This window comes from Python bivittatus, unplaced genomic scaffold, assembly GCF_059951505.1.
Source record: "Python bivittatus isolate LINGU-HERP-01145 unplaced genomic scaffold, Pbiv_v1 ctg000080_np1212, whole genome shotgun sequence".
Taxonomy (NCBI): Eukaryota; Metazoa; Chordata; class Lepidosauria; order Squamata; family Pythonidae; genus Python; species Python bivittatus.
Genome location: NW_028277035.1, coordinates 10,529,747 through 10,595,593, shown reverse-complemented (window position 1 = coordinate 10,595,593; position 65,847 = coordinate 10,529,747). Strand labels below are relative to the sequence as shown.

The window sequence follows — 65,847 nt, the reverse complement described above, 5'->3', positions numbered from 1 at the left end:
GCCAAAAAGCTGCTTGACAGAACTTAACTTCAGAAGGTAGTTTTTTGTTTTTGTTTTTCTGAATTTTCACTGGGAAGCCCTCAAAACTGCCATCAACATTCCTCAAGAATGTTGTTAAGGGCCTTTGCTAGTTAACCAACAGCATGATTTATATATCCTGCACTTTCATATTATGAACGTTTCTCTGCTCAAGAAAATCAATTTCACTAGAGTCTGACTTGGACTCATCACCCAGGAGGATAATGTATGTTCCCCATTAATAATACAAGAATATAAAATTAGTTTGGGCTGATGAGGATCTCATTAATTGTTTGAAAAGCATAACAAGCAAACTGGGACAAAATAACTTCATTTATATTTGTAGAACCACATGAAAAGGGCGGTGGAATGGGAAAAGTTCTGGTTTTGATTCTGACATTCCAGAAGGAATTCATCCTGATAGTGAGGTGCTTGAAACAACATTGCAAGAAAGAATGAGGGGGGTCATAAGTTCTGACTTAAGCTAAATGCTATTCCACCCAGACCAGAAGGTGTTTTGCTCAGCAAGGAAATAATGGCTACAGAAAGCACCTTGCTGCTGCTCTGAATAATGAGGAGAAATGGCTCCTGGCAATAAGAGAAGAAAAAAAAATCTGTCATTCCAGTGCATCTTGGATACATAATCTTCCAGGTGCAGTCAAGTGAGCCAAAAGCTTGGCTGGCATTTTACTTCTTCTTCCTGACGCAGCTCCCCTGTTCTTTTCCCAACGCAATACCCTTACAGGTCCTAGAAAGGTATGCAGTGCCCACCTTTCAGAATAGGAAAATGTTCCAGGGTCATTGCTTAGTATCCTTTGGAATAAGAAATTGTTAGAGATTTATTAGTCCTTGGGGTGAAAGAGCCATATATAATGATTATTGCTACTTTAATCTGCCTATGAGATAGCACCAAGGAGATTGATTTTTATTTGTTTGTTCAGTTTGGAGTGATATGACTCTGGGTAGGTCACAGTATAAGGAAACATAAAAATAACAATCCATGTAAACAGCAAAGAGATGGTGGATCCGCTCAACGCATATAACCATTATCATGCATCCAGCAGGGGCTCCGGTCACCTAAGCCCAAAGCCTGGGAGAAGAGCCACAGCTTTAAGGCCCTCGAGAATGCCATCAGGATGGGAGCCATCTGGATTCCAGAGGGCAGGGGCTGTGACAGATTTTGATTGTATTGATTTTATATGCAGAACTGTAGGTGGTAAGTTTCTCTTGTGCTCCATTTGGAATGAGGGCACCAAGGGCAGGACTTACGCAGGACAAAATGCCTGATTTAAGTGGGTACATGATGTTGACGTAGGCAAGAGTAGACGCTGGAGGGAAAAATCAGTGGTGAACAGAGCGACGTCTCTCCTTTCTCATATTTCACACAAACATAATTAGGGCTATAGGAAGCTGTCTTATATCAAGCCGTACACTCAACCATCTAGTATAAAACTGCCAACAATGGCTGGGTTCACACAGGACACTCAGGCAAAACTAGGTTTGATGAATGTGTGAGGCCAACCATTGTCATTTGTAAACCATGGGTTTATGGCATAACAGAGTGAGCAAACCCAGACAGATGTGGTTTATTCAAGAAACCTTAGTTAAGCAAGCAATGGCTTAGTATATTGAATGAAGAAAGCCACTGGCTAATATTTTTTGGAGCCCGACCTGGAGATTAAATTGGAGACATGCTGTACCCCTGAGCAACAGCTCCTTCCACAGGGATCCATCTTAAGGAATTCCATCCCAAAACAGAACCGGCTTTTATTTAGCTCTTGGTATACAAAGAGGCCATACTGAGACCCTGCTGCTCCATTGCCTTCAATGGAACATGGTGACGTATTGCAAAAATCCTGCTCTTCTTGAATGAATGCCAGAAGTTTCTGGCTGAACATACTTGGCTGCAAAGATTTAAGGAGCAGAAGAAGAAAGATTCAGCTAGAATTCAACACCCAAGAACATTCCTCTTACCAAACAGCAGGTGTCTGCTAATTAAATCTACCAATTAGCCAGGAATCACTAGGGAACGCTTGTTAATAGTGAACCTAAGAAAAATGCATTCACAATCCTTAGGCAGCAAAGGCTGCACATTGACTAAATCTAACAGCAAAGTAATACCAGCAAGGTGAAACTGAAGAACTATTTTTTCCCATTGGGGTCAATATTATATTAATTGAAACTAGCTGGGGGTCCCCATGCCAGAAATGGGCAGGGGCAGATTTGGAAAGGGTATGAGTTACAGGCAAAGCTCCCATATTTTGATAAATCACAGATTGTTTAATCATAATTTATGGATAAACCACAATTGGCTGGATTCATAATCCACACTAAACTTTAGTTTCTAAAACACAGTCTAGGTACACCCAGCTAGCTACTGAGCCCAAAAACAAACCACATTATGACTTAATATTATATATGAACCCAGTTACACACTCTTTCCTGACTTCAGTTTGCAACAGAGGCAGATCCATCAGATACCTCTTTCCCTCTTGCACAAGATAAATATGGCATATACCAGGGCAGGGTAAATAACATTAACCCAGATCAGAGGCATGGCTGAGGAGAGTCCAAAGCTTTGGGCTGAGATGTGAAGACTCTTTGGGTGTCCAGATTAGAGATTTCCCATCGTGAAGGGAGGGTAGACCTGTGGATAAGTTTCAACTAATTCACCCATAATATTACTCACCTTTTCTGCCACAGAATTGCATAAAGTCTGCTCCTGATTCAAAAGGTATCCTATAGATCTTCTACAGCCATGACTGAGATATTGGAGGCACCATGGAAAGTACAGAAGAAGGTTGTCTTTCACTGTCACAATGTGGAGATCTTAGTTTTCACCATTTTTGCTTTAGCCTCAGAAATCCAGGAGCTTCTTCCTCTGATACAGTGTTCTGAGAGATTTGATCCCATTGAGATACTGTATTGAGATACTATACTCTGGATTTCTATAAACAAAGTATGCCCCATTTCTAGAACTGCCAACTTTTCAACCTACTTTTAGCAGGAACTTGATACCAAACATTATTAGTCAATCATGCAGGTGTAAAAATCATTACCAGTTGATTTCCACAGATGAGTCTAACTCTAGTAGGCCAGGCTATTTTTTTCTGGCTACCCAGGATCTTCATATCCTTTCTTCCATGTCTACCAAATAAAGATACAAATTCCACTTTCACATAATGACTTTTCATAACTCCCTCCCCCCCCCAATTGGATACAACTTTTATATAACTGTTGGCTATGGATGCTAAACATTTTAATTCTAAAGTAAGATAAATGACTCTGTGGGGGAGTTCTGGAAGTGATTAGTGTTCAATTTGTTTGAGTAGGCAATACCAGCCATCAGTTATATTTTTGTAAGGTTTCCAAATCTTTATTTAGTGTCTGTTTCTGTGTCATAGTGGTAGCAAGGACCTTCTTTGGTATGGTAATGAAGAAAGCATCACTGTCATATCACATAGGCAATCATAAGTTTACTTATTCTTCGGTAGACTTCAAAATGAAATCACTGAATCCCTGACACATATGTAGTAAAGGGGATTTAGGCCTATCTACTCTGTACAGTATGTTTGTTTCTATTTGCCCTCCTTAAGCTTCAAATGCTCAGCACAGATCTATCCTTGTTAGCTGCAAATATTTGAAATGATTCTGTTCCTGCTTGTTATATTTGGTGAGGACAAATCTGCTTTCATTAAATGTCTGTGAAAAGAATGTTTCTGCCCTTAGCCCGGATACATCTGGAAAGGCTGCTTCTATCTATATTATGTGAATTGTTAAAAAGTTCAGCCTTTTGTCCTTGAGAGAGGAGCTTGAAATCTTCTCAGAGGATTGAAAGTGAGCATAATGCTGTAACTATTAATGTTGTTTCAGAAGGTATTTTTAATTATGGTTATTACCAACTTGTGTTGTATTGCTCCAGTATTTTCTGTGTTGGCTTACAGGCAATTCCTTGCTCAGAGTTTAGATGCGACTGAAGAATTCCAAATAAAAGCCTTGAATGATTTTGATACAGTTCACAATCTGTTCTGAGCCTGGATTGATTAAGGTGTCAAAAGCAACATATTGTCACTCAATTGTGCTTGTGTTAGTTTCACAGACTCCTTGAGAGAACAGAAGCGTCTCTCATCCTGTCAACAGGTGGGAAGGAAAAGGGTGAGGGGATGAAGTCTCCTGAAATTTCAGGGACTGTTCGAATTTGGTTGTGTGGCTTTTGTTTTTTTCTTCTAAAGCTAGCACACACTCACACACACCCATATCTACAAGAAACAGATAAAGAACAGCATATGAGTAACAGCCTTTTCCCCACTGCTGAATTAAAGTGCTATCTACCTATGGAAAATGCATCAACATGCTTGTTGTCCACATTGCCAACCCCTAACCTGCCTCTATTGTGTCTATTCAGACTCATTGCAGAGGGTGCTGTTCTGATTGTGTATGGGCTGCACATGATACGATACGCAAAGCAATTTGTTGATTCCTCTGGATTTGCTGTTTCCCCTTTATGCATGTAACTAGACTCCAGGAAAAACATCAGCCAATCATGGGCTGCAACTGGAAAAAGGGATGATCTGGTTGTAGGATACTATCATCCTCTGTAGGCTCCTTCTAGTGTATCTTATCTTATATCCAACAAGTTGCTTGGAAGAAAACATTGGTGTCACAAAGGGATCTGAATCACAAGTACCTATTTGTATTAGGATTTTCCTTTTTTCCTTTCCTTTCCTTATATAGGCAACAAATACCGACTTCCAGATTTCTTTGTGGTCTGTTCCAAAAGCAGTGGTTACATCATTCCACTGTTGTGCTACTTCACCCTTGTGCTACTCCAGTACATAGAATTAACAGCATTTGCACTACTGCCAGCTGAGCAAACCAGCACTATTGCACAACTTAAATAAGAACACTAGCACAGTACAGTTACATACAGCATTTTAGAGAGACAATAGAATGAAGGTAACCAAGAGTGATCAGGCACAGAAGAGGAGGAGACATGCTCACATCAGCCTGAAATGACCTATAAGCCTGTCTCTGCTTCCACCCACTACTGATCACCTAAAGTTACCTCTGATTTAATGAGTTGTGAAGTGTAACAGATTTTACACACCTTTGAGCTGCAGTAAGATGCTATCAGCTTAAAGGTGGGGGGGAGAATTAAGACCAGTTTAGCTAAGGTCAGTTTAAGGCCAACTCACTCATAGGTTGGGAATGAGATGAAGACAACATTGGGAAAACCTGGCAGAACAAAGATGTTGCTAAGTCATGTTTGGTACTATGGTGCAAGTGGAAACATCTATTAGAATGCATGGGTATGCATTAAGCTAAAGGAACATTTTAAAGACTCAACAATCTTGTTTGTGCTGGAAAGAAGAGTATTCGATTCAAAACATTTTGTTCATAAAATGAATGAATATCAATAAAAAGTTAAATAAAATAGAAGGAATTATTCTATACCAGCCTTCTCCAGCCATTTGCAACATTCTGCTATATTGGATTATATGTTCCATAATTCCTACTATCACATACATTTGTTTGTTTAATGAAAAACATGGAAGTTTAATGTACCTAGAAAGCACCAGGTTGCAAAATCCTATCCTTTAGGACGTTGATTCAAGCCTCTCAGTTTACATTGATGTTTACTCCCATACAAGCATGCATAGAATTGTCATACTGAAGATTTTACAAATGTTCTCATTTGGTTCACAGAAGGCCTGTTAGCCATGAACCTATCACATTCAGCCTAATCAGATCTGGATGAGATTCCCACACAGGTAGTCCTTGACTTATGGCCATTTGTTTGTTTGAAGTTACAACGGCACTGAAAAAAGTGACTTATGTGTCCCTGCAATCATGTGATCAAAATTCAGACACTTGGCAACTGGCATATATTTACAAAGGTTGCAGCATCCCGGGGCCACATGATCACCATTTGCAACCTTCCCAGCTGGCTTCCAACAAGCAAAATCAATAGGGAACCACATGATTCACTCAATGACTGTGGTGATTTGCTTAATGACTGCCACAAAAAAAGTTGTAAAATTGGGTGTGGTCATATGATGCTTCCCTTAATGACCGTACCACTTAACAATGAATTCTCCAGTCCCTATTATGGTCATAAGTCAAGGACCTGTACTCTTACAAGACTCATAATCCATAACAGGATCACCATCTTGCCTCTTTGGTGAGAGATGCTGCAGACACTGCAGTGTATATGCTTGCATTTTTGTTACTTTTTTGTGCATGATCATTCTGGTTTCCTACTCTATATAAAACAGACAATTTTACAGCCATGATACATATAGAATTGGGAGGTTGAAAAAATGTAAAATAATCAGAATGTGTAAATTTGCACAAGCTTTCCTCTCCAGCCTTGAGACTAATACATGTGGTTGAGTACCCCATTCAAAAGAATATGTGAATGCTTTGTAACATGATCTTAGCAGCGTATAGGATCCTTGTATCTGAACCAAGAGAGATGGTTCAATAGCAGTGCATATTTGCCTACATGTCAGGATCATGCTGAATATGCTGTGCATTACACAGTATGCAAAATATTTATTGGTTTATTTATTTGGGGCATGTGAATCAGTATAACTGCATTAAGTTTTCAAGATTCAAAGATGGCAAGGTCTGATTCAAATCCAGATTCAAAGGCAACAGGATTTGATCCGAATCAAGATAAATGATATGACTATAGGCTATAAAGGAAAAGCATTAGAATCTCTGTAGCTGCTTAATTTGGGGGCAGAATATGATGAAAATAACAAGGAAGCAGATTGTTTAGAGGACATTCACTCTCCAGGGTTTTATTTTATTGTAATTACTTTCTGAAATATCTTCCCTGAACTTATTTTATGACAGAAATAACAGGGATAAGGAGAGGACAAGACAGCAGCCTTCAAATTGGCAATCAAAGAACCTATAGAGAAATTGTGTGAAAACGATGCAGACAGTGTCCTACATGAACAGAGAAACAGAACTTTCAAAAACAGTAAAAAGCACAATTTAATAATCCTCTGACCATTAGCTTTTGCTAGCATGGCTCATTGGCAAGGTTGGCAAACTGTGGGAATGACTAAATACTTGTACCTTAAAAATAAATCTGAGAAATGTATGCCAACATTATTGCACTATGATATAACTGATATGCAATAATCTGACAGAAAGCACACTAAGTCAGACTCACTTGCACCATGAAGTTCATTCAGTACAAAATAGACAAGAAGCCAAAAGAAATCAGAGGAGATTTCCCTTTTTATTTCGATGCAAGTTAAGAAGAATAAAACAAATACTGAAAGTGTTAACAAATGGGACGGAGAGTCTAATGGGTTATATACAGGTCAGGCAATAGATTAAGAGATGAGGAAAAAAGTATATAGATTGTGGAAGATTAAAAAAATCATAAAAAAGAGCAAGCTAGATGAAAGAAAAAAAAAGCACCAGAATAAATCTGTTCTCTGTTTCCGTCTCTCTTTAGCTACTTGAAGAAATTCTAACAGTAGAGTGAGATGCCAACACCAGAACAGCACTCATCCTAAAAACTCTTCTTGGGCAGGGTTTTCAGAGGTGTGACATCAGATGGTCCATCAGACCATGCAACATCCCACTGGTTCTATCTTCATACACATAAAAAGAAACAAAACTCAAAAGCCCATTGAATCTCCACATTGTCTTCAGTTCTTCAGAAGCAAGTTCTGAATGGTCTCGGAGAGCTGAAAGTTCAGTCTGAAGGGATGGCTTGTTGGAAGCCCCTTTTAAGCTTCACACAACTTCACACAGTCCAATTATTTATTGCTCTTCCTAGCACCAGGGCAAACATGCCTGGGGCTACCCTACATGGGCTGCATAAATCGAGACAACCCATTAGGCTGCAGCAGATGATTTTCTGGATCTGTTTGCTACATCTAATGATTGTCTAGAGTTTGCAGCCCAGATCTAGTGCCCTGATAGAACTTGAAGGAGCACTTCCCAAATATATTTTAAACAACTTCTTGAATTTTCAATTGCATTTAGACGGAACAGCTTTCCTTGATGCATGGTGGATTATCACTCCTGTGCCAACATCCTCTTCTCCCACCATTGTTCAGGCAGGCACATCACTACACTAACCCTCCGATTTGCCTTTCCCTCTTGCCAGTTCCTTACTCCATACATGGGACTGATGGAGGAATAAGCTTTCTTTTCCTGCTGAGACATTGCCTGCACCTTCCCTCTTCCTCTGGCACAGCTAATTTCCCCAAGGAGATAGATTGATTTCTGCACACACAGGATGGTCGTAATACTCAGCATTCATCAGCCACGCTGCCAGTCAAATGCATTCAGTGTCTAGGTGTACTCTTTAGTAGGACATGCTTCATTATTCATAAGGCAACATTGGGGCCTTAAAAGTCACATTTAGAGGATTAATAAATAAAATAGCAACATAAATATTGTGCAGGCAGGTCTCTCTTGCACACAGCTGGTCCAACTCCAAGCAGGATGGCTAACAGAGATGGTTTGTTCTGCTTATCCACCATACTTTCCCAACTTTGCAGAAAGTAGGAAGGGGAGTGTTGACATAATGTCCTTTAGGAGGCACCCTCCTGTATTTGGGAGCCCCCTCTTCTCTCTTGGAGCTCTAGCAGACTTAACTGATAGTAAAGAGAGAGAGAGAGAGGCCTGGGGCAGAATCTAGTGCTGTCCAGATGAGGTTGACCGCAGCTCCCATAATTCCCACTCAGAATGGCCTTAACTTAGGGCTTACAGCAGTTTTAGTCCAAGCCACCTAAAGAACACCAACCCAGGAATTTATGCTCTCACCACTGCTACATATTTCACACAAATATTTTAAACTCATGACAGTGCTAAATGTGAGATCATTCTTTACACCATTTAGGTCAGAATAAGCACAGGGATAGGCAACCAGATGCCCTCCAGATGTTTCGGGCTACAACTCTCCCAATCCCATACCATTGGTTATGCTTGCTGAGGCTGAAGTGAACTGAAGTTTAAAACATCAGGACAGCATCAAACTGCATATCCCAGTGGAAAGGAAGCTGAATAACCACTGCTTTTGAGAAGTCTTTTCCTTCTGTATAAGGAAGGAACGGGCAATTTTCTCCCATGTTACAGCTTTCTTCAAAAATCTCACTCTTTTTTTTGTACTTGTAGTTGTATTTTTTCACTTTTTTGATAAATCACTTTTATGTATATTTTTTCATCTTTTTGTAATCAAAAATTTAAAAAGCTCATGTTGATGGGATCCCTATATGCACACTATTACATAGGAAAGATAAGGAGCAGCCAAATTCCAAAGCGACTTGGCCCAAGCCTCCTTATTTAGTTCAAGATCTCCTATTGATACTGCCTTTCCTTATAGAGGTTATCATAATGGCTCTGGGAGTCCTTACAAACCAAATTTAGTCCTTATATGAAGCCTGACTAGTTCTAAAACAAGAAAACCTGCACCAACCTGTGAAGAGTACATTCTAATGCAGAAGGAAGTCCCGCCATGTTTAAAGGCCACTGACTTTCTGAAAACAATGAAGCCTGGATTTAATGAAAGGTAGCAGCCATGAGGGTTTGTTGCAGCAAAAGCAATGAGACTGCATAACATCTTGACATCTCACAAATTTATAACAGCCTAAATATGTGAGGGACAGAATCCTCTTCATTTATATGATGAAATGATCTCTAGCCTATGAAAGTTGATGGTATTCTTAGGTGGTGTTTCTGTCACAATGGACTGGAGATGTTGAGTGCCCATCATAATCCTGATGACCATTGTCCTCTCTCCCTGCTCACACCATTCTCCTAATGGGAAATTTGCCATATCACTCAAAAACTGGCCTGCTTTGTGGAAAAGAAAAGCCAGGTCATCCCCGGCTGGGTTGAACTGAGGTTCAATTTTCTCTTCCTGGGTTTCAGCTCTTCCTGCACTATGCTGGGTCTGAAAGCAGCTGGATATTTGTTCCTATTCACCTGCCTGGCTGAAGAGTCTAAGAGCGTGGGATCACTTCCACAGAAAATGGCTTCCCTCATGGGACCCACCCCGCTAGAAATCTTCTTCCCAGAGTTTTTTTTTTTAATAAAACACTTGCCAATGTGACCTCATTAATTAATTAAACGAGCTAAGGCTCTGTCCCTCTACTTCAGTTAATTGCTCTCCTGTCATCTGGGGAAAATTCTTTATGCCTCATTGATTATTCTGGGCTTTGCCTGATCAATAGTGCAATAAGGCACCATTGCTTGAAAAAGCTATTGAAAAAAATAAATATGTGGGACACTTGAGGGAGGAGAGCCCAGCTCTGGATGAAACCAAGGGGCTAGCAATGCCCTTGCTGCCAGTGAGCTTCTACCCCTCACAGAGAGGCTCGCTTGAAGGGGGATGCAGAAAGATGGTTGTTAAAGATTTATTGCAGGCTTGCCCTATGGCACGATGCTGTGCTTTCTGACAGACCAGCCGTCTTAAGTAACTGATGTAACGTCTGTGTTTAATGTGCAGAAAGCAGAAAATATGTCAGTCTGCTGATGGGAACTTATAATAAATTAGGGCTGTCCTTTTCCTTTGGTGAATAGCTCATCAAGCCAGTGATTAGCAGAGAATTTGAGCAAGCAGTTCCTGCTTCAGTCTTGGAATGCAAACAGAAATCCGCCATTACTGCTTCCCTTCCTAGTTCTGGTTCTGGGAATCAAAATCCCCAGGAGAGAATTGCACAGCAGTGGATGAATCTAATAATAATATATCATGTCTATAAGAAGGGAGAGGGACTTTTTTCTATCCTGTGGATTGCAGGCCAACAGATAGGACCAGAAAGCCCCGTGGGCATGGCCAAAATTACAACTACACTCCTCCCAACAGCAATAATTGGTCCAAATTGAGGGGCTGCATTGCTCCATGTGTTGAATATGACCAGTGCACCTAATGGAAAATTTCTAGTTCACACTCCAAAGTTGTGAACATACTATGTAGGAGGTCTGCTGGGCTTTTCTTGCACTACTGCTGTTAGTTACCACTTGATTTCCAGTCTTTCTCTGCTCTTGCACCACAGGCAAACATGATTCTATAATCATGCTATGTAAGGGGAGGTATCAGAAATTAAACTTCATGCCTAATAATATGCCAAAGCTAAAATATCTACAGTGCAAGTAGCAACAAAGGAATCTGGCCTACATTCACTCCATTCACATTCATTTTTACCTGCAAGTGCCAGGTACTAATCCTGGATGTTTTACATACATAGCATATGCTTTACCATTTACTTAGGTCATCTTCACCTCAGTGATAAGAGGAAACTGGATAATGCAACAGAAGAGCTTCAGGGATATACTTTATGAATAACAGAATAAATTGGAAATTAAGGCTTGGGTCAAATAAAAGTGAATTGCTTATTTCAACCCGTTATGCTGATTTCCTAAAAAGGAAGCCATAGCTGTTTCTCACACACTGCTTAGGATTGGCTATGCCTTGTGTGCCAATTGTTGTTCAACACAAAGGGCTTTGAACGTTCTTCAGAGTTCTTGGAAAATTTGCATCCTATATATCAGATATCAGCTGCCTTCCATGTCAAAATTTAGGAAAATAAAAATTCCCCTTGTTCAGATTTCTATACTGAATGGTTTTTAAATAGAAAAGTGGGATAAATTATGTTAAATGTTTAAATATATATCACTAGTAAATACGTAGACCATTGGGAGGCTTGAAAGATGGACAGATCATCATGGAGAAAGTCTATGTGGTCACTAGGAGTTGAAAATGACTTGATGGCACATAATCAATTTAAAAAGTACATAGATAAAATTCAACAGCCTAAAATGAGTCTTTATTTCTTCAGTTCTAGTCCTGCCACATCTGCAGCTGTGCTTGTATCTGGATATACAGAAATACATATTCTGTTTACTGTTTGTAAATGGGTTTCTGAGGGTGTAGCTCTGAAAACTGAAAGAGAAATATATATTCCATTGTTACGAATGAATGAATGAATGAAATAATGAAATAATGAAATAATTTAGATGGTTAGGGTTAGCAGAGCAATACTAAGAGGTATTTGTACCACCCTTGCAATTGAACTATTTTGATCACAGCTTCTGAAAGGGTTCTAAAAATCCCTGAGGGTACTCATTCTTAGGAATAACCTGACCTTTGTTGATGTCTTTGTCTGGAAGCTTGACAAAGATTTTCCTGTACCTCAATTCTCTTGGACTAAACTGTTTGTCCATCTGTTCCAGAACGCTGTATGCTGGATTTTCAGCTGCTGTCCAGGGAATTTGGCAGAAACCATTTCTCCTGCCAGCCACTCTAATTCTCTTAACTGAGATTACTGAAATTGAACATGGCACCTCCTGCATGCAAAGCATGTGATTTGCCACTTGGATGTGTGAGACATGGACACAGATTAGTCCAAGTAACAAACTGTGGAGGCTGATCTTCTGCTGGCAAGTACTCTTTGTCCCATTTCTATCATCAACTTCTCCATGGAGCAATATCACCACCAGGTGGCTAGTCAAAATAACAGTTCATTATAATCTCTGAAGATTTTGCTCCTTTTCTTCAGCATCCAAAGGCTACTTGCTTAACTATATAGCAGAAAGGTGAGCTACTACATATATTATTATCTGTTATTGTATATAATCAGTATTTATCTAATTCTTGTTTCATGTCTCCTTGGGACTTTTCATCACTGCAGCCTTAAGGAATTCAGAATGTAAACTGGTTGGAAATAAAGCCATTTAAGAAACTCCTTTCCAGATTTCTTCCCTTCCTTGGTTTTGGTCTGTCATTCTGTCTGGACTGCACTTATCATGGTCTTCATTACCCCTCCTGGACCTTTAAAAAAGAAAAAGAAAGCACCAAGTTTACTATTATTCCTGTGAGTTGATCTAGAAGGCAAAACTGACAGAAGTCTTGTCAATTTCACCTGGTTAAAAAAAAGAAATATCCACCTTTTCACTGTTTCATCAATGAACTTGCAAAAACAAACAAAAAGGCAAGTCCAGCTTTTCACTGTTTCATCAGGTTGCTTGTAAAAAAAGGGGGGAGCAGCTTTTCACCATTCCACTGGTTAAGTTGTTAAAAAAGGGGTGAAGGGCAATGAGTGCCTGGGGAGGATATTCCTGCCCAGGGGTGTCTGCAGGGTATGGTAAGAAAAATCCAAGATGTGGAGTGCACGTGAAAAAAACAGGTAAAGCTCTGATTGCAATACTATAGCCATCATTTTGACTTTTTTGACCACACTTTGCAGTCACCCCTGTCCCTGCCACACAGGGCCATGTTGATTGGAGGTATTTGCCTGCCATGAATTGAAGCACAGCAGACAAAGGGGCAGCAGAGCTTGAGCTAGCACAAATCAGAAAACACTACTTTGTCCCGTAGCAAAAAAAGAAAAACAGAGGTTGCCTTCCCTGTAAATTGGGATAGGGGTAGAGGATGACATCATATGTCCCTATGCCCAAGAAATGGTCAGAGGCCCAGTCTGACACTGAGTAAGCAAGTCATGCCAGTCAGCCCAGACTTTCTCTGCTCCAGATTTCCATGACACTTTCTTCCCTTCACACACACATTCATGTACCCACAGACAGAAGTTAACTTCTACAATTTGTAACCCTGGTTGAAACTGTTGAGAAAAGTGTCTGGCAGCAAAACTAGGGTGTCATGCCACCACCTTAGCTTTCAGTCTAATTTATATTCAGGAAGAATGGTGTCTTGTTGGCCAGTCCCATTTCCCCTCATAACAACACTCAGATTTTGTGCACTGTGATCCTAAAGGGTGCACTGGACATGCTGAAAACATGGGGGTGGGGAAGGTGTTCTTTCTTTATCTTTATCCTTTCTGTGTGGAGCAGGAATGGAGAGATTCTTGTTATTCCAGAAGCTGTGGTAGCTCAGAGAAGAATGACCTTGATTGAAATATGATTTCTGGACTCTCCTATAGGTCAGCTGGAGAATCTGTGTTCCCTGCCTATTCTCATCATTCTACAATCAGCAGATGTGAGGATAATCATATGCCTGGGCTCACATGAAAGATTTCAGATGCTTTGGGGAAGGGACTGAGGATTGAAAACGGTGCTCTGTGAAAGTGCCACTTTATATAAAACACCTTACCCAGAAGAAATATAAGAGGCAAAAATCCTCTAAATCAACCTGATGCCTTCCAGATGTGTTGGAATGACCATTAATAAGAGATCACTGAATGTGGAAATGCCTGAAGATAAATTCTGGCAAACCCAGAATTAATTTCTAGGAACTGAAATTCTCTGCTGCTTCCTATTCTTCAGTCTCAGCCCTGATGTACTGACTTGGTTCACTGAATATTACAGCTTAATATTGCCAACTTGGTTTGGTCTGACTAGGTCTGGATCTGCTTTCATACAGCCAACCACAAAGAAAGCCAAATAAACCCTCTTCTCCTCCATCATGGTGGTGGTTGGGATATTTCTCTGGTGGCAGCATGGTTGTAGTAGACTTTGCTAAGACTGGTTAGAGGAGTTGTCTTCAATGACAGTGGAAATCCAAAGCTGGGCTTGTCTGTGAAATGAGAAACATTTTCCAGAAAATTGTTTAGAATCCTAACATCAACCTGGACATTTGATGGCTTAGTATAGCATGCCTACCTCCAAGGTTGGCCTCTAGATGACCACTGTTGCTCAAGATCACTAAAAACCATCATCTCTTTACTATCTCTTGAACAGATTAGCAGCAATCATATTTTGGTTTAAGATTCTTTTCTTAAAGCTGTATAGGAAAGTGATGTAAATAACATACAGACCATATAGGTGGTTAGAGGAGGACATCCATCTTCTGTCAATCCATTCCCAGACCCAAAATGAGCAGAGATTTGTGAGGAAGGCTAAAAGAACAAAAGAGGCTTTGAATGCTGTGTTTGGAGTGAGGCAAAGAACAAGGAAAGGGATAGATCTACTTTATCACTTAGGTAAATAGTGTTAACATGTCACAGAGACAAGGCGGAATTACCCAGCTCCCATTTTTGCTTTGGTTTTATTGATCTCCTCCCAGTAAAGGGGAGAGTTGTGTTCAAAGTGGGACAAGTAAAGCAAAGACTAAAGGGTCATATGAATCTAATTCTCCTTGACCTGCATTTGCAAGAGTTAGAAATGGCCTCAAAATAGAGACAAACTGAACCAATGGGGCTGCTTCATTTTGCTTAGAAATGGAGGGGAGGGGCTGCAAAGCTTCAAGAAACAGCTTTAAGGAGGGGCTTTCCTAAGTCTTCTGCCTCAAAGCAAAGCACCTCTTGGGAGTTCTGCACAGCTGTCCAAAGCAAGACAAGCCATAGGTAGCCAGCTATATGAGAGTCACTAGATGACTCTCTGGCATGCAGGACAGAAATGCTGCAGGCAGGGCAATGTGGAGAAACTTAGTGGGCTAAGACCCAAGATGAACATGCTCTTGTAAAGAAGCATCTCATGAGAAGCAATATGAAATGTCTCAGGGAATGTTTACAGGGATGAATGAGTAACCAGGAGAAAAGGTGGATTCCCAGCTTTTAAATAAAGTAAGTCGTAAGTGAGCAAAAAGCAACAAACATTAGTGTGGTTCAGAAGTGTTAGTGTTTTTGTTCCAATCATGCCTTATGAAATCAGAAGACTTTTGGGAACGTCAAAACTTAAGTTCTGAGAGACTCAGAGCAAGCTGCACTATCCCGGAGCCAGATGTTTCTGAGTAGATTGTTTCAATCTTGAAACATTTTGCACCCTCTAACAACAGCAACATCTCTTAGGCACACACACACACTCACACACACCTCTCATACCCAGAAGAGATGGCAAGGCAGGGAGCAGTGGTAGTGTGGAAGGTTCTCACTAATGGACAATCCTTGGCACAAAGTTAGTCAATGGGGTTGAGAAAACCTGCATAGATTTGCTCAGTTTTACTATCTACTTTTCAAAGCTGAATTCTGGTCTGAGTTTAATCATGCTGGAATTGAAGCCCTGGAGATAGAAGTGAGACTGAACTCTTTCTCACTCTTGTTTCCCTAGTACAGGCTACAAAAGTGAAGCTGCTTTTTATGCTGTGAATGTAAATGTAAACATAGTGCTCTGCAGGACCCTGATCTCAGGATGATCTAGTTCATTGGTTCTCAACGGGGGTGGTACCGCCCCCTGGGGGGCGGTGGGAGGATGCTGAGGGGCGGTGAACTTGTTTTGGGCAGTAGAGGGGCGATGAGCATGTTTTGGCATTCGAACTTAATTTTAAAACTCCCCCAAAAATTTATTAAATTGATTATCCAGTTTACACCATTTGTACCAGCAATAAAACGAACTTACGTGACGGCTGCCCTCGCGCACTTCTAAGAATGGTGAAACGAATTTGTATCCTAGGTAGGATGACCTTGAAGAACTCGACACTATGATTCTTCTCTGATCCCAACCAGCACAGCGCATGCGTCAGCTGTCTTCCCGCGCGATTAATCGCAGTGCGTGCATTGAGCGTCCTTTCAATATGAATGTTTGATTTGACCCGTGTTTCTTGAGTTGCTTTTCGTTCGCTTCATTTTTTTTGCATTAGTCATTTTAATTTTAATAAAAGGAATGCAATTACCTTCCAGGGCAAAAGTATCGAGTTAAATCGAACAAATTTGGTGTGTAAGTCTACTGAAAAAAATTACTTAAAATTTTTGCCTTTTATAATTCAGTAACTCCCCCCCCCCTCCCCAAAGGATGGCGTTGAAACATTTTCCGCTCCTTAGGGGGGCGGCAGCTTCAAAAAGGTTGAGAATCACTGATCTAGTTAATCCAACGTAGGCTTGTGCTCCAATGTGCCTATCCAAGCTTTGGGAAATCTAATTCTGAATTTTTCTCATTAGTTCTGAATCTCTCATTAGTTTAACATTGACCTATTTAATACTCTCATTCAATGAATTTGGATCTGTTTTCTTACAAAAAACGAGTTGGGCAGCCAATACATTTAAATAAATACATAATATAAATAAATAAAAAACTGCAGGACTTAATCCGCGTTGGCAGAATTGTGGGCAGGACGCTTTAAAGGGCTGCAATTTCTCAGGTGCAAAGATCTGGATGATCACTAGATGGCAGAAAAGAGATGCAAACAACTCTACTTTGCCATTTAGTAATTCTCTAGATAGTAGTCCTACCTTGGGGGATCTTTTAGGCTCCTTCTCTGACAGTTCAACTAAAATGAAACTACACTGTTTTCCATCCAGCTGCATATCACATATAAACATAACAGGCGTATAGCCAAATGAAAGTTCATTTCAAATTTGGAGATGCACAGAAAATGTAGGACATCTACAGTGCAAAGGGGGGGAAATTGCTTAATTCACATCCAGCTGTTTGCTTTCACTTTTTCCCCACTAGATGGCAGGAGCACTCCAATGTGTCCACACCCAAGACCACAGTATCTCTAAGCTGAGTTCCTAAGGCTGTGCTTTAAACACTGCACAATGGAGCAGAAGCCTATTACCTTCAAATAGGCTGTTGGCTGTACTGTAGAAGCCACTGGAAATGCATCCCCATGGGGCAGCTTCAAAAGGCATCCAAGACAGCTGAGACACGTGTCTCTCCGAAGCCAGATGCTAAGGTAGAGACCCTTTATATCGCTACCGCAAATGCTGCTGCTGCTGCTTGGACAGCTACCAGGTACAGCTATTTTCAGACATTTATTACATGGTTTGAGGCTGTGGATTCCTGCATTTGAGGTCAGGATAAATCTACAACCCCGATGGTTATGTGCAGTTGCTCCAGGATCAGAGCAGAGCCAATGTGCCGCTAGCTGCAATCTGCTGAGAGTAAAAGGAGGTGGCTATAGCTTCCCTATCTTGCCAATGTGCTTCCCAAGGCCACAATGGTGGCCATTGTGGCGGATGAGATGGTCCTCTTGATGGACCAGCGGGGCTTTTTCACAATGACCACAATATCCAGGCTCTGTTCAGGCACTCGTGTCTGTGCCATAGAATTGGTAGGAAGGAAATGTTCCATCAACAGTTTTACTAGTATCGCTCCCTGGGACTATGGTAAAATTATGAAGTACCATTTTTTTTGTTTATTTGGGAAATCAGTACAGTTTAAATTCTCACTGTTATCACCCCAAAATGAGAAACCTGATGTCCTTATACTGGTGTTCTCTCTTATCAGCTCTTGGCACAATCATATTTTAGGTATGTAGAAGGGAGTTTATTATACTCTCTCCCATTTGGTCAAAGTATCAGTTGTTTATCATAACTAAGACTTTATTTATTATACGAACATGTGCGTTTTTAGAGGCCAAACTCTGTACTTATTTACAGACAAATTAGTTTACTTTTCCCAAAGGCCCACCAATGTTTCTCTTTAATGATTACTAATTGTCTCCTCTTTCCTCCCCTCTTTTTACTCTGCCTTTCTGTTATCGTTTTACCCTCTCTCCAAGTCCTCTTCACTTCCTGCCTGGACTTCCTTATTAGGAACTGTCCAGTTAACCCTTTACTTGGATTTTAATAAAGCAACACTCTACCATTTCATCACAAAGATGATTGCTAGCAGGCCATAATGAAAACAGGGAAGGGGAGAGACAAATAGTATTTTGCCCATTCTAATTCCTAAGAATGTTGCAAGATTATTTTTAATGCCCCCTCAGCTCTATAGACAGATTTCAACTTTCTCAGCTGCTTTGTTAATCAATTATCACGAATGAATGGGATAACTGAGAAGAGTCTCCCAAATTAAATAGTAGGGAAGCGGGTGAATTAGGTGGGGAGGAGGGTGAAGGAGAGTAAGTATCCTGATCCATATTTTCCTTACCTACCCTAATAGCTATTTTTAGTGAAAGCAAAAGACATTGGGAGGTATGTTCATGTATCTGACATCATGCTTAATCTGGTCAGCCTATGAAAGGCAACGGGTTTATATTTCAAGTGAACAGCAAGCTATACAATTGGTTGGACAAAACTGCACATTACTTAAAGGGAATATAATGTTACCTCACTCTTAGTCTTAAAATGAGTGTGATTAACGTAACATGAGGTTATGAAATTGCTGGCCATCAATTTAAGTGGCAAAACTGTAAGGCCACCATTCACAGTACTGGGGGAAATACAGAGGAAGCAAAGTTGCATTAAAACAACTTTATGATGGAAAGTAATTAAGCATATTAACCAACTTCTGGATTCAGATGATAGCTTCTTTTCTCAACTTATAATATTAGTGTATGTGATGGAAGGCATGTACGAGGAGGATACTGGAATGGAAGATCAAGATTATCAGGAGGGAGGGGGAGCAAAGGTTACAGAGCAAGCGCTTCCTCAGCCCACAGCAGGACCGTGAGAATAGGAAGAAGCTGAGACTGGCCCCTCCCTAGAGTCTTGCGGGGTATATCCACTAGTTGCTTTAGCAAAGGTTTAGTCTGGCGAGATTCTGTCTATTAGGTGCAAGCTAATAAAGGAACTAGACTGGACTCCCTTGTTGTTGTTCTTGGGCTGGGCCTGACAGTGTACTTCTCTATTATTTGAAATTTCGGGAAATAAGAGAAACCTGGACAAATCACATACAGGGCCTTTTTCCACTTGCACCTAACCATGACATAACCATGGCCTGGCAACAGCTTTTTTCCTGTGCTATCCTCATGACATTGCATTCGTGTTATTCCCAGCCATGAGCGAGATATCCTTACTTATTAAAAATAGGGCTTTTCCCTCTAGGCCAGCATCATTCAAAGATAGCTGCCAGATGTATAAAAGCTGTTAGGCCTTGTCAGCCAATACCTTGGAGGGAAGTCAAGTAATTGCAGTGACTTGAAACAGAGGCAAGAGAAGGATCAGCGATGAGGAGACCAATTTCATGCTGGTTTTGTTTTCTCCTGACTCAAGGACAAGCAGAGAGGCCTTCAACCAAGCAGTGGGGAGAGCCTCATAGGAAGTGGCTAGCAAACTTCTTATGGCTTGGAACTGGGTGTTTCTCTATGAAATGAGCTATGTCTTAACCATTAGGAAGGATTCTGGAAACATTCAAAACAGACCAGCCATTTTTCTTGAAATGTTTTGAGCCCTGTGGCTCACTGAAATGGAAGAAGCATTGGTTTCTAATCATGTACATTTGTATTTCTCTCCTTGTTATATATCTAGTTTCTAATTCTTCCTGTGAACAGTCAAAACAGCAATCAAGAAAAACAAAGATTAGTCAAATTATAACATCTATATTTCACATTTGTTGAGGTACTCCTAGAAGCTACAAGGCAGCTTTTTATTATTTTTTTAATTAGGGGAATAATTTTTTGGCTATATTCCAAAAATGTTCAGCTTAACCACTCATTAAGGGTCTCAAAATATTGCTAAACTATAGTCTTAGCAAAGACAGCTGTGCAGTGCTTTGAAATAGCACCTGCCTGCAACTTTTTAAAGCAGCGGTATATTTTCCTGAGATCACATGGCAACCACAGAGAACAGCCACATAGTCCTGGGACAGGTGAAACTGCTTTACAGAGTTGTAGCTAAATGGGATGCTGTGAAGCCCCTTTCCCAAATTATTTCTAAGGAGTTGTATAAACACATGCAACTTGAAATACTAGTAAGAGTTATAGTTCAGCAACTTCTTCAGGACCTCATAGTCTCTAATCTTATACTAACTATAATCATGTCTTTGTCTGGTTCTTTGTTGCTGTGGTTGGGTTTTTCTTACTTTAATGCAAGCTGTGTGAAACAGGAATAAGCTCTGGGTTTATTTTACTGCAGACACGCTATGTATTTAGGGATGCAGTAAAAAAAAGGCATGGGTTAGAATACCTTCAAGGAGGGAAGAATATATGCAGTACTAGCATTCAAATGATTCTTTCAGAACCAGCCTTTGTGTTGTTGTCAGTGCTCCTTCCTTTGACCAACTATCCTGGCATCACAATCTGCCTCTGCCTTCCCGATGTACGCAGAATGGTTTGCTTGTTGAACGACAACAATGTGTATTGCCGTTTATCCCAGGCACTGGAGCTTCAGCAAGTGAAGGGTTAAGGCGAGCTTATGGCCACTAAGCAAGTGAGCTCATCTGAGCTGGAAAATGCTCCAAGAATTCTGAGCCACTCAGTGCAGATGATATCAGAAGTGGGGGATATCTGAGGCTGGAAGCAAAGCTACTTAGCAAATTGCAACATCCACCTAGGATACATTCCATGCATATTCGGGACCGCAAGCCAACTGATGGAAGCCACCAGTTCTGTAAGTAGAAATACTTGATATTCTAACTGGGTGGCTGGTAACTCTGTAATAGATAGTAAGGGATCTCTGGGAAACATAGAGCTGTTAACTGAATCAGTATCTCAGAGGAACTGAAAGTCCCAAACACCCAAAGAATGGGTTTTAGCTGATTTGTTTTTCTTCTGCTTGAAGCTATTTAATCAAATTGAAGCTAACATAAATTTGTTTCCTTGCCTGAGCTGAAAAATGCTGGGGATCAGGGTGCAGTAAACAAGCTTTCTACTTCAGTCCCACCCACATTCAGTACAATAGTTAAACTGCAAATACAGTTCAGAAGCTTCAGTGAAAGGCCAAACTTTTGGGTCGTGCTTATACTTGGGTCACCTGGGAGATCAATATTCCAAAATAATAACTGGGAGTGTGAGATGTTTCCCAGAGAAAAGCAGGTGAACTGTCTTCTTGAAAGGAACCCTGGAAGACAAGCTGTTAATTATGCAGTCCAGGGATGGGCAGACTTAGCCTTTGTTGGATCTACTTTCTTGATCTTATTGGAATCCAGAGATCCACCAACTGGAATCTGATGCAAAAGTCTGGACTTAAAATGAAAAGATTCAGAAGCCAAGACTGTGTTTCAAATACTGGAACTTAACACACAGTCTTTCTACACAAAATTCTACTCTGTCACTGTGAGTTTCCTTCATTTCAACAATGTTTCTTTTGCTAGGGGAAGTCATTTCGGTTAAACATTTCGGCATCAGACATTCTCACTAATGTACTACAAATCATTCAGAGATCTATCAGTTGCAATCTATTGTCTGTCCACCTCATGTGTAGTCTGTCATGGTAGCACAGAAGCCTTATTATAGGATATGCAAAGACAACCGGATCAATGAGGACCCACACAACATTCTGCATATCTGAATTGCAAAGGCTGCGGCTGTTGAAATATGCTTACACTCCCCAAAATGGGAACCTTCCAGGTAATGTCTTTGTAAGCTGCCCAGAGTCCCCTATTGTGGGGGAGACGGGCAGTGGAGAAATCCAATAAATAAAAAATAAATAAATAAACCATCAGATAGACTGTTTCTATTGTCTTCAGAGAAGGACTGTGCAGTCAGGCTTATTCCACCTGGTTCCTAGTTCAAACATCACAGTCTCAGATACAGACTAACTAAGTTTCTGCAGTCCATGCTAGAAAATCACTGTCTTTGCACAGAGGTTTGTAGCTTGGGCACTCCCTTTGGGGAGGCCTCTGTATGTTAGCTTCTGGATCATTCAGGCCTTGCTCAAAGATGCGGATAACACTTGATCCTTTTTCCTTCTAGCGTTAGCCAGCAGCCCTGTCCTGTCCTGTCCTTTCTGTAGTTAAACAACATTTTCTTCACAGAGACTAAGATCTTGAGACTATGTGGACCAAGAAAAATGTTTGTACATGTTTGGCCACTTCTATTACTGTATTGTCAAGTTGCCCCACATCCAAACGTATTAGAATTTGCCAGTGCCCTGAGTGTTCTATTTCTCCTGAGGCAACATATAAGGAGAATGTACAGCGGGTACCAGAAGGGTTTGGACTTGGCTTCTGGACTCCCAAAAGATTATGAACAAATTAGCTCTGGTACATTTAGCTAAGCTGCCAGTAGCTTCTCCCTTCCAACAGGAGCAGGCTAGCATTAAAAATGGAAAGTTCAATGGTGAAAATCAAGGGATCACAGCTCCTAAGTTATTGATTGAACCAAACATACTATCAGAAGGATTTTGAGGTGGTCAGACATTCCCATCCTGCAAAGGATTTCTGGGATACCTTTACTCCCTAAATCAAGATTAGAAACCACTTCCCTCACCTAATAGGTGCTAAAGGGAAAGAGAATCCAGTTCATGTGCCGAGCCTCACCTGGTTATTCTGAGGAAACAGAACTTCTTGTGCTTTTCGTTTCAGAGTTTTCAAGCAGGACACTGCTGAAAACCTTGCAAGTATTTGTAGAATATCTATAACGGCACAGACGGTCCTGAATGATAATACATTTCTAAATTCCTAGTATTTTAGTCTTTCATGAGTAATGTTCTTAAATTCACAAATCTACATACGGTATGTTCCCAAAATTTCTCAACCACTGGACAACAATTACGAGAGAACAGATTTCTCAACAAGATGTCTCTAGGCAGCCTTTCTTCCATAAAATTGTCTTGAGCATTAAATCAACTTAAGAGCCAGTAGGTAATATTTTCTAGGATCTATCTTGAAGAGAAGGTAAAACAGATTTGAGATACCATTGAAAGTAGTATCTTTCCTTAACTGGCATACTCCTGCATTCTTCACATCTAACTTCCTTTAATGCAAGGGTGGAAAACCTATATTTTATTTTTTCTTTTGCAGTCCAGAGGAAAATTCCATTCAAATTGAGGGATTTTAGAAATATGCTGACAATCCTAGACTTAAGTAGGGTCCTAACCTGTGAGATGGTTGTTCTACCAATGAGTGCCCCCATATTGATATAATGTTAGTATTGAACGACTCAAAAATATGAGTGATAGCACAAGTATCTGATGGCAGATTACAGAATGACCGGGGAAAGACAAGAAGAATATCTATAGGCTCTCTCCCCACTTGACTTTAATTCTTTCGACTTCTTTAATTTTTTAAAAATAGGAAACTGGCATGCTCCAAAGCAAGCAGCCAATCTCTAATAACATCTTGATTTCTAAAAACACTTCCAGGTCCCATTAGGCACACAGACATGCTCAGGAAAGAGTGTTGGTTGTAATTCACTGCTTTGTTTGGAAGTATGACTATCTGCTTAGAAAAATAACAAGTAAACTCAGACAATCAAGAGCATCTTAGGAAGCTGGGGTGGTGGGGGTGGAGAGGAACAGTCTCATCTGCTTGCCATTTCATAATGAAATATTTTGTGATTTTCCATGCAAGGTCCACGATAACAATGATTTTGTGATCTCCTACGTGATCTCAGAATTCTAGATGTACCCACAAGTCCCTGCTTCTCCTGCAGATAAGCTGAGGTAGCTGACCTTGCTTTGATGGCTGCAGAATGTTATTGTTCTAAAGGGTTGAGGTTAACCTTTTCCTACCAAGCATCCTCCAGATGTATCAGACTACACATTCCATAATGCCAAAGTACCATGGCCACGTTGTGATTTTGTGTATATCTTTATGTGGTATGGGGTAATGTACTGCAGTATAGTATGTGTTAGCTTGGATAAAGAACCCAGGACTTAGTTTTGAGACTCAATGCAGAGTTTTAAAAAATCCCAATTGACTTCAAACAAATCACAGATTTTCCACTCTAATCTGAATCTGGAGTGAGGTTAGTTCAAATGGAGCTTGGTTCATGATCTGACCTTGGGAATATATAAATGGCTGCTATTTTCTTCAAACGGAGATCAAATTTGAAAGGATCCCTTTATGATGGGATCAAGCCTTCCAACTTTATCAAAATCAGTGCAGGCCTTTTTTTCAGCTAAGCTCCATTTTGGGGCAGGGGGTGGATGGGGATATCAGTAACTTGGTTGTTTATGGGTGGAATTCTATGTCATTCGCAGCACTTAGTCTGTGCTGGGATAAATATCCATTTCAATTACAGATCGATATATTGAAGGCTGCTGTACAAGATAGTTGCAAAGAATGAATGTGGTAGAGCTGTTTGTTGGATGGTTTAACACACATATAAATGTATATAGACAAAAACAGAATGTGCAGATGATTTATTTGGGGCAATTAGTAAATAAATTCCATTATGTCCAATACAGTAGGTAAAATATAGACTAAAATTACAAAGGTGATTGACATAAATCAAATGCAATAAGTAGTATATAAGCATCTCCAGGTTCCCACTCCTTTCACCTCAGATGGAGTCAGAACCTTCAGCAGCTTTGACAAATCCTTAACGAATATTATCCTTGATAAATATTATTGGCCCACCAAAACCATCCCAAGCTTGTGTTAAAGATTTTCATTATTTATGTGCCCATTGTGGCATGAGTTCTCATTGCTGTAGCTTGTAAAACCATGCTAATTATATGATGCTTGAGTATGTTCTCCTGGAGAAGGAACAGCAGCTGAACTTTTGGGCATGAGGATCTGGAGGTTCATGGAGCCTGTGAGATTGATAAGTCATCTGTCATTGATTTATTTTTTCCACAGTTGCCATTATGTATTTTATATTATTATTCATTTGGTACGAGATAGGAGTGCCATATACATTGATTAAATAAATATCTGTGATTCAATTAGGTCTTCTGAGAAGAATGAATGAATGAATGAATGAATGAATGAATTCCCTTAAACTGTCTGCTTCATGGACTATCCTTTAGTCCATGCAGCAGACAGTTTTATGCCATCAGGAATATAAGCCCTGTTAGAGGTGAGATACAAATCAACCACCTGAACAGGCACATAATCAGAATAGTACAACATAGATATAAATGTGATATCAGCAAAGTAATCTGAAGACCTATCCATGGATCATGGATAAAACACCAAGGTACCTTCACGTCTCGGTCAGACCTGGTTTGTCCACCTGAAGATTTAGACATAGGCATCCATTCCTAACCACAATGCCAAAATATAAAATTGCACTGTCACAAGCAATAGCCTCACAACATCAGATGCAAATACATAAGGGGCAGTGTTCGTGTAGTGATGTTGTGATGCCCGTTTTGTTATTTACCTCTTGTCCTTTCCTGTGGATGCCCATGTTTCTGGAGACAGCCTTCAACCTTTCACCAATTTTAGAACCATCTCACAGTACAAAGCACACAATGGTTTAATGTCAGTTCTTCTGTTGTTTTTGTATACTGATTTGAACATACCAGCCAGAAAGAAAAACAGAGATTTTAAAGTAGCTTTCACCAATCTGTTACCTTCCAGTTGTTCTGAGAGTTCAGCTCCATATATTCCCAGCCAGAATAACCCATAGCGGAGGGCACCAGACTGGGGAAAGCTGTTTTTAATAAATAAAAAAGCAACCGGTGTAAGCAGTACACTGAGCCTGCTTTTGGTTAATAGATCTCAGCACCTACTGAGGCCTGGAGACTCAATGAGGGAATTGCTGGCTGGTGACTACCAGAGACAGGAATAAGCTTGCTGAGTCTCTCTACAGAAATTTAACTTGGCTTCAGAGCCTGAAATTTCAGGCACATGTGATAACATTAGAGCAACTAAAAGCCCTTCTCCTGGGAAATGAGATAATTCACCATCTTCCTGTTTGAGAATGTTCTTCAATAGATTAAATATTTCTGCTTTTTCTGTGCATTCCACCACCTTGTTATTTGCCATGAGAATTACCAGATGAGATGGGTAAAAAAAGACCATCCCGCACATTTTAAGCGAGCACGTTAAGGAATCTTGATGGAGGACCCCCAACCTTGAAGCCAAGGTGTAGGGTCCTTTTTTTAGGGCCGTGCAATATTCTGGTTCCTTCTGCTGTCCAAAAGGCAATTCTTCCTGAGCCCAACTGTGAGACAGTCACTGAAATATGATGAGTGTGCTTCCACTGCAAGCAGCTTTCTAAAATTATATACCCATCGTACTAAGTTCTCTCAGGCAACCTTGATCGGAGCCCTGAGTTTCAGGGAAAGGCAAGCAAAAGCTCACAAAATACACTTTCAGAAGCTGTAATACTGTTCTGGATTTATGGCCTAGCCTTGGCATGTGGTTGAAACAATGAGTCAGTCATGCCCATAAATAACATCAATAAATTATGGTCCATGGCTTGGGCAGAAGTGGAGAATCTTATCTAGGGCTGCTCAAATTACCTGAATTCCTCTCTCTCTTTTCCTCTTTCTCTCTTCCCCACCCTTCTCCAGAGGTGCTAATGCTGTGAGCCTATAAAACTGGTAGCCATGGAAACCCAAGCCAAAGAAATGGAGGAGGGAGAGAAGTCCCCTGAGTCCAAGGACTTGCTGCCCAGCCAAACAGCCAGTACCTTGTGCATCAGCTCACGGAGTGAGTCCGGCTGGAATGCTCCTCCCCGGAGCAAATGGGACATTTATCACAAACCAGTCATTGTGCTCTCGGTGGGCGGAGCAGTGTTCCTCTTTGGGGTTGCCATTACTAGTCTGACTTGCCTCACCCTGGACAGAAACAACACAACTAACATAAGCAACAACATGGGCAACAAAACCAGCAACATCACCAAGGAGGTGTTTAAGCTATGTGGGCCAGCCTTCCTTTCCCTTGGCCTCATGCTGCTTGTGTGTGGGCTTGTCTGGATCCCCATTATCCGCAAGAAGCTGCGGCAGAAGCAGAAATATCACATCCTCCAGAGCATTAAGTCCTTCTTCCTCAACCGCTGAAGGCAGCTGTTCTTGGGTTTGGCCGCAAGGCTATTTTAGCAGGCTGGAGCCTTCTTGTTACAATGTCCTGCAAGTCAAACCAACTCTGGCCTGAAGGCAAGCTCACTCCTGTGCCCTTCCCTTCCTTTTGTGTGTTTAGGATTAGCCCATTTCTGGGCAGAAGCCACCATGGCTGTCTCTGGGCCCTCCGCAAGTGAATGAACTTTTCTTTTCAACAAGAACAGCAAGTCTTTTTAATGCCAGAGCAGATCCCAGAACAGCTACTTTGGCTAAACGTGATTGTGCATTTAGCGTACTGAATATTGCTCTGAATATTGGTTACACTGTCTGAATCACAGAGCTTCAAAGTGGAGACACCGTCTTATATATTTTCTTAGAAGAAACGGCTTCTTTGGGGGCAAAACTGCTGGCAGAAAATGACGCTCAAATGTTGTCTTGTATGAATGAATATAATAAACATATCATGGAAAGAAGATATTCTTCCATTCCATTGTGGGAGAAAAATTAGGGGTTAGAGACTAATCAAAGACAAATGTTCTTAGAGTGGGAAGTGCTATAGAAAATGGACTTTGAAAGTGGTGGGGATATAAAGCTATATCACTGAACAAGGAGAAGACTGAATCTTCTATGAGGAAACCGGGTCTTACTTACAAAGCTTGTCATGCTCTGTTTGCTAGGCAAAAGTAGCCTTTGTTGCTATTTTTTAAACATGAGGGGGTGTTATTTTTTTTCTTATCAGCATTCTTTTGGATTTGAAAGGGGAAACTAAGAAACTGTAGGGATCAGACTTATCCCCGGCACCATAATGTGTACTTGTGGACAAACTCCAATGAGCAGAAGGAGATCCATGAACAACTAGAAAAAAGTCAATAAATGAACAGAACAAACACTTTTAAAATCGTGAACATGAAATCAATGTTTGAAACATATCCTGAAGGGTTAAGATGTATAGATGTTTAGAATGGCTCTTTGTCCATATATTTTGCCCTTCCTCAGCTGTTCATACTTGTGGTCAGGGAGAAAAAACATCACTGCCAATGACATTTGCTCCAAGAGAAGCATATTTCACTAAAACCAAAACTAAGTAGCTCTTGAAAGCTGCACTACATGCCCAGTTCTGAGATCACGAGTGCATTGAACTTGGCAAGCAGGAAGGGGAGAAAAATGCTGAGGCTCCGGTTTGAAAATGGGAGAGGAAAGTGATCTGCACAGGTGTCACACCAAAATGATCTCGGAGACTACTTCAAAGACCATTGGATTGTGGGTCTGTAGCTGTTACGCTGAAGCATGATGAGGGTATTAGGGTGAAATTAATCAGAGATGCAACCCAGAGGCTTTGCATGTGCCTCCTCATAGAGATTAATTTTTACAGCAATTTCCAGAGGTGGCCTTTTAGGTGGTGGTTTATCTCCCAGACAATACCAAAGTGCCTCCTTCCAGAGCTTTGTGGGCTCCTTCCCCTCTCAACCATTCCCATTTGCTTTAGGAGAATCAGACTAAAGGCTGACCAGCATTTCCTATTTGCCCCAGTGCAAGAATGGAATAGGAGGGCAAGAAGAGATGAAACCATCCTCAGTCCACCCCTAGCCTCCTGGGAAGGCGTTTCCTTGTTCTGCATGAGAAGTAGTGTTTTCCCCCTCCACTGGCAGATGCAGGGCAGTCTAGTACACAAGTGTGTTCTGTCTAATACAAGTGTGTTCTGTCTGACACAAACGCCTGGGTTCCAGTTGGCCTGCTCAGGCGGATATAGCCCTCCAGTCCTCTCTCTCGGCTTTGTCAGCCATTTTGTGCTGGGCTACCTCCAATTAAAGGCTAGACCTTTCCTTATCAATTAAAGTTCATTTGTGGAATGATGAAATGCTGGCCATTTCTTTGTTTTTTAACAGGCTTAGTGGCAGAAATGCCATTTTTTTTGTTTCTGTTTTTGTTTTCCTTTCAATGGGGGTGGAGGGGGAGTTGGCAAGAGATCTGCAAAGTTTCCCTTTCTAGCCCAAGTATTCGGAAGAACTATAAAACTGTTAACACTTCCCCGCACCCACACCCACCAGCCCTCAAAAGACATGCGCAGAAGAAAGGCAATTGGTGTTTGCTTTTCTAGTGTGTGGGGGGGGGGGAGCAGGGGAATCCACCAGTTTGGATATATGGTAACCAGGATCTGAACAGAACACTAGGCCATCACTCTGGCCAAGGACGAAGAAAGAATTGAAATCTGCAAAGAGATTTCTTAAGTAGTTTCATCTCTAGCTGTGGTTTATGGCTGGGAGACAAGTCACTGAAGGCTGCAGTGCAGAAAAGCGCAAAAAAAGAGTTTTTATTTTGAAGGCCCCCCTGACAGCTTGTTTGAACAATCATCCTGCATTTCCAGTCCATTTTATAAGAAATCCTATTCTCTTAAACTTTACTTCTCTTTCCCCTTCCCACCAGCATCTAGTACTCACTATGGCCTCAACTGTTCTGTTCTGAGTTTCTCAAAATCGAGAGACGATATACTTTCCTATAGCTGATGCCTTACTTCAACACTTTGGGATAGAACAGAGAAGTTTCTTACATGTGATGCACTGTTCACACTTCCCATTACTACTGTTTGTGCCCCTTCTTCTTGTGCAAAATGTAGTCAACTTTGCTGAGAATGGCATTTCCCTCTTGGTAAATAGTACAATTTTCAGCTGTTGTGTATAAGCAAATGGCTTTGAAATCCCAAGTTAAGATTTTGTGCTGTTTCTGGCTTCACAATGGTAACAAAATGGTTGCAAGACAGCTCTGGGGCCAAAAGGAGAGTTTAGAAAGAAGTCATAGGAGTTGTAAAGTTTGTGTTGGAATTTAAGGGTGTGGTAATCACTAGTAAAAGAAAATGTAAATAAAAAATTCACAAAATGACACTGGAGGCAGATTTGTGTTTTGGGTCATAATGGCCAAGCTTATAATTAATTGACATTTGGAATACACAAAAAATCATATATAATGATGCACGTGCTACCTGGAGGGGGGAAAAAAATCAAATTTCCCAGAGTTGAAAAGTTATAACATCTCTGTAACATACTGTAGGCCAGCCTAAAAAAAAAATGTTGAGAGAGGGAAGGCACATATTGTCATTATTTCCTGAGGACAGAAAGCCAAAAATGGGGATTTTCTATGCCGGTTAGAGAAAACTGGATGATGTGATCTCTTGATTCCATGGGGTAAATGCACACTGTTGCAGCCTCAGTGACTGTACAGTTTGTATGACAGTTTACTTCAGAGCCAAAACTGCTATCAGAAACAGCCATTAAGTCCTTCCTTCAAAGCCATATTTACAATGAAACCCTAGGAAGTCCAATCAGAGATAAATGTCGGTTCAATTTATTCCATCCCAAAGTGGAAGCTTTACTTGCATATAGCCTTCAAGGGCCTGGAGGGGGAAAAGGCAGGAGCGGGCCCTTTGAATCACAAGATTCCCTAACACCAGTAAAGGGTCTTGTCTATAACTGTCCAGTATTTTTCTTATGATACTGTAGAGCTGGCCCCTGCTGGCACAGTCGCCTCTCATCTCAGTTTATCTCCTGTAGAGTAAGAAAAGTGGAGACTATACAATATACACTCTGCCACTGTCTTGGAGAACATGGCAGGGCTTGGCAATCAGCCAGCCAGTTTCCAATCAGGAGGAGGGCAGCAGTTGAAATTGGAGCATTTTAAGTATTTTCTGACACTTCCCGTACGGGAACAGCTACCCTTCTCCTGGGAATTGGTGCTTTCAAACTGCTGTACCGTTCCAGCCCACACAGTGTACTGTTCAATCAGGCTAGGAAACCTCTCCCTTTCTGGAGTTTTCAGAAGGAGCCAAGATATATTTTCCCTTTACAGAGCTGATAGTTTTTGTAAGAAATGCAGAAAAATTATTTTAGAGAAGTCTGTGGAACGTAGGGACCCGGAACATAGCCCTGCAACATATGTATTTGCCTGACAAGAAGAAGAAAACCTGAATAAATCTACATGCAGATGTTGTTGGAAGTATCTAACCATGACACTTGCAGGAATGGAATGCCAGCTACTTCTCTGATATATATGCTCTACAGCATATCTTTGGTTTAATAGAATTAGCTTTGGCACAAATATAGCTCTCGTGGCTCTACAGTGGATCCTTAGTTTCTCCCCTAAACAGCAAGTGCTCCCCCCTTCTAGGTTCCATGGTAGGCATAATGGGTGGAGATGATGTGTGTTGTAGTCCAACATAGCTAGAGAGTGCCATTTGAAGGCAGATGCTTCAAATAACAATGGCATCTGTTGTCATTTCAAGCCAGGTTAACCTGGGTTCCATTTGGACAGCTGCAGGTAGCATTCAGCATGAGACTCTGATCTCTAGCCTGGTCTCTTCATCTTTTCCATTCCTTCCAAATGGATACATAAAAGCCTGAAACAAGCTCTCTTGTCACTGCCCTAAAGCATATTTTATTTGGGTCTCTTGCTGCAAATGCTGATCTTATAGCTGTGGCAGCTGATCGTTAAATGTAATGAACCTTGTCCTCTCAGTATCGATATGGGAAAGGCTTTTAGGTTTTCCTCCATCCCAGCCTTCAGACACAACTCAGGCATCCTGGAGTCTGATTCCCTTAATAGATCCAAGCCTTACAAGGCAAGGACATCAGAGGCTCAGCTTTTACTCATGCCACAGCAGCTATCTCTGGGCCTCTGACCTGGTGACCTCCATGCTGCCCTTGTCAGATTTTATATTCTTCTCAGGAGATATTAGTATTACATCTCCCATTTCTGAAGGGTAGTATTAAGCCTTGAAGAGTGGCCTTCCCCCCATATGCATCTACTTCTCTTATGATTTGTTGGGTTCAAGGTCTGCATGCAATTTATATTCCAGCCTTGAGGGAAGCCAGAGTTTGGTGGGAGAGTCCATGCTTTTCAGGGGACTGGGAGACACTCCTGCCTGAGGATGCTTCTGCCTGGAGAGCAACTGCCTGTCTGTATATGATTCACTAACTTACTCAGACTGATGGTTGGACTCACCTTCAGGCAGTTCTTTTTTCACCTGAAGAAAGTGATGCAACTCCCATTCATGGTAGGCCCCATCACAACTCAGTCTCTCCTTCCATCTTTCTATCAGCAGTTTTTCTTTCTTTCTTTCTTTCTTTCTTTCTTTCTTTCTTTCTTTCTTTCTTTCTTTCTTTCTTTCTCTCTCTCTCTCTTTCTCTCTCTTTCTCTCTCTCTCTTCCTTCCTTCCTTCCTTCCTTCCTTCCTTCCTTCCTTCCTTCCTTCCTTCCTTCCTTCCACAATTTCTGTATACCATCTTCTGTATACCATCCAACAAGGGATATAGTGGAATTTGCACATCTAATAGGGTGCTGTGCATGTACTCCAACAGATGTCTGCAATCTGAATGGATGGTTCCCAGGGTTGGATTGAAGTCATGCATGTAGAATTCAATGGATTGTTATTACTGTGGATTCAGATTTAGTGTGCATTTGTAGTTTTATACACATTTAATTGGGAGTATATCAGTTATTCTATATTGAATACAGTCCCACTTGTTACAACCAAGAAAATATAGAGATATAGATATATTCACAAGTTTCCTAGACATCAAGCAAAATAAATTAAAAACTGAATCTTGCATTGGATGGGGATCAACTATGAATTCCAGCTTTGGCTAGACTGGGAATTTAAAAAAAAAATCTCAGCAGAAGATAGTGGCAAACCACTTCCTTAACACTGCCAAGAAAACTGCATGAATGCAGGAGTCAAACTAGACTTGAAGGCATTTTTAACCTTAATGCAACAGTAAATCATAAAAATTGAACTCACTATAAAGGTCAATTACAGAAATACCAAGATAATAAATAGTATACCAGTTGTATTACCTAAAACCACCATCAATGTCAAAGCAATTAATATAATAAGAACTGAAAAGGTCTGGAACAATGAAGAATAAAGTCTTAACCTGATGCCAAAAGGACAGCAATATGGAAGCCATTTCATCTTTTCCAGGCAAAGTACTCTACCAAGAGGGGAGAAGACTTCCACATTAATTCAGTCTTCATCAACTTCATGAACATCTGATATCTTCTTAGACAACCTTTGATGCTTCTATCTGGGAGATGCATGACTAGTTGCATACAACAATTTACCAGATGCTAGCATTTCCAAATTTCCAACAGATATTAATCTTCAGGATTTGTGAATGAGAAATTGGAATTCTTGGATATTCTCAAAATCATAATTTACAGAGTTGCGTGTTTTTCATAACATTTATTTACATGCTTTTAAATAATAATGAGTGGTCATAAAAATAAACAGTGAACATTTTTCTGTGATAGGGTTATACTAAAAGTTTCTAATTTTTTTGTAAAAAAAACCCAATATCATAATAAATGCATGGTTTATTATGATGATGATTAATAATTAATAAAAATATATGTTATATTTCTATAACATGTAAAAATGATCTGAACCTGATATAGACATTTGATAACAAAAACATTAAAAGAAAGGAACGTTGACACAAATACCAAACAAAAATCATTTTGAAAATTGAAAATACCATAAATATTCACTCTTTAAAAGTTATTTTTAATTAATTGCCCTATCTGATAGTCTTGATCTTCATTTTTTGACAAATAGTCTAGAAGCAGAGACATTTCTTTCATTTTGCATTAATGTCAGTGAGATTGTTAAGAGTGCATCCAACAGCATCTTCAAGTTGGGCACTGGGTTGCTTCATATAAGCTTATTTTCTTTTTTAGTGATGAAAATATTTTGTCTGCTTGCTCTGATTTTGGCTTTGTCATTGAAATTGATATTGCTTTTGCTAATTCAGATTTTAGACCAGTTTCTAACTTCATGTATTCCACAACAACATTCATATCTTCTCTCCACATTTCTTCATTAAAGAACATTTTCCTTTAAAAAAGCTTTCCATTAATGATTTTGCTAATCGAGCTATTTCTTTCTTGTTTGCTAAAGCAAAAACATTGTCCTTTTCCATCTCATATAAACAATATTCCTTAAATATTTAATGAGAGATACTATATCAGAGTCGGACACGACTTAATGACTGAACAACTACTATATCTTTATTTCTGCATTTAAGCAATTCATTTCTAATTTATTTTGAAAACATATTACTCAAAGCAGAATTCTGTTTTCCAAATTACTGAAAAGAAACTTAAAAATCTCTTCGTTTGTTAGAATATTTGCATCATGTTTACTTAATCCTTCAGCTACTAATTGAACAGGTTTTAAACTATTTAACACAATTGACCAAGCTTTGCTATTATAAAGCAATTTTTATCAAATTTAGGATCTTTAAAAATCTTTCATTCTTTTTAATGTACTCCAGCATGTTTTACAGTTCAGAGTAACTTGTAGTTCCCTTTTTTTCAGTATGTATGTGTATTCATAACTATTCACTGACTCCCTTTCTCTTTTCTGGCAAAACATACAGAATTTACAACCCTGTTGCATGGCAGGAAAACCTTGGTTTTAATGTGCTGATTATTTCCTGCTGCAAAAGATAATTTCTTGTTAGACAATACTTAAACTGCTTTACCATTTTTCTTATACTAAATATTGCTGGAGAGACATCATCTTTCAAGTCATACTGATTGGCTCCAACTACATCATCTGAATCAGGATCACTGTCTTTATCTTTCTCATATTCAGAATCTTCATTGTATTCACTTCCACTGCTACTTGGTTTTGATGCTTCATCTTTCAATTTGTTGATATAAAACACTTTTGTTACAGCAAGGTGAAGTTCATGATTGTATCAAAACTGCTGAACAGTCAGTGATAACTTTCCAACTTTTTCCATAACCATTAAACCATCACTAGTTGACCTTAATCCTTGACTCCACAGTCAGCATTTGCTGCTCATGGTATCAGTGGATTCCTTCGAACCAGTAACATTTTTATGATGATTAAGTTTTAATTCTTTCAGGAGAATTATATTACTTTTCCCTGTTTTCCTGATTTCCTGACTGATTTTTCTCAGGATTCAGGATTCAGAAAAATGTATAAATTTCCCAAGAAATGCTGAGAAGGAATTTCTACCTGGAAACACTATGCATGCAACTCTCTTCTTGTGACTTACAATCATTGCTTTTTCATGCTGAGATCTAATTTAGCACCTTAAAACCAAGATTTTCCTGCCATGCAACAAAGTTGTAAATTCTGTATGTTTTGCCAGAAAAGAGAAAAGGAGTCAGTGAATAGTTATGAATACGCATACACTTGGTCTACAGCAGGAGTCCCCAAACTCTTCACCTCATTGACTCCTTCATGAAGTTTCAATTGTTCATTGACTCCCAAACATTTATTATATGAAAATAATTTAATAAATACTATTTTAATAGTACTATGAATAAATTAATAATAAAATAATGGATAGTCCCATCGACTCTTGGGGATCAATCCCGACCACTTTGGAGAACCCTGGTCTACAGTATATATAAACTGCTGTACAATGTGTATACCCTCAACCTGGCATGTCTGTCCCATGAAATCCCATCCCCTAGCCAAGATTGTACACAAGACTTTATACATGAAGAATGGGAACTGTCTATATGGCACTCACAGAATAATCATGGGATGATAGCAAAAGAGAGAAATGCAGAATCTGCATTCTGACTCTCCTTTCATTCTGTGGAAGATTGATGCACCTTAACAGAAATGGTTCAGTTAAGCCTACAGAGGTGCTTGGCAGGAAATAACCAACCTTTGATTGACCTTTATGCCAATATAGTGAACTTCAGACAGTGAGTCAGTTACCAAGTTCTTGATGGACACTGAAGTCTGGACACTTGGATAAAATCATCCAGTGTATCCTACAGCGTTTGTCTTCCCTCATCTCATAATCCAGATGCATCAAGTTTCTATATAAACTTCAAAACCAGTAATTTGTTTGGTGTATAGTTGCATGCCTCAGTGAATCTTCTGAGAGAGGACTTGGTGCATATCTGTATGGTGAATCTTACTCCCTTTTAGTTGTCACTTGACTTGCTAAAACAGCACCTATAGATGGTTGTGTATTATTTTGGTTTTATGTGTCTTCTTTGGGTTTTTTGGGGGGGGGGGGTTGGACTGGGGCTTCCTCACTGCTCTGAATTAAACCTCTTTCCATTTGGTATTCAACCTTGCCTTTGATTTCACTTGATTCAGAGGAAATTTAAATGTGCTTTCCATACCTAGTACCCTACAGAATACCCAGGATTTCTAGCCATTCTGAGAAATCTGTGGGTGGTTAGTACTGTCGTGGGAGACTGCCATCAGGAAATCCTAGTGCTGTTTGCTGGACTGGAAAGTCAAAAAATCTTTCTAGTAAAATTCAATGGCAAACTACTGTTGCCAGGAAAACCACAATATTGTCTCCATGTAGTCACCAGGCATCAAACTTCGTTGGAAGCGTCTCTATAAGTACACAGATTTGGGGGATCAAATAGGAAGAACTTGAAAGCTTAATGCAGGAAGGGAAATATGGTAGGCCCCAAATGGTGGGTGGGATCAAACTCATGAGCAGAATGCAAGGACTGAAGGATCTAATTTATTCAAAAGGAGTAAGCTAGACAAAAGGGGAAGTGAGATGGCATTATATAGAAGCACTGAAGTCCAGGATTTGAGCACAAGGGCTCAGTTTAGAGTATTTGAGTAAGAACACAAAGAAGGAGAAAAGCAAATATGTAATCATGGGAATATGCTATAGACCATGGTTCTCAACAGGGGTGGTACCGCCCCCCGGGGGGCGGTGGGAGGATGCTGAGGGGCGGTGAACTTGTTTTGGGCGGTAGAGGGGCAATGAGCATGTTTTGGCATTCGAACTTAATTTTAAAACTCCCAAAAAAATTTATTAAATCGATTATCCGGTTTACACCATTTGTACCAGCAATAAAATGAACTTACGCAACAGCTGCCCTCGCGCACTTCTAAGAATGGTGAAACGAATTTGTATCCTAGGTAGGATGACCTTGAAGAACTCGACACTATGATTCTTCTCTGATCCCAACCAGCACAGCGCATGCGTCAGCTGTTTTCCCGCACGATTAATCACAGCGCGTGCGTCAGCTGTTTTCCCGCGCGATTAATCGCAGTGCGTGCATTGAACATCCTTTCAATATGAATGTTTGATTTGACCCGTGTTTCTTGAGTTGCTTTTCATTCGCTTCATTTCTGTTTTTTCCCCTCAGTTTCAATTTACTTTCATTGGCTCTGAACCATCAAGCACAACCATCCCACTGACATAATCAAGCATGTTTCATTGATATTACTCTTTTAGTGTATTTTTTGCTGTTTTTTTTAAATTATCTAATTAAGAATAAAGAATTTTTAAACATTAAAAAAGCATTTGCAAAAAAAATAAAAAAATAAAATAAAAAATAAAAAAATTTAAAAAGAGCATCAAAAAAATAAACATATTTACAGCATTTTGAAATAAACGTATTTACATAAAAGAGCATTTAAGCATTTTTTTTGCATTAGTCATTTTAATTTTAATAAAAGGAATGCAATTACCTTCCAGGGCAAAAGTATCGAGTTAAATCGAACAAATTTAGTGTGTAAGTCTACTGAAAAAAATTACTTAAAATTTTTGCCTTTTATAATTCAGTAACTCCCCCCGCCATACCCTAAATTACAGGATTTTCACAAAGGGTGGCGTTGAAAAATTTTCCGCTCCTTAGGGGGGCAGCAGCTTCAAAAAGGTTGAGAATCACTGCTATAGACAGATAGAAGATTTAGATAATGCCCTTCTGGACCAGATTACAGACCTTTTGGGGAAGAAACACAGTAATAATGGGAGAGTTTAATTGCCTAGATATCTGTTGGAGAACTAATTTGGCCATAACTCCAAGATCCCTAAAATTTTATTTTCCTGGAAGGTTGAAGAAGAGTAAAGGCAATTAAGACTCTCAGATCTGATCTTAATAAGAAAAAGCTGGTTTATGAGGTAAAAACAGTGGCAACTTTGAGGGATCAAATTACCTTGCGGTTCTAAATTCAAAGTTGAATATGCACACTAAATTTCAGGAGAACCAATTTCAACAATCTCAGAGAAAATCTAGATATCCCATGAATAGAAATCCTCAGATCAAAATGAATGCAGAAGAGTTGGGAACATCTCAAAACTATGATCCTGGAAATACCATTGCACAGCATTACATTAAGAGACAAAAATGGGGAGCAGCTTAAGAAACCATTGTGGATGAATAGGGAGATTAAACTGAGCTAAGAGTTAAAAGTGACATGTATAGGAAATGGAAGATGGGTATAACTACCAAGGAGGTGCATTAGCAAAGGTTAAAAGGCTAAAGCACAAGAAGAACTTATATTTGCAAGTAAATGTAGCTAAAAGTAACAAAAAACGCTTTTTAGCTTTGCTAGTACTAAAGAAAGAAAAAGAAAGTTGTGGGCCTGCTGCTAGGAGGCTAGGATAGTAACAGGAAACCAGGAGAGGCTGAATGCCTCAACTCCTACTTTGCTTTGGCCCTTTCTCTAAAGGGAAATTATGGTCAAATGGATCTAAACAGAATAATAGAGGAGGGAATAGCAACCAAAGACGAATGAAGAGATGGTAAAGATGCACCTGGCTACCATGAATGAGTTTTGGGCTCATGCACACAGACACTTTGCCATGCTTTCCTCCCATCTAGGAGCCAGGAGGAAATGTAAACATAAATTGGGCTGCCCCCTCCTCCAGCATGTCCCTCATGCGCATCGGGAGTGGGACCGTGCTGTGGTGCTGTCCCTACAGTCCCTCAGCATGACACTGTGAGAGCAGCAATTAGTGGTTTTCCCTGGCTGAAATTTGAAGATCACCAACCATGGAGAAAACTGCCACCAGTAACTGTACATCAGGTATGATGGGATGGTGCTTTGTAAGTCCAAGCACTCAATCCAGCCATTCTTTTTCTATTTTTCCCCCAAAGGAAAACTAACCACAAGATGGCAGCAAAGAGTTCATCTCTTCACTGCAATACCGGTTGCCTGGATTTGTGCACCTTCAGACAATTCATGGAGCTGGAGTTCAAGAAAGTAGGATTGGTGCACCTGAGATAGAGTGCAGCTGTGGGGAGCTGTGGGGTACATCTACATTTTTTTTTTCTGAATATAGTAGAACAGTTGACTATTGGCTAAGTTGCAGCTAAGAGTGAGAACTTTTGTCTCTCTTGACTCCCATCTACCAGTCCAGATATGTGCAGCTTAAATGCAGCTTTGGGATAAATATTGTTGAAAAGATGCAGTTTAAGAAAACACTTTAGAAATTCTTGTGTCAAATCACGGCACAGATACAGTTCTGAACATCCAAAAGAGCAGGAGAAAAAAAAAAAATTTGGCTTTGTGCTGAAGCCATATCTCTACTGGCTTACTTTCTACAATGGAGTGAACATCTAAGTTATAAGAACATTCTGTATGGACACAAAGTGAGGAGCCAGAGGTTTTCTGCGTTCAGTGGTCCCTGGGAAGGGAATTCAATGCCAGGAGGACTACCCATGAACCAGTTCTTTCAGCTATTCTTTCTTTTTCTATTTTTTTAATAATAATGTTATTAAAGTTTAAAAATACAAAGACAAAAAACGAATACAAACTAAGAAAAATGTAAAAAGAAAAAAATGAGAAGTGCAGAGAAAAAAGGGGGGAAAGAAAAAATATATAAAGAATAGAGATATATAAAGAAAAGACTTCCACCTTCATCAAGACAAGTACAAACAATTTCAGTAACTTATTACCTTCTCTAACAGTTCAACCAAAAATCCCTTCTTCCCATATCTCATCTTTTATCTATAAACAAATTATATAGCCTCGTCATTCAGTCTTAACCATCAAAAGTCCATTAAGTTACCAGAAATGACAACATATATAATTAATCAGTTTCATATTCCTTTCCTTTACTTTTAACACAGTAATTTATCATTTTCTCTAAAAATGCTACAAAAAAACCCTCTTCTTCCCATATCTTATCTCTTATCTATGAACAAATCTTTAAAGCTTTGTCATTCAAACCTAATCAAGAAAAATTCATTAAGAGCTACCAGAAACAACATATTAAAAATCTTGATCTTTAATCCCTTCAAATAGTGTCCCACAAATTAATTTACCATTTTCTCTTTGCCTCCTCTCAGAAACTCCTTCACAAGTTTAACACATACCAGAAATAACATCTATATTTTAACCTTAATCAAATAAGCCAATTTTGTAATCCTTTACTTTTAACACCATTACTTATTACTTTCTCTGAAAATACAACAAAAAATCACTTCTTCCCATATATTATCTACAAACAAATCTTTAAAGCCTCATCATTCAGTCCTGGTTGAAAAAAAACCATTAAGAGCTACTAGAAAGAACTTCATATATATTTTAATCTTGATCAGATAAGCAAACTTTATATTCCTTCTTTTTGCTTTTAAAAATCGTAACGTTTATTCCCTCTAAATAATGTCCCAAAAGCTGATTTCTTTTCATTTTCTCTTTGTCTTTTCTCAGGAACTCCTTCATGAATATAACACATCTCTTTTGTATATCCAAAGTAAGAAAGTTGTCCAAGTCACTCTTCTGATTTATTATTTCTGTGTTCCTTGTAGTTGTTAAGACATCAACTGGTTTCATTTGTAAATCCAGTGTAACATCTTTTTCCACATCATTCTTGTATCTTGTCATTTTTAAATCCATATCCAAAACAACCTGATTCTCAGTTGTATCTTCTTCTATCTCCTCTTTTAAACCCATTTTTATGGTAGCAGACAATCTTAAGAGAGATTTCTGGGTGCATTGTTCCCAAATATCCTTGAATTCTTCCAAGTTAAAATACTTTTCTCCATTCTGTATTAGTGGGTCTCTTCTCCTTTAATTATAATTTAAAGGCCTCTAGTGTCCAGCCTTCAAATTCTCCTCTTATCATGTTTTTCTCTAATCCACAACATTTTCTCACAGGAAGATTTCTTACATTTAGATTCAAAGTCTTCATATATTTTAATAGAATTTTAAACAACACACAGGAAGGATTCTTATAATTAATTTTGAAATCTGATTTCCAATCCATCTAGCCCCTTAGTCTGTTTATAACTTTCCGAAAACAACATTCTAATCACCCTTTTGCTGTTTATTTCAGAACAATCTTTTAAGTTCTTAAACTTACATGAAACGTTTTCCACTGAGGATTGAAGGAGAATCACCCATTGTGATGAAACTTGTCATTCTGAAGGTTCTTAATATCTAAAAAGTAGTTAAGCCATTTTGAAAAGTAATTAAGAAAGGAAGTGGGGAAACCCAGTGTCCATCTGAAGGCTCTGAATCACAGAGTGGGCAAAGCTGACTTTCCCTCAGCTCCCAGAGCTCTAAAACCCACTGGAGACTGCCGTTTCCTTGCAAGAAGCCTCTATATGGAGCACATATGGGTGATCCCAGATCCTCCCCTTTATCCAGAGAGGAATTTTGAGGCAGCAATATGTTCACTGGCTCCTCATTCTGTGAAGGTCATTGGCTCCGCTTTTCAGTGTGCCATTGCTTCCCTGGAAGTCCCCTTTCAGTATTCTTTCAATTACATGTTTATAGCCAGGGATGGGCTAGTCAATTTCATGGCTTTATGCTCTCTAGGAACACTGGTTGACCAACTCATTTTAAAAAGAGCCGCTGCAGCCGTGAGGATTCTGGTCTCCCTCATAGCTAAAATCGCAATGCAGAACAGATGCTAAACCCAGGGACCAGCCATACAGAGCTACCAGCCCAATTGTAGCCAAGCAGATCACTGCCCCCAAACATGTCACCCAGGGCAACCTCCTCCTCCATAGACCATGGTGTGTCTGGATGGTGTGTCTGGAAGGTCTTCTGTTTTTCCCAAGGAAAACATTACTTTCATGCCAGAACACCCTGGAACAGCTTTAGCCTGAGGTTCTGTTGTAAGCACATGACCTCAGCAAATAGTAAGTTGTGCACCTTCATGCCATGGTAAACAAGCTACCTGAACAAGTCTAAGTAACCAAAACCATACCAATTATATTTTAATAACCTTGAAGCATCTTGCAGATATCATCTTGGAGCCCCTTTCTGGAATCTTTGAGAAATTACAGAGGATGGATCTATAACCAGAGGAAAGAAGTAGGGAGATTGTTATTCTTATCCCCTGCAACATGAGGAAAAAAGATGACCCAGGTAGCTACAAACCAGTCAACTTGACATCAATACCTGGCAGAAGTTTGGAGCAGATTATTAAGATGTCAATTTATGAGCATTTAGAAAAAAACACACAGCTTGGCAGGAAGCAGCATACATCACATTTATGAACATGCCAAACCAAACTGATTTTTTTTTTTTTGATAGGGTGGCCAATTTAGTTGATTATGGGAATGCTGTAGACATAGTGTACCTTTACTTCAGTGAAGCATTTAACAGAGACTCCCATGAGATTCTATAAAGAAGATAACAAAAGATGGGCTGACTTTGCTACCATCTAATGGATACAGAGCTGGTTGAACAATTGCATCTAATAAATGCCAATAAGTGTATGTTTTATTCTTTCAGAGCCACTGACAAACACCTGAACCAAGACTTTTAAACTACCAAGGCCCTTGAACTCAAGTAAACCTCCTTAATAGCTTGCTTAGGCATTTGCAAATGCTGACTCACAAGTTATCTTAAATCAGCACTTGTATTTTTAAATGGGAACTAGGAAGTAACTAACCACAAAAGCTGTCTCATACCAACCTGTATTTTATTAACTGTGTATTGTCACTATAAGCATAAAATGTAACCCATATTATCAAAAATAATATTATTGGCATTTGACATCATTATTGGTCAGCATTTATTATACAACTATATAAAGGTTGTACCCTCCTTAAATAGGCAGAAACTTGTGGTCTGTCCCCAGCATTGTTGAAATAGACTTGGCTCAAGCAGATCATGTGGTCTCCACCCATAAATTGGGTCATGGGAAATTTTCCCCTTTAGCTCCAATTGAAGCTGGAGGAAAATGTCAAGTTCTCCTCCAAATGCCAACCATTTAAGTCCAGTGCTGTTCTATGTCTTTATAAATGACTTAGATGAGGGATTAGAACATATTACCAGATTTGCAGATAACATAATGATGAGGGGGATAGCAAACCCCTTACAGAGGATAGAATAAAGATTCAGGAGGATCTTGACAAGCTGGAACACTGGGTAAAAACTAGCAAGACGAATTTCCACAAAGACAAATGCTAAGTCCCATATCTGGATAGAAAAAAAAAATCAAAAGCATAAGTATAGGATGTGCAGGGGGGGGGAGAGGGAGGGAACAATACTGAATAGCAGTACTTGCAAAAAGAACCTAGTACCCTAATGGATCACAGGCTGAATAGGAGCCAACAGTGTCATGTCACTGCAAAAAAAGCAAAGGCAGTCTTAGGCTCCATCAACAGAAGTATGGGGTACTGATCAATGGACGTCATTCTTCCTCTCTATTCTGCTTTGGTTGGACCTCACCTAGAATACTGTCTTCAGTTCTGGGCACCACATTTTAGGAAGGGCGCCCACAAACTGAAGCTTGTCCGGAGGAGAGTAAGATGGTAAAGAGCCTCAGAAGAAAATTTGATGAATGGTTTTGAGGTATTGGTTATGTTTAACCTGTAGAACAGAAGACAGTGGGGATGACATGATGACTCTTTTCAAGTACAGTAATACCTTGGTTCATGAACGCTTCTGTTCACAACCAATTCGGTTCACAAACAGCAGTGTTCGCAAAAATTTGCTTCTGTTCGCGAACTCTGCATCGGGTGACGAACACGACCCACGGCCATCTTTCCTGCTCTGACATGTGGTCATGGCTTCCTCTAGGTGAGATCGCAGTCGCAGACAGACACTTGCTGTGAAGCTTTTTGGTGTCGCCTCAAGCAAGGTTAGTGTCCTCTCTCTTCATACTGTACTGTACTGTACTTTGTTTCATATTTTTGTGGTTAAAAAAAAATACATATGGTTCAGAACGGATTAACCTTATTTACATTGAACCTTATGGGGAAATTTGATTCGGTTGGTGACCAATTTGGTTGGCGACCACGTTCGTAGGGGTCAGAATGGATTAAGCTTATTTACATTGAACCTTATGGGGAAATTTGATTCAGTTTGCGACCAGAATCATGGAATGAATTAAGTTCATGAACCGGGGTACCACTGTATCTGAACACCTCTCCCTTAGAAGATGGCCCAGAGCTGTTCAGAGTTGGTCCAGAAGGCAGGAAAGAAGACAGGACAAGAAACAATGAGTTTAAAGTACAAGGAAGTACATTTCAGGAAAAATGTCCTAATTAAGAGCTGTTCAACAGTAGAACAAATTGCCTCAGGAGGTGGTGGACTCTCCTACATGGATATTCTTAAACAGAGAGCCAGTTTGGTCTAGTGGTTAAGGCACCAGGCTAGAAACCAGGAGACAGTGAGTTCTAGTTCCGCCTGAGGCATGAAGCCAGCTGGGTGTCCTTGGGCCAATCACTGTTTCTCAGCTCAACCCACCTCATACGGTTGTTGTGGGGAAAATAGGAGGAGGAAGGAGTATTAGGTATGTTTGCTGCCTTGAGTTATTTATAAAAATAATAAAGGCAGCATAAAAAAAAATCTAATTGTGGATGCTACACTAGTGGAACTCTGAACTCTGAACTGGGCAGAAGGTTGGCCTGGATGACCTCCAAGGTCATTTCCAACCTGTACATTTTCCAATTTTCAGATTTCATGAGTCTTTCCCTTTTTACATTTCTGAAAGACAAAGGTTAGGGATGGCTGGCATAAATCAAAGATCTTGCTGAGTTATAGTCCAAAATTCAACAGTTGCCGAAGTGACTTGGTCATTCAAAATAAGTTTAAGAGCCCCAGAAAAGCTTGTTCTTTGCGTTTTCCTGCTAAATGCTTGAGGCCTTCTGCATGAAAATAGGAGAGGTGAAAATGCTTAATGGGAGCTCAGTGGGAACGTTTGGCTGCCTCACAAACTAATCCCAGACCCACACTTCTGTGAAAAGCTCAGTCAGAGAAAAATGCTACAGCAGGATAAGGGATCAGTTTTCAGCTAACAGCAAATGTAGAAACAGCTTCTTCACCTCTTCTAGCCTCACCAAAACTGCTTCTGCAAAACCATTAGCGAGGTGGCAACTGAAAGCTCCTCTGTCCTGACCGAATCTAACCTGCTTTGTAGGTCCAAGAGTCCAGAGGTGCAACTTGTCAACGAACACTTCTCTTGACTTGTCTGTCTGCACTCAAGACTCCTCTGTCTGGAATTCAGCAAAGACTGTGCCCTGAGCAGGATTTCTCTCAGGCTTCCCTGTGCTACCTGGTTAGTGTCAGTCTTCGCCAAGCAGCAATAAACATTACTGAAGATATTTCTGTCTGCTAGGAAAGTTCACAAAGTACAAAGGTAAGGCATAATTCCCTATCAACATATTACAATAATGGGTAATCTACTTCGCATTTTGTTAAATACAAATGTCAGGTAAATGCATCAGCTCATTGATGCAGAGCAATGTGCAACCATACTTTATTTAATGAACAGACACCCCAGGACCTCAAATTAGTCAGCCCCACTTTAGCCTAATGTATTGTGTGAACTTAGCCCATGTGGTTAGTGTCTGGCTCAGTGTATTACACAAACCCACAGAACAGGATCCTGTAAACCACAGTTAAACGTAGGTAAATGTGTCCTATTAATTCAACAGCCTTCCTGTTCCAAGAAAATGAAGAAACATATTTCTTCTTTTCCCTACGGTCATATGCAGGTAGTTCTACTACCACATCAGCAAAGACCTGGAAAATGTTGGAGTTTTAGGGCTAAAATTTCATTAGGATATTAACTGTATAATTGCAATGAAAGCCTCTAGTTTTAAAAGTTTTTTTTTTAAGTTTAAACTTTTCTGAAGTGGGGAAGGAATCCAGAGTGGAAAGAATGGAACCCACTGTATTCCCGCAGTGGTAGAAATGTAATTAACTTCTCATTTGCAACAAAAAATCAGGAAGAGCCTGGTAGCATCTTTTCCGACTAACACATATTATTAAAAGGCATATGTTTTTGTGAGTTGCAGCTCACTTCATCAGATACAAAGAGTAGCTAGACTGTTATAAGATTTAAAGTGGGGGAGGGAGGGGAAGACAGATTGGTTACGTAGATGCAGACTACATGTGAGACAGATTAACAGTACCTTATCAATTAACAATTGTTATGTATTAAAACCCATTGTGTTTGCCTGAAATCTTTTGATGTCTATGAGTTCGGCAGTCTTTTGCTCAACGACAGAGTTAAAGCCCCATTTTTCCAAAATAGTCACTCTGAGATCTGCTGTAGAGTATCGTGGGAGAATGAAGTGCTCTGATATTGCTTTGCCCTTGTTTTGAGTCCTGATGTCAAACTTGCGCCCATTAATTCTTTTGCGCAAAGCATATCCCATTTCTCCTACATAAAATCCAGAGGGGCATTACTGGCTGGTGATGGCATATATCACATTAAAGGAAGAGCATGTCATGTTGCTCTAATCTTGTTTGTGTACTTGTTGGGGCCCATGATGGTGCTGTTGGCATAGATGTGGGGGCAAAGTAGACATCTCAGTTTGTTGCAGAGTCTGGTTACCACGTTAGTGTCATTGTCCTGTTGTTTCACATTGCTTGCAAGAATCTGCTTGAGGTTGGGTGATTGTCTGTATGCAAATGTGGGCCTGCCACCCAATGCCTGAGAAAGTGTGGTGTCATTGTGTAGGATAGGCTGTGGCTTATTAATAATGCATCTGAATGGTTTAAGCAATGGGTTTTTTGTCACCATAGACTAATATGACTCTTTTCCTCTATTGGCAGCAATAGAAGCTTCTCGCTTAAGGAAATAGCAAACAGCAATTTTTATTGGGATCACCCTAAGATGAAGGGGAAGGGCTAAGTACTTCTCTGTAATTCACTGTTGAATATTAAACTAGTGGTTTGCCATCATCCAACTGGCCTTTAGTTATGGACAGGCCACAGCCTGATTCAAACAGAAATACAGAAACGAATAAAAGAAAAAAACTCAGAACTGAATTAAAGTGAATTAATTACCCATCCACACCTCTTGATCTGATTCATAAGCAGGATGGTTAAAGAATGACAAAGGGATGATTTTCATGACCATTTGACTGACCATTTATGAGTAGCCTGAGGGAATCTAACCTCTGATGGCCAATGTTAGCACTGAACCAAAATGGCAGTTATTCACTTAATTAGCACGGAGCACCATAAAGGTGTGACCTTGTGTCTGTGGCACAAGCAGTGAGTGAATGAAGTGTGAACGAACTGATGAGTTCTGAGGAGCGGTATGTAAAATAAAGTGGGAAAGACTCATTTAGCAGCCCATGCAGTCATCCCTGAGAGCTATACAAAATGCCAAAAGTGTGGATTGCGTCATTATTCTTCTCTCCCTGACCACCTTTTCTTCACTTTCAATAGATTATAAGGTAAAAGAAATTACAGGCTCAGTTCACAGCTAGTCATTGTGCCTTATTGGATCAGACACATCTAGTTTTAGGTCCTTATTTTGAGAGAGAGAGAGAGAGAGAGAGAGAGAGAGAAAGAACGAACGAACGAACGAACCTGGAGTGTGCATGACCATCACTTATTTTAACTAACCACATCTGATGGAATAAACCATAGTGATTCATAGGATATGATCAGCCAAAACCAAGAAAATCACGTTATCTTAGCATGATATATGAATCCAGCCACACACACAATCTCATTATTTGAATCTGGATCAACCACTGTGTTTCAGCCTTGCCTACCTCACAGGGCTAATAAGAGGATATGATTAATACTCCATCCATGCTACCAGTATTCTTAAAAAAAAAAAAAAATTGTATGAGCTATCCTAACCCTATCCAATGTAGTTCAATCCTAAATCCAATCTAGATCAACATCCTGTTCCAAGAAGCTCATAGTTGGGGCATGAGAGCAATTCAGAGTACTTCTCATTCAAATAAACAAGGCTGAAAGATTCTGTAACTAGAACCAAACAATGAGAAATGTGAACCTTCAAGAAATCCTTCTGACTTGTTAAGTCATTAATCTTATTCTCCAGGAATTGCCATCAACCTCATCATCCCTCCTTCTAAGATACATTCTTTCCAAAGTGTTACTTCAATAACAACAGAATAAATACTTTTTAAAATCACCACAGCAATTTCTGGGATGGGAAATTTGATACTGGAAAGTTGATAGTGGTGGCCCAGTGAGGAGAAAGTCCAGCTGTGGAGGCTTCTGACACGGACTTGGCCTGCCTACCTTCCATGATCCTTCCTACAGAGCCACTGGCAGTAGTGCTCCCTAGCAGAGGGAGGAGGAGCCTAGTGAGAGCCTTAAAGGATGTGCAATACCTGTCCTTTCACGCAGGATCCAGGGATCCATTCCACAGAGCAGTTGGCAGCAATCATCATTGTAAACCCCTTCAAAGGCTTCTCAATTAGCATCTGCTGGCCACATTATGGCATGACTAAAACACAGGATGAAAAAATGTTCCATTGGGTCTAGCATGGGTTTCTAGCCAACGACTCTCACCAGTTCTAAGGAGACTTTCCCAAGCTGCTTTCCTGATGGACTTTGCTTGCTCTAGTCTTTTGGCTGGGGATTATGGGAGTTGAAGTCCAATATCTGTGAAAGGCATTAACCTAGGGAAGACTGCTCAAATCTCCAGAAGGGGGGGAGGGGGAGTTCTTTCTTTGTTTCTGATTTCTCCACATCATGGACAAACAAACCTCTATCATGTCCTCTTTACGATTCCACTCCCATTTCCTAAGTTTTCCTGGGTGTTAGAGACAGGCGAGTTTCAGTCAGCTTGAGGAGAGTTTTCATTTCTCTTTTCCATACTGTACAGTACTGGTTCTTCCACCCATCTCTCCTCTCGCTCGCTCGCTCTTTCTCTCTCAGATGGGATCAGCAGATCTCTAGTATTCTAACTATTGTGACACCTCCACAGGCTAGTATAAAGGCAGCGACGAACAATAGTACTGTTATTTCAAGTAAAGGCGGGGTATAAATCTGGTAGACTGCAATGGACTTTGGCAGCAGTTCCTGCCAGGGCCGGCAGCTTCTCTCTTTTTATAAATTTTAATCATGTATTTCTTCGAAAAGACGCGTGGGATTGGTCCTGCTCTGTTGATCGAAGGCAGCGCATTCCGAGGGGTGCGCGAGCTTCGTCTCCCTACGGGCAGATGAAGGGGCGTGGCCTTCCGTTTGCACCTGAAGGGGCGTGGCGGAAGACTTTGGTTATCACCTGCCAGCCAGCTCGACAGCGGATGATCCGCCAGGAAGGGCATGGCCCGCAATTGCTACGGGCGCTGCGCGGTCTTCTTGGGGGCCGCGCTGGTGCTGGACGCGGCTGGGCTGGCCTTGCTGTTGGCGGGCGGCGTGGGGAACCCGTCCAGAGACGGGCACTCTCTTCGGGATTTCTTAATGCTGACCGGGGGGATCCTCATCTTCCTGTCGCTGCTCTGCTGGCTGTTCTGGTATTCGGGGAACCTGCGCGGGGTGCCGGCCGAAGAACTGCCGCTCGGGACGCGCGCGAGCTCCCCCGCGACCCGCAGCCGCGCCAGCTTCCTGCGCTTAGCGGCCAAGCTGTCCGAGCGCCTCTCCCAGCGCCACCGGCCGGCGCCTGCGCCCTGCTTGCTCTCTGCCTTCGGCCCCCCAGCGAAGACCCCGAAAACTACAGCCTCTCTCCGCCCCGACGGGCCCCTGGAACTCGGCCGCCTCCGCACGGGGCTGCCTCTTAACGCTGGGGCAACGGAGGAGCGACTGGTGTAAAGCATCGCCGCTGAGGCTGGAGAAGAGAAACCAGGTAACCGCCGCGCCGCGATCCGTCTTTCCCCCAGCCTGTCTGGAGCGGGCCGGTTGAGATTTAATTAAGCCGCGCCGGAGTGCAGATCAAGTAGACTTCAGTCTTGCTCGTCTCGTCTCGCCTCGGCGCGCGTGCGGCGCCTTTTGTTCTCGCAGCGCGAGCATCTCCGCCAGCTGTAAGATGCTCGGGTTCAAGTGACGCACCTTCAGCTGTTCGGGCTTAATACAGTCCCGCTGCTGATCGCCCTTCTCCCACTCCCAGCCCGGCGCAGTTGAGCACTTTGGCCCTTCCTGTTTCAACTTCGCAGGACTTAAACTGAGCTCAGATCAGTACTGTAAGTGTCTTGAGCGTGGACAGTTCTTTTCCCTCGGACGAATGCCGCTTCCTCGGTGTCTCTTTTAAAACTATTAGAAGGATACAGGAGGTGAAAGGCAACTGGGGGAGGGGATGAGCAAACAGGCTACAAGGAAGCAAAAGAAAGTGGCAGATGTTCATATTATGGCTTGGTTGGTTTTGATCTAGGGCCTTTTCCCAGTTGCAACTTGCATGAACATGTGCCCACAATCTCTTTTTTCTTTTATGTTCTGATGATGTTATATCTCATCCTGAACTCCCACCGGAGGCAGCCTAAAGTCATTCTTAGTAATTCTGATGTTAAATGTTTTCCACTTTAAACTGGCAACAGGCTGCATCCTATCTGATGAGCTTCACCCACTATTATGTTGGGGGTGAAGTCTGATGGTTCCTAATGGGTGGAATCAGCCCAGCACCTGTTAGCCAGGTTAATGATTTATTTATTTATTTATTTATACATACATACATACATACATACGTACATACATACATACATACATGCATACATAGACTTATCCCCACCCATCTCCCCGCAATGGGGGACTCTGGGTGGTTTACATCAAGTTAAAACAATAAATACATGATTAAAATTTATAAAAAGACAACACATCTACACAGATGGAAAGAAGAGAAAAAAAATCCAAGAGCTGATGGAAGCCACACTAGGCCTCTAGGGGGCTAGCCAACCCCATTTCTGACAACCTCCCTCCCCGCCAGATGGCAGAGCCAGGTCTTCAAATCCCTCTGAAAGGCCAGGAGTGAGGGGGCCTGTCTCACCTCCGGGGGCAAGGTGTTCCAAAGGGCGGGGGCTGCAGCAGAGAAGGCCCGCCTTCTGGACCCCGCTAGTTGGAGTTCTTTTGCCGAGGGGGTCCGGAGCATGCCCTGTCTGTGAGATCGGGTGGGACGGGTTGAAATCGTGGGGGCGAGGCGGTCCCTCAGGTAGCCTGGCCCCATGCTATGTAGGGCTTTAAAGGTGATAACCAACACCTTGAATTGGACCTGGAAGCAAACTGGTACCCAATGCAGCTCACGGAGGAAAGGTGTTATATGGGTCCTTCTTCAGACCCCAAAATAGCTTGCGCAGCTGCATTCTGGACCAGCTGAAGCTTCCGGATACTCTTCAAGGGTAGCCCCATGTAGAGCACATTGCAGTAGTCTATCTGGGAGATAACAAGGGCATGAGTGACCATTCGAAGGGCATCCCGATCCAGGAAGGGGCGTAACTGGTGCACAACCCAAAGCTGTGCAAAAGCCCTCCTGGTTAATGCAGGCAAGCCCCCAGCCCACCCCAGTCTGGCCCTCTGCTTTGGGCAGTAGGAGAGAGATTGCTTCCTTCAAACTGGGTTCTTCCCTATATCCTCCAAATCTCCAAGCGTTTCCAGCTCAGAGACCTAGAGCAGCTGTCCGGAAGTGGTGGCAGGGGGTCAGTGCATGTTTAAGTGGGAGAGAAGAAGACTGTTCCCTGCCGCTCCACTGGTTGATTTCCCTTGTGCTTCTCAGCTGTTCAGGCTGCTTTTGAACCCAGGTTTCAGACTCTTTCCTCTGAATGCACACGTGCAAAATATGTGTGCAAAACAGATGGCTAAACTCATCATCTTGCCATCTGTCAGAACTTGCCTCAGCCCCATCCCTTATTAAAGAGTGTGATTACTGGATGTTTTCATGATGGTTGTTTGGTGATATTGGTGGGAGGGAAAGCAAACAGAAATTCACCAGTTGACTTGTACACAGTAAATGAGGACTGCACCATTTGCCAGTACTGTGCCTATGGCAGGGAGAGGGATTGCCAATATGTCGGTAAAATTGTCTGCTGACTCAAAAACTGGTGGATAGCATTTCAGCTGAGCCATGAAGAAGAGCCAGTGGTGTGATGCATGAACCCAGTGTTCAGTTCAAGTGTCAGACACACACAGCCTTCACAGTGTTCCTGTCCTACTTTTATTCTTTAAGCTGTAATATATCTAGGTACACAAGTTACTTTTTTCTTGGGGGGGGGGCTTTGGTCTAGCTTCAAACTATTCGAAAGGGCAGTGGCCCTGGACATAACTCAACTCTTGAATATCTGGTCGGTTTGTAGAGCCTCAATTGCTTTGCAGTGATGTTTCTGCTGTTCCTAATACTGCACTGTACTGCTTCTCCTTTTTCCAAATTAGTAAGATTTTTTTTTTAACTTTGTTAACCTGGGGAGCACACAAGGGATCCCAGTGGATTCAGAAGAAATAATGGATGGGATTGAGAGTAGAAGATGGAGGTAGGAGCTGACATTGCTCAAAAGATTGCTAATCCTCTGCTACAATAAGCAGTGTTCCATGGTCTGTTGATTATGCCCTGTTCCCGCTACTTCATGTTTTGTCTAGCACAGTACATTTTTGCCCACAAGTACCATTGGCATTGCTCCCAAGGAAGGATCAGCTTCTGAGAAGTGACTGCATCTCTCATCCTGCTCCTGAAAGTTTCCGTTGCCTCTGGGAAGAAAGCACAGAGCTCTTTCAGCTGTGCATTGCAAATTGAGGGCCAGCTTTCCTGTTTCTGTACGACTCTGCTGGGCCTTGCCTGTTCCTCAGTCGTGTGTTGCTCAGTGTGATGGAGGTCACGCTTGGTTTAATCAGATGTTCTCTGTAAGCAGCTGTCCTGTTAATAACCTTTAGTCTTCCAGAATTATTTTTTAACCTCAAAACGTGAATAGTCCTGGGGTTAGATGAAGAGAATATTGCACCTCAACTAGGAAAAGTACAAATGATGTATACAAATCCATTTTGAATCTAATCTTTGATTGTGGATAATTCTGGACTTCTGGGGAAGAATGGCAAACTGAGGTGGAGCTGATGACTACAGCAGAATGAAGATCCAGCAAGTGGACCAGCTCTTTCTAGTTCCTCTCTAGACAAGGAGAGGACTTGAGAGTGCTCCAGACAGTTGCTCCTCATGATGAGACTGCAAGACAGCATCTCCAGCAGGTTTAGAGCTCTAGGAGAGGACGGAACAGCCATCTTGCTCAAACTATGGTCGGTGCCTTCAAAAGGACACTGGGTTCACATACTTCCTTTTCTAATCACTTTTGGAAATTGCTTGTTAACTGTTTTTCAGCTATTAGGAACCTTTGGATCAACAACTTTTGCAGCACTGGGTGAGTTTCCTTCAATCTGAAAAGTTGTACAGCACCGGGTAAGTTCCCTTCAACTGAGTTTCCTTCAAGTACAATCCCCTCCCCCCATCTCCTTTACAGCCTGAGAGGGTCTCTTCTGAGCCTCTTGCCCTCCCCACTATTCAGTTGGAGGACATGCTGTCTCTTATCTGATCATTCCCTTGGCATTCCCTTGGTCTCTTCACCCCCTCTCCCAAGGTCTTTCCCACCATTACAACATTGGACATATTGAGGATATTTGTGAACAATGGACCCAGAAGTTAATTTTAAGAGTGTTGCCTCTATAGAGAGACTGTGTTTAAAAGATGTTTTGGAAGAGGAACAAGTTTTAGCAGACAAGATTGAGACTGATCTGAAAGTGGATTTAAAAATGACAGGCTACAAGAATGATATGGAAGAAGATGCTACAATGGATATACAACTGAAACCAGCTGATGTCTTAATAATTAAAAGTGATGTACAAATAACAAACCAAGAGAGTGACCTGGATAATTTTCCTATATTGGATTTACAAAAGAGGCTTGTTAAAGCTTTGAAGAATTTTGTGAGAAGGGACAAAGAAAAAATGAAAAGAAATCAAGTTCTAGGACATTATTTCAAGGAACTAAAGATCAATATTGTTAGAAGGAAGGAATATAAAGTTGGTTTATTTGATCAGGGTTAAGATAGATATGTTGTTATCTTTGGTAACCCTTAATGGACTTTTGCCAATTAGGACTGAAATGACGAGATTTTAAGGATTTGTTTATAGATAAGAGATGAGATATGGGAAGAAGAGATCATTCGTTGTATTTTAAGAGAAGATGATAAGTTACTAAAATTGTTTATACTTGTGATGAAGTAATTTCTTAATATATTTCTTTTCTTTTTCTTTACTATACTGTACTCTGATTTTTTTCTTTCTTTTCTATTTTTCTTTCTATTTTTTCCTCTTGCACTCTCTATTTTTTCTTTTTATTCTTTTATTTTTTTTAGTTAGTATTAGTTTTTATCTTTGTAATCATAATTTTTAATCAAATTACTATTAAAATTATGGATAATTCTCATCTCTTTATTTTAAATTGCATAGAATCCATAGAAGGCAGTTCCTGTTATATCAGTGTTTGGAATATGGGCTGTTTTGAGTGGGGGGAATGCTGGAAGTGAAGAATGCAGAAATACCTAATCAATCATCTTTACTGAACTCTTGGAGTGGGACGTACTATTTGCCTTTCATTTTTTATTTCTTATATTTGTTCTTCACGCAGTGATGAAATAAAATAAAAGGTCTAGGTCTGTATGAATCATGTCAATGCAGTATATATATATATACAGATAACTTTCTGTTGTCAGGTTCCACCCCAGAGATAGAGCATAGCGTGTTTTGTAAGGGAGCTTGCTTGCCAACTGGAGCTTGCTGTTTCCCAGGTTGTGCAGAATTGTGGCCTCCTTCTTTCTTCTGCTCTCCCTGCCCTCCGCCCCCGCCACTTGCTTCAAGAGAATTAAAGACATTACATTTTCTTGACAGACTGAGGGATTTATTCCCTCTTCCATGTACTTTATATACTCTTTCTCTATGGCATGATTTCAGAATTAACAACAATAAAAAAGTAACTACTAACTACAGTGGTCCTGAAGCTATTATTCAAGAATCAAGTGGTCTGTGACTTTTCAGCCCTAACTAAGCAAGACCATTGCATTCAGTATCTTATGGATAATTTAATTTATTCAATTTAGGCCCGATTCCAAACTGACTCTGGGTGGTACACAATAAAACCAAACAGAAGAGAAAATACAATACAATAATTATAAAAAAGAAATAAGAAAGGAATAAAGAACAAGAAAGTCAGGCTAACAATACTGACATCCTCAAACAAATCCAACAGGGTCCTCAACTACCCTAACCCAAGGCCTGGAAGAACTCCCAGGTCTTTAAGGCTTTCTGGAATGCCATCAAGGTGGAGCCACACAGATTTCAGGGGGAACCTCATTCCAGAGAGCAGCATTGTGACAGAGAGCGCACGCTTCCTGGGTCCCAGTAGATGACACTCTTTAATTGAAAGGACCCAGGGCACACCAACCCTGGATTGATCTGGCCAGGCTGATACCACAGGAGGTAGGCAGTCCCTTAAGCAACCAGGCCCTATGCCATGCAGGTCATAACCAGCACCTTGAATCGCACACAGAAGCAAATGGACAAGCAGTGCAGCTTGTGAAGCGGGTGTGCTTCACAAGCTGCAATCACCTTCTCAACAACCTTCCTTAAAAAGGGAACGTTGAACACAGGTAGATACTTATCTAAAAGCATTGGGCCCAAGTACAACCTCTTGAGGAAGGAGCTCACCATGACCTCTTTCAAGGCTGGAGGCACCACCCCTTTCCTCAGAGAGGCTGATACCATAGCATGGACCTAACTCAGATCACCCCCATGCCCCACAAGGGGCCCGAGTCCAACAAAGATGTGGATGAACCCTGTCTATTTCCTTAGGAGTCACCTGTTCAAATTCTTCCCAGATCATACCACAAAACCAGGTTCCAGGTACTTCAGCCAGACCTGCCCAGTCAGAGTTCAAGTTGGAGTGGACCTGAATTATTTTATCTACCAGATAGCCTGAATTTTGCGCTCAGCAGCTCTGTAGATTTTCCTGGGGACCCTTCTGGTGGCCAATCAAATGAGCCCTCTTTCTGTGCAGGGAGGGGTGATACCAGTGAGCCAAAGGGCAATCTGAGAGTGATCTGTCTATGGAAACAGATTGATGTTAATGCTGTAATTGTGACATTAAACGTGGATATTAAATTCTTCTTATTGATTAAATCCATATTCTAAGAAAGACAGAATCTTTACCTTCTACTTAGAGGAAAAATACTGAATAATCCAGCCTGCCTTGATGTTTTACAGATGAGTTGGACTACTTATTCCATCATCCCAGTAAGCTTAGAATAGTCTTTATGGTTATAACCATCCTCTTTTTTGTTTACTCATAGTTTGTCAAAGGGCTGCTTGCAACAGTCACCCAAAGTGTCATCAGGCAAAGGGATGAGTTCAATTATTTTCTGAAAGTCTTGAGAATAGAGCACATGCTCCTTTGCAACAACAGTCCACACTTCCCCTCCTTTTGCTCCAAATCCACAAAGGGCAAGGGAGGAACTGTAAGTCATGCTTCTTTTACCACTTGGACACGTTTCAAGCCAGCCAGAGGCATGCTTCAGCAGACAATCATTGGTTGAGCTGCTGCATTAAGCTCTGCTTGTAACTCAACATAGCTGTGTCTTTCTCCCTAAGCACCAGAATCCGAATCCTACAAAGAGGTACTCAGTATACCTGTATTTTTAGGGAAATAGAGCCGTAATACAGAGGACAAGAGGAATTGTGCACATTTTAATGTCATTATAATATACTTAATATTAATTACACACACACTTAGCATGGAGTTGTGCTAGAATGCATGACTATAAATACTTTTGCATAGACCCCCTTTGGTGCTGATCTGCTACCCAGCCTTTGGCTTCAGTCACTCCACTGATGTTCCCTGCCGCTTTTCCCCATTTGCTGCACTACCACCCTATTACAGGCTGCAATTACATTAGAGAATTAAAGCACTCAGACAGCACACTGTGTGGAACTGCTCTCCCTTGAGCACCAAACAAACCTTTTTTCCCCTTTTGTGTGCAAAGCTTTTTGCTTCCCTGTGCTGTTCCCCAGAGGTTCTGTAAATGGTCATAGAAGACTGCTCGGGTCCAGACATCATGGCAACAGACTCATATATAAAAGGCTACTATCAAAATTATATGAATTTTCTCTTTGTCTACATTGTCACCCCAAACTTTTTTCTCTGGCTGTTTTTCTGTCCAAAAATGAAAGTGCTCCCTTCAACTAGATGATGAAGATTTTAGATTTCTACCCAACTTTTTTCTCCCAGAACTCTAGGTAGATTACACACTCTGTCCATTCTATCTGCAGAATCATAAGCCTGTGAGGTAGGTTGGGCTGACAAAGAGTGGCTGACCCAAAGTCCACTTGCTATGGCTGAGGGTCTCCTGAGTTTCAGTCCCACATTTTAACCATTGGTCGTGGGATATCATGGTAGGAAAGCACCTCCATCTTGCTTACTTATTCTGCATTTTACTTTTATTTTCCCCTGCCTTTAGGGAGACTTGGCTCAATTCAAGTTGAATTTTACCACTGAAAGATCTAGTCTGACTCTAAGGGAGAAGATAAGCCACCTGGCCAACCATTTTTCTTCTCTGTCGTTTTGGTGTTAAAGGTATTGTGAAGCATTAACAAAATAATGCGCAGATATAAAAGAATGAGACAGCAAGTCTGGCTGGATATTATCTGAATTCTCTGCAGGAGGTAGAGATTTCCATCTCTGTAAATTATTCTTCAAGAAAGGGGTTGTTCTGTTCATTACAGGATCATATTTATAATCAGAATGGGCCCAAGACATTTTGTTGCCCGAGGCAAAAGGCAACATAGCATTCCCATTGATCTGGAATAGTGAATTCAGCTGGATTGAGAGTTGAATGTTGTACTGAGGCACCTCAGGGGAGCAGGCTGGTTTAGCGGGTGCAGAAAAACCTAGAGAGTGCACACAGCTCTGTCCAAGAAAGGAGGATTGTGTGTAGGGGAGGGGGGGACATGTAGTAGGAATGGCTGGAGCGCTACCCTTCAGTATTTGCCAACTGAGACAGTTGCTTCACTTGGTCTAAGAACGGGGCCAACTCTGCCTATAATGGAGAGAACTTTAGCAATTCTGGACCTCTACAACTTTTTCTCACTGCCTCCTTTTCTCCCAAACTCTTCTTACTTTCATGCTTTTTAAAAAATAAATAAATCTATGCCTATTTTGCCACCTATCTAAGAAATATTGGGAAAGTTTCATCTTGGGGCCGAGTGACATTTACATATGAAAGCAGATCTGGAGTGAACTCCCTTTCAACGCAAGAAAGGTACACAGATACTGATAAGCTTTTTGCCAAGCTGATTGCCCAGTGAATTAAACTGCCTACTTTAATTAAAGTTTTTGAGTTTTAAACTCCTTGAGTGAAAAAATAGCTGACCTTGTTTTATGTCTGTTGCTGAGCCACTTTACAACTAACACAAAGTCTGAAAGTCATACAGAATGGCTCAGAGGGACAATAGTGAAACCAAGTTGTCTTTACCTCTTTGACGCAAAAGTCAACAGCGAAAGATGGTGTAAATATTTGGACTCTATTGCCCATCTGCTTATTTGCTGGGGTGGGGTAAAGCTCTCCAGTAGGCATCAAGAAACTTCTCTTCGGGGATTAAGCCGCTTACACCAGCTCCAGGGACATAGCACACAAACCAGGCTAGAAAGCAAGAAAAACAAGCCAATCCTTGGAGCTCTCCTCAGCCCGCTTGCTGCAGCAACAGTGAAGGTCCTGGACCGGGCAGCAGCAATCTGCACTGCACATACTCCTGGCCTTGCCTTGTACTTAAAGTTAGGGTAGGTGGCCTGTAAGGCCATGAATGGTTATTCACCAGACCTTGAACCAAGCTCATCCTCAGATTTTTGATGGCTCCTTATATTATAAATTCTAAATGTTGACATGATGATAATGCTTTATTTTCCCTTCTAGATCAGATCTTCTGTTTACACTCCACATTGCCCTTTATGGATGGAACTTCCTGCTGCGCCCCTGCTCCTGGAGAAGCTTGGTGCTTGGTGTGTTGGCCTTCTACTCGGCTTCGCCAGAGACAATTCCGTCCGGTGTCACCTCTTTGGGGTATTGTTCACACAGATGCAGCTTTGGGTGGCACGAAAAGTTGCTTGATCAATGGAGTCTGTTGCCTTAGGCTTTTGAATGACTTCTAATGCTGTTGCCACAACTTGGTCTTTGTACTACATTCATTTTCCACAGCAGGCTCTGGAATTATTTTGTGCCCGAAAGGACTTGTCAAGACTGTGGCTGAACTGCAGCTGTGAAACTATGCGGACAAACTGGCCTTCCCTTTGGAGCTCTTTCTCAGGAAGTTGGGATATGGCTAGTTGGTGCAAATGTACTTGTTTACAAGAAAAGTGAAGAATGGCTAGAGTTTTTTAATAATAAAAGAACTTTATTTTTTTAAAGAAATAGTGTATTGTGGTTATTTGGACTGATATATTTGGGTTGCAGTGGAATTGCTTTGGGACAGTGCTCTGTTGTGCCAGTGTTAAACTGCAGATCGCAGTGGGTTGTCTTATTATTAGTATTAATAACATTCTCATCTGACCAATGACTGGAATTCTCTGGGCTGTTTAAACAATTATTTAAAACAGTAAAAACAAGAGAAGCAATAAAATACATTAATAACTTTTATTCTCGACTATCCTCTTTATCAGTGCTACTATTCCAAATGTAATATGGGAACTACAGGTAGTCCTTGACTTACAACCACAATAGGGACCTGAAAATTTGCTGTTAAGTGGTGCAGTCGTTAAGTGAGGCATCATGTGACTAGATCCAATTTTACAACCTTTTTTGCCACGGCTGTTAAGTGAGACATCACATCACCACAACTTGTGACCTTCCCTGCCAGCTTCCCCATTAACTTTGCTTGTCAGAAGCCAGTTGGGAAAGCTACAAGTGGTGATCACATGACTACAGGATACTGCAACCATTATAAATGCGCAACAGTTGCCAAGCACCCAAATTGCAATCACGTGACTCCAGGATACATGCCAGTCGTAAATACATGCCAGTTGCCAAGAGCCTGAATTTTGATCATGTGACCAAGGGGACACTGCAGCAGTCATAAGTGCAAGGACCAGTTGTAAGTCACTTTTTTCAGCACCATTGTAACTTTGTTGAATTTCAATGGTCGCTAAACTAATGGTCATAAGTTGAGGACTACCTGTATAATAATACTTTTTAAAAAAAGAAAACTGTAAAATGCCCAGGAGAAGATGCTCAGCCTTTCTTGGCCTGGCCCTGGAAGAACCCCACAGGCAGTCAAGTCAAGCAGCTATCATTCTTATTTTCCTCAAAAAATCTCATCCTCAATGCTATTTGGCTTGAAAGGAATGTTTTTCCCACCTACAAGACAAATAACCTGCTGGAGAACTTATTTTGATCAGAAAAAAACAATGAGGAAGTCAATGGTTAAACACCTCTCCTCCTTACTTAAACAATTTAAAATATTATTAGATTATACATGTAATTCTTCTTCAGCTTCACCTTTTAAATTGTGTAATGTTCATTTAAATAAATAGATCATACAGTTGCTTTTCCAATCTGCTCTTTTTATCATTTGTCTGAAAAATGCAAATTTCTCTTCTCCGTGTTTCTTTCTTGCCTGAAGAAAACCAGAAACAGAACCTATGAACCATCTGCTGTAAAAATTAGGATAAAAACAAGTAATGACAAAAACTCCAAGTGAGGTCTTTGGCAATAACAATATTTGCAGTGGAACAGGTTAAATGGTTACTTAGGTCATGCTGCTTGTAGTTCATATAATCTGGGGTAGAGGAAAAGGATATTCTCTGAAACTGGCTACTTAAAAGACCCAAGCAAGTGGAAAGAATTTAGCCAAAGTTTTAAGCCTCATTGATCTTAATGGAGTTTGTGCTTCAATCTTGCCCACTGAAACCAGTTGGGCATAAAATATTTCCCCATTTTTACTGAAGGCTGTATGTCACATGCAAATATATTCAGTTACACATCAGACTTGCAAGAGTGTAAGGAACACACATGCACAGATTGCAAATAATTATTTTCTCCCTTTTGTGTAATTTGAAGCTGACATGCCATATTACAAAACAAGAAACAAATGTCAGGGCATGGCTTTTACCCTGCCTAGGTAATTTCTAAAAATGATCTTTTGGTAGAGAGTTTCAAACTCTTCCAGTCTTTATTACTGGGGAGGCAATTGCAAACATGATCGAAAGCATGAGAGCCATCCAACCTCTTTGCTTTTATGCTTCATTATCTTGTTCTGTCTCATTTGAAACTTACATTTTAATGGATGTTGTTCTGCTTTAAAAGAATTTTGAGAGAGAAAACTGCCTAGGGCTGTGTACCTCATATATAAATGAAAGGATTGTGTAAACCAATATTTGCTCAGCTGAGACATTTTTTACTTCCATTCTTGATTTACCAGAGTAATGTCTAACAGAGGAGGGCCAAACTTACTTATGGTTTATTTTTACCATGTTTGTAACTTGTATGAGCAAAAAAAAAAAAAAGACTTTGCATGGATACTACTACCATTTTCATTAGTTGACAGGAACGCAGAACATCGTGGTCCAGGGGGTTGCAACTGATTGCTTCCATTACTTTAGACCAGGAGTCCCCAAACTCTTCACCTCTTCATGAAGTTTCAGATTGTTCATTGACCCCCGAACATTTATTATATGAAAATAATTTAATAAATACTACTTTAACTAATAGTACTACAAATAATAATAATAATAACCACCACCACCACCATGTCAAGGTAGTGTCTTACTGGGGGGGGGGGTAATAATAATAACCCCTTGGATGGTCCCATCAATACTTGGGGGTGGATATTGACTAAATTGGGGAACCCTGCTTTAGACAGATCTCTAACTCCCTTTCTTAAACAGTTGGGCCTTGAAAGAGACTCAGGTAAACTTTCACTTCATTTGTCTATGACCCCACAAACATTTCCCAAGTTCTAGTTTTTGATACGGTAGAGCGTAAGGACGATGACCTTGATGGAGATGTGCAGGACTGTTGCCTTGGCAAAACAGGCTGAAGCATTAAGTCCAGAACATCCAGATAACATTTAGCTCAGGCAGACGCCTCCCTAATTCACCCAACTATAAGAAGGAGGAGGAGGTACAGCACAATCAGACATGCAAGATTCAGTTATTATATCCAATCTCAATAAAAGTAGTTTTAGCCATCCTGTGGAGTTGATTTCCTGATCTGGTCTACCTAGTGGTGCTGACAGGTACAAAAAATACCATTCAACAGATTCAGGGAATCCCAAAAATGTGGAAGCGTGAGTTTAGAATAATTTTTTAAGCAGGCTCATTATTAGTGAGGACTGATAGGACTGTCCTCCCTAAATTTTCTTCACCTCTCCAATTTTTCTTATTAAATAGTACAGTTCAGGCTGGCTCAAATAAGCACACACCCCCTTATTTTGTCAACCTCCTTCCCCCCACCAAGATTTTTGGGCTAGCTAGAGGCCAGAACCCAAAAGAAGGAAATCTCTAGAACAGCCTAGTTAGGATTGAGTGAATGGACCCAGATCAACCAGGAGATATAATGGAATCAAATTAGGATGCCATACATAAGATGCACTTCATGCTGCAACACTGTGTTGCAGGTCTCACTTTTATAACAATAGCACCTCAAATTCCAAGCCCTGGTGCTTATTTAGCCAAAACAGCCCCACCAACAAAAAAATGAGTGATAAGAATTTAGAATGTCAGAACACACTGCTGAAGAATGGGAGTTGGAATGGAACACTGCCTATGAATGGCAGGAAAGAATTAGCAATGGAAAAACCATTGGCATTTATTTATTTATCAGTATATATATTTATTCTACCCTATGACAGGAATCCTCAGCACATTAGGGGAATTAGCTAATTTACTCACAGTTCATTACTTTTGATCAGGAACTGATTCAAGGTTATTTTCTGATAGGAAGAACCTGGCAAGGCAGTATTTGGGCCACTATGGTTTTCTTGAAAAAAAAGTAAGATTTAAAGTGCAATTAATAAATATAAAATACTGTAGATCAAGGAATCTTTGATGTCACACCGATGACTCCACCTGCTTAGTTATAAGAATGACAGAAAGAGCAAAGCATGCTCTAATTTATTACATTATGCAAAAAAATGGCATAAAAGAATTGTGATATCCAAATAATCTAGCCTTTGGCTCACGGAAAGAAAAGAAAATTGCATTTATGAAAACCTGCAGTAGAATTCAAACACGTGCACTTGAGTTCCCCAATATTGTGGGGACTTGGGGTTCTTCTTCACATGGCGATGGCACAATAGTGGCCTTCTTGGAACTAAACCCCACATGGCAAAGCTAATGTTTCGATGATTGTAATTGTTTGTCCTAGGGCAACATTCCAAAATTACCTCTTAGCACTATGGAATTTCAGACAAGCCTTCCACCTGTTCCACCCTGCCCACGTGACTCCAGTTATCCAAACATTACGAGAGCAACGTGGGTGCTACCTGTGAGGGACTGACTGTCACAGCATTCCAAAGGATCCTATGAAATTCTATAAATTCAACAAAGGTTCAAGAGATAGAAGTACCTTCACACCAAGAACTTGATCCTTCCAAGCTATGCCTTAAATTCTTGAAGATACATGTTAATCAACACTTTTGTTGGAAATCATGTGATTGATTCTTTTAATGTCTATGTCTAATGTAACCCCAGATCAGACTCGATGCCAACCAGGGGAGCTTTTTAAAAATCTCTGTATCCTTAAACTGTAAAACAGGAAAAGAGACATGAAGTTCCCCAAAGACTTTATCCAATTTTGGGTCAATCTAGGTATAGTCTATCCTAACTTGTTCACATACTGGAATATGATTCAAGAGAATTGGTGTTCTGTTCTTCCTAGGAGGATTCTTCCTGTAGTGTTTTATAAAAAATCCATTTTTCCTAAGATGTCTGAGATTCTTTTATTCATTAACTGAGAAATTGGTCAGAGCATGATCTCGGCAATAGAGCCAACTCCCCTATTTTTAACTACATCCTGTCCAGAATTTCTTAAAATTAAGATTACAGAAGCCACCTCTATAATATCTCGGTAGGGTGGAAGAAAGAGAAAGAGGAGAAAACTTTCCGTGTGTACAATGAGGGTGGGAAAGATTGGCATTCTTCTTCCAAAGCCCCATCTTGTTCCAAAACTTAATTTTGAAATTTACTTGGCCAGTATCTTGGTGCAATGACTGCAATCCTTAATTGGATAATCCTTAGTTTGAGAACAGGATTATCCAACAAGACATTGTTTTTGTATATTTCTCCTCCTCCTCCTCCTCCTCCTCCTCCTCCTCCTCCTCCTCCTCCTCCTCCTCCTCCTCCTCCTCCTTTACTGTATAACCAGTTACTTCAGAGCTAATTTGGTATAGTGACTTAAGGCACCAGGCTAGAAACCAGGAGACTATGAGTTCTAGTCCTGCCTTAGGCACAAAGGCAGCTGGGTGACCTCGGGCCAGTCACTCTCTCTCAGCCCTAGGAAGAAGGCAAGGGCAAATCACTTCCAAAAATCTTGCCAAGAAAACTGCAGGGACTTGTCCAGAAAGTTACCAGGAGTCAACACTGACTTGAAGGCACACACACATACACACACACACACACAAACCTAGTTACTCAAAACACTTCCATTTTATGACCAGGTCACCTGATTTTTCAAGAAGAATATAAAAAATGTATTAAACAGCTACAATATAATATGGCATGAACAGAGCCCAGCACCTTCAGTTTTAGTTCAGGAAAATCGGACAAACTGGCCCATTCATAGAAAGGGTGAGCAGCTGATATCTTTTTCCAATCAAGCCACATTCTCATTCCATTCAAAGGAGGTCCATCTTCGTTCCTTTTGAAGTTTGTTTTTCTTTTAGAAACTCTACATAAGTTACTCTTTGAAAAGCCCTGTTGTTCTTTCAGAAGTTCTAACGTAATTTCCCCTTTGCTGCTAAAGTTTGCTATCCTTTAATATTCTGTACACAATTGTCAACACGTGCTCACATGTCCCACTTCAACCCTGATGCTGGTACCAGCAGGAACTCAGCAGGCAAACATGTCTATTCTGGAATTCTCCTTTGGAAAGTAAAAGTGTGCAGCCAACACCTCCTTACTGCCTTCTATAGAAGGAGAATCTTTTCCCATTAAGAAAACCAAGTAAAATGGAGAGGTCCCCTATTTTCAGAATCTGAAGAGAGATCTTTGTCCCTTACTGCTGCTGCTTCTAACAGCTGACTTCTCTTCTGGAAGTTGCAACAATTACGGTCGACATTGCCAAAAGATGGGCTGCATCATAAGCTTCACAAAAGGCACAACCAACAAGAATCAAGCAGATGCTGTAAGGTGGGTTCACATATTTTAAGACACAATTGCTTTATTTGACTTAACATGATATGTGGCCCTGTCGCTGTGGTTTGCAAAGTCAGGGTTATGGCTTGGTGTTATGTAATCAGTCCACTATGACTTCAA

At 40.7% G+C, this 65,847-nt stretch overlaps 2 protein-coding genes across 8 annotated transcripts; both read left to right on the top strand.

Moving 5' to 3' along the window:
• Window positions 1-17,425: 17,425 nt before the first annotated feature.
• On the top strand, window positions 17,426-34,670 carry PIRT (phosphoinositide interacting regulator of transient receptor potential channels). 4 transcript variants are annotated; one of them, XM_025166315.2, is made up of 3 exons: window positions 21,037-21,155; window positions 24,058-24,149; window positions 26,955-34,670. In XM_025166315.2, the coding sequence occupies exon 3, from the start codon at window positions 26,991-26,993 to the stop codon at window positions 27,441-27,443; it is 453 nt and encodes a 150-aa protein (XP_025022083.1). In that variant the 5' UTR covers window positions 21,037-21,155; window positions 24,058-24,149; window positions 26,955-26,990; the 3' UTR covers window positions 27,444-34,670. The 4 variants fall into 4 exon arrangements, with proteins under 4 accessions (XP_087989626.1, XP_025022084.1, XP_087989625.1 ...); XM_088133500.1 differs by lacking the exons at window positions 21,037-21,155; window positions 24,058-24,149 and adding an exon at window positions 17,426-17,557; XM_025166316.2 differs by lacking the exons at window positions 21,037-21,155; window positions 24,058-24,149 and adding an exon at window positions 17,477-17,616.
• Window positions 17,483-59,745, top strand: TMEM238L (transmembrane protein 238 like). 4 transcript variants are annotated; one of them, XR_015794700.1, is made up of 6 exons: window positions 17,483-17,616; window positions 20,922-21,155; window positions 44,229-44,289; window positions 45,571-45,789; window positions 57,842-57,957; window positions 59,294-59,745. XR_015794700.1 is itself a non-coding variant. In XM_015887970.3 (2 exons), the coding sequence occupies exon 1, from the start codon at window positions 49,695-49,697 to the stop codon at window positions 50,178-50,180; it is 486 nt and encodes a 161-aa protein (XP_015743456.1). In that variant the 5' UTR covers window positions 47,365-49,694; the 3' UTR covers window positions 50,181-50,214; window positions 59,294-59,745. The 4 variants fall into 4 exon arrangements, 1 of the variants encoding a protein (XP_015743456.1); XR_015794699.1 differs by lacking the exon at window positions 57,842-57,957; XR_003084660.2 differs by lacking the exons at window positions 17,483-17,616; window positions 20,922-21,155; window positions 44,229-44,289; window positions 45,571-45,789 and adding an exon at window positions 47,362-50,214.
• Window positions 59,746-65,847: the final 6,102 nt, after the last annotated feature.

Excerpts from the sequence above, each read along its gene's own strand:
- PIRT (XM_088133500.1), top strand. The coding sequence starts at position 26,991 with ATGGAAACCCAAGCCAAAGAAATGGAGGAGGGAGAGAAGTCCCCTGAG.
- TMEM238L (XM_015887970.3), top strand. The coding sequence starts at position 49,695 with ATGGCCCGCAATTGCTACGGGCGCTGCGCGGTCTTCTTGGGGGCCGCG.